This window comes from Erinaceus europaeus, chromosome 2, assembly GCF_950295315.1.
Source record: "Erinaceus europaeus chromosome 2, mEriEur2.1, whole genome shotgun sequence".
Classification (NCBI taxonomy): domain Eukaryota; kingdom Metazoa; phylum Chordata; class Mammalia; order Eulipotyphla; family Erinaceidae; genus Erinaceus; species Erinaceus europaeus.
In genome coordinates this window covers 6,121,340-6,189,868 of record NC_080163.1, presented here as the reverse complement: position 1 = coordinate 6,189,868, position 68,529 = coordinate 6,121,340, and the positions used below count along the sequence as shown (strand labels likewise).

Sequence of the window (68,529 nt, the reverse complement as noted above, 5' to 3'; positions counted from 1 at the left end):
GAAAGAGGGGAGTCAGGCGGTAGCACAGCGGGTTAAGTGCACATGGTCAAAGCACAAGGACTGGCATAAGGATCCTGGTTCAAGACCTCAGCTCCCCACCTGCAGGGGAGTCGCTTCACAGGCAGTGAAGCAGTCTTCAGGTGTCTGTCTATCTCTCTCCCTCTCTGTCTTCCCCTTCTCTCTCTCTGTCCTATCCAACAATGACAACAACAGTAATAACTACAACAATAAAACAACAAGGGCAACAAAAGAGAATAAATAAATAAATAGTAAAAAAAATAAAAACGAGAAAGAAAGAGACAAAGAAAGGATGAGATAAAGAAAGAAAGGATGGAGGAAAGAAAGAGCAAAAGAAAGAAAGGAAGAAAGAAAGCAAGCAAGAAAGAAAGAGAGAGAGAGAGACAGAGAGAAAGAGGAAACCCAACCCATTTCTAAGACCTGTGAGAAACCTGGTCGTTATCTGTTATCTTCAGGAGGTGGGAGGTGGGGTCTCTGAGCTGTCTGAGTGCATGGTAGAGCAATATCCTGTGATCTTACAGTCTAGTGACCACCATCAGTCCAAAGTAAACCATTTAAAACTTACTGTGCTGTGGGTTTGCAGTCACTACCCTGTGTAAAGGATCAATGTCTCTTTGTTCATCGCCACCAGTTAAAACGTGACAGTCGCTCTGAGTCATGGGGCTACACAGAAACAGGTGGGAGCTTTGAGGAATCATTAGTGCACATTCATCATCTTCCCCCCAAAAATGTGAGTCCGTGAAGATGAGAGAGAAAACCATGTATTGCGTCTTGAACAGGCCCCCTGAGATGGGGATGCTGTGATCGAGGGTTCTCTTGACGCTGTACTCAGAGAGTAGGCAGAAAGATAGATGTTTGGACAGACACACAGAAAGACAGGGCAAAGGTGGGTTGTATTTTGTCACTCAGACTGAGGAAGCAAAGCCCACGCCTGTCCTGTCATCCTCATCCCCTTTGAGGAAGCTCAGCGGCTGTCTCGGCTCAGTGCCCTGGGCCTCTCTGCTCCCTCACAGAGGGCTCAGATCACACCTTCTGCTCCGTGTCTGGCAGGGACCCGAGTCACTGAGGTGGCTCTGCTGTCTGCATCTCCCTGTGGGTCCCTCGGGTGCCAGTGTGAGGAGGGAGGAGGGACACAGCCTGGGGGCCTGGTGGGAGCAGGGAGGGTATGGAGCAGGTGACTTTATTATGTAATACAGACTCTAAATATGTCTGATTTTACATTTATATGTATTTACCTATCCACAAAAGTGTTGGAAGAAATACCCCCACTTTCTATGATGGAGTCCGTCATGCACTCGTCACCTCACAGGATGAAGCCTGACAGGAGAGCTCTGACCCTGGAAGGTTGGACACTCAGAGAAGGATGGAGAGATGGACAAAAAGGAGGGGAGGGTGAATATCAGTGGCCTGTCCACAGAAGAAGGGAGGACCCGCCCTCAGGGAGGCTCCTCCAGTGACACAGCACCCTGAGGTGACAAGCCCCAAGAGCTCCCTTGGGCTTGACACATTTGGAAGCTTGTGTTTTCCTACTGATGAGAAAGAGGGAGAGTGAAGTCTCAGTGGCATAGGCAGTGCTGGGACTCGGCCTCAGGGCCAAAACTGACTGTCCTGTGCTCTGCCCACTGTGCCACCTCATCAGCCTCAGTCATCACCATGTGACTGTGGGCAGAGGCGCTGGTCATCGGTGGGAGGCTCAGGGAGAGGACAGGCCAACCACTGTGACTCCGAGAGTCTGAGGGATTGGAAGGAGGGGCTGACCCCTGTGCCTTTCAGGGTCTGAGTGGACATGAGGAGGGGCTGAACACGGACGGCACCGCTCAGGGTCTGAGGGGACATGAGCAAGTGCTGACCACGGCACTTCCCAGGGCCTGAGGGGACGTGAGTAGGGACTGACAACTGCTCCTCCCAGGGTCTGAGGGGACATGAGCTGATCCTCATACAGCTCTCCACAAACTCACTGTCACCACCCTGCTTTCTGCAGAAAGAGGACATTGGGGAGCACTCACAGCAGAGCTCTGCCACACCCACACATGGCCCATTCCCACTGCCTGCCCTACAGGTCAACAGAGAAGACACGTGGACCTTCAGTATGCTGGGCAGTGCCCTGTTCTAGTGCTCCCAAAGTCAAACAGAAGAAAAAGCAAGGTGAGCTGGGTGGTCTAGGGAGACGTGCAGCTCTGAGGGCCTGAGTGCACCCCCCTCGACCACATCTACCAGAGTGCTGATTTGATTCTCTCTCTTGCATTTGTAATGACAGCAGGATGCATAGAGAAGCTGTGGGATTCCTCTGGGACCTCTAGAGAGATGAGCAAATACAAAAAGGGAGGGATGCTCAGATGTACTATGTGTGACTTAGAAAGGAAGAGAAGGCAGGACCAGAGAAAAAGTGGGTGAATATATAAATGTAGACTGCTGGTACTCGCGTGGGTGCTCTTGGCAGAGGTAAGCCATACTGGTCTCTCGTGTTAACTCCAGTGGCTAACAACAGGAAAAGACCAGAAGACCATTAGGTTGCAAACCATCTGTTTATTGTAGAGAAGGCAGGGTTTAAACAGCAGAAGGGAACAAAGAACATTGTTCACTTGTGGCAATAAGGGTGTGTTTGGAAGGTCAGAACCCCATGGTGAAGGTTCCAAGGAATGAGAAGAATTGATAGTGGTAGGGGAGAGTTCTGGAATGATTAGTGGCAATTGGGTAAGAAAGTCAATTAGCTGAAGGTGTTCAGAAAGACATGCTAAATATCCCAGCAAGGGTGAAGCAGACAGAGAGGAGACTTGAAGGAAGAGATAAGATAGAGGAGATAGATTAAAGTGGAGGAGGTTTTTTAAGGAAATAGGAAGGAGAGCCTTTCGGTCGAGGCAGAATGGTGATATATGGAGTATGTGTGATCATAGCAGGGAAACCATTTGGTTTATAACAAGGAAATGTTAAGTGTTAGGGGGTGTAGCTTCCTGTGATGCTTGGGAGACTGAAAAGGGGAAACTGAGTCAGGAAAGCTTTTCCCCTCATGCTCTGTCATTAGTGTTCAGGGCTCCAGCAGGCCGGGCTAGCTTCGCGGCGGTAGACAGAGACTCAGGGACACACGGCAGGGCAGAGAACACTTGGCTGAGCATAGCAACAATGCTTGACCCCTGAGAGGGAGAGATTGACAAGTGGGGTATCTTTTCAGACCTCCATCTTTATGATGGCAGTTCTCCTATGCTCTTATCAGGCTATCACAATTAACCCCACAGTAGACAGTTCTAGAAATAAGAGTGAGCCCATATCTGTGATATTGAGAGAACCACTGCAGTTCCAATGGAGGGAATGGAGACACATAACTCTGGTGGTGGTAGCAGTGCAGAATTATATCCCTGTTATCTTACTATTTTGTAAATCAAAATTAAATCATAATAAAACTTAAAAAGAGGATGTGGGGATGTGATTGATCAAAAAATAAGAATGAAGATGAGCTGTATTAGTGGGTGAACTGGACTGAGGTGAGTGGAGCTGGAGGAAGCCGTGTCGGCTGCAGTGAGCACAGGTGGAGCCACGCCTGCAGGCTGTTTTGTTCTGCCTGGAGTCACGTGACTACAGCTAGTGAGCGTGTAAAAGATGAAATGAAATAAAATGGGTTTGTTAGAGCTCTGCTAGGCCTGGGATGGGGCAGACGTTGGTGTCCGGGCAGTGACTCTACCCCCTACATGTGGTTGTGTAATTATACTTCTGAAATATCACAGTTTAGTGAAACACTCTTAAATCACCAATAAAAATTGTTTCTCTAAGATGTAAGAAAGGGTGGTCAGGCAGTGGTGCAATTGTTTAAGCTCACACATTATAGTGTACCTCAAGGACACAGGTTCAAGCCCTTGGTCCCCACCTGCAGGGGGAAAGCTTCATGAGTGGTGAAGCAGGGCTGCAGGTGTCTCTCTGTCTCTTTCCTTCTCTGTCCCTCCACTTACCTACATTTTTCTCTATCCCCTTTTAATAATAAAAAATAAATAAATAATAAGATGGAAGAAAGGTAGCAAGAATGAGGAATGTTGAAGGAAGAGAGAGTGAAAGCTGAGCACTGAGTAACAGGGGCCCTGAACTCTCGGGGCGTCAGGGTTGACCCAGGACCGAGGTTCAGTTCTGCTAATTTCTACATCATTTTCCACGGTTCATTTTCTAGAGAAAGTTGCAAATGCTCCTCTGGTTGGGGACAGGAAGCAGAGGCCCGGAGGTCAGGCTGATGAGAACTGGGGGAGTCCAGGCCCTGCTTGCCCCTCCCAGAGGAAGTTGGTCACAGGGCATGAGGCCTTCAGTCCAGTGAGAGACCAGCTCCCCCTTCCTGGGGAGTTAGCTGCACACTGCTGGGGCCCGAGGACTCGGGACAGGCACCATGGCCGGGGTGCTGCCCACCCTGCTCTGTCTGGGTGAGTGTGAGGGTTGGGTGAAGAGGTGATGGCAGCGGGATGGTGGGGTGGTGGTGGCTGGGTTCCCTGTAAGGAAGTGTCCTCACAGTGTTTCCTTGCAGGGTGGTGTCTCGGCTGGAGTGTGTGGGCACAGATGGGTAAGTGTCCTTCCCCCTCGCTCTGGGGTGGGGGGCAGGTTGGAGGCTTCCCACTTTGTCCACCTGACTTGCATTTATTATGGACATTTGATGAAATGTTTTAATCATTTATTTATTATTGCATAGAGAAACTGAGAGGGGAGGGGGGAGATAGAGAGACAGGGTGACACCTGTAGCCCTTCTTCACCAGGTAAAAAAAAAAAAGCTTCACTTGTAAAGCTTTCCCCCTGCAGTTGGGGACCTGGGGTTCGAACCTGGGTCCTTGTATTCTGCAGTGAGTGCACTTAACCAGGTGCAACACCACCCGACTCCTGTTAAAATCTTTTTTTAACTCATGGAGAGGGGATTCTCTTAGCCCCACTGAGCTTATACAGTAGGGAAGCCATAGTTGGAACCCAGGACCTCCTGGGCCAGTCCTGTCTCTCCTGGGGGGGACTGACAGTGACACCCAGAGCTGAGACAGGAAGGGGAGGATGGCCAGAGACTAGATGTGCTTGAAGCCATCACCTACTCCCTGCTTCCAGGAAATCTCCCCCAGCCTACTCTCATGGCTTTGCCAGGACGCTTTGTTTTGAATATGACTCCGGTGACCATCCAGTGCCGAGCCCCCCTGGGAGCTGAGGCAACAGCTTTCAGAATATACAGAGATGGAAGCTCTGAGCCCCGGGACACTGAGCAAGGGCCACAGCCTGAGGACACGGGCTCTTTGCAGATCACAGTGATGACCGCAGACAGGGCAGGGCAGTACCACTGCCAGTATGGACAGCATGGCCACTGGTCCCTGCCCAGTGTGCCCCTGAACCTGGTGATGACCGGTGAGTGGACACGGGCCTTTCAGCCAACAGGAGCCCCAGGACATAGGCTGTCCTCAGGAGGCCGTGTGTTGGGGTGGTGGCAGTGGCTGCCCCAGAACCACTGAGAGGGAACAGGCCACTTCTGTTCCAGGAGCAGAGGGTCTCTGATTAGGCGGCCCCCTCACCCACACTCCCTCTGTCTCAGGAGCCTATGGCCAGCCGACACTCTCTCGCACCGCTGGCTCTGAGGAGGCTGCAGTGACTGCAGGGGCAGCTGTGAGGCTGCAGTGTGTCTCCACCATCAGGTTTGACGTGTTGGTTCTCAGTAAAGAAGAAGATTCCACCATCACGTTCCAGAATGCTGGCCCCCAGGGCAAAGTTTGCCAGTCCGTCTTCTCCCTGGACAACATCACCTCCACCCAGGCTGGAACCTACAGGTGCTATGGTCACTTCCACACTGATCCCCTCTTGTGGTCTTCGCCCAGTGACCCCCTGCAGCTGGAGGTCAGAGGTGAGAACCTAGAGGGGCAGGGAGGGCTCTGGGTGCTGCTGGGAGAGCTTGTGAGAGATGAATAAATGGATGCTGTCTGTCAGCCCTGGCCACAGATGGTCCTGAGCATTCTGAGTCTAGACCCCCAACTGGTGAGTGAGGACTTCAGGCAAAGACTCAAAAAGAAAGAACGGGGGCCAGGTGGGGGTGCACCTAGTTGAGCGCACGTGTTACAGTGCGCAAGGACACAGGTTCAAGCCCATGGTCCCCACCTGCGGGGGGTGGGGTGGGCGGGGGAGGCTTCAAAATTGTTTAATCAGGACTGCAGGTGTCTATCTGTCTCTGTCCCTCTCTATCTCCCCTTCGCCCACTCAATTTAAAAAAATTAAAAAAAATATTTATTTTACCTTTTGTTGCCATTGTTGTTATTGTTGTCTAAGTTATTGTTGTTGTTATTATGTCATTGTTGTTAGGTAGGACAGAGAGAAATAGACAGAGGAGGGGAAGACAGAGAGAAGGAGAGAAATATAGACACCTGCAGACCTGCTTCACTGCCTATGAAATGACTCCCCTGCAGGTGGGGAGTCTGGGGCTAGAACCAGGATCTTTATGCCGGTCCTTGCGCTTTGTGCCATGTGAGATTAACCTGCTGAGCCACTGCCCAACTCCCTCCCATTCAATTTCTACCTGTCTCTATCTAAGTAAATAAAATATTAAAACTAAGTTTTAAAATATCTGTATTTCTCCCAGCCCTGGAACCTCTGGGACTTTGCTTTTATAAATATAATAGAAAAAGAAGAAGTGGGGTGAGAATCTACCAGGAGGAAGTTCTCTCCTCTCTTACTCTCTGTTTCAGAAGCTCCTGGTAAAGCTGTGCCCAGAGATCCCAGACCTCCCCTAGGTGAGTGACTGACTTAGCCTGCCATGAGTCTGGGCAGGGGGGAGGGAGCCTTTCCCTTTCCCTCCACTCACAGCAGGGCCTGGGGATCTGCTCTCAGCACTTCCAGTTACAGGGTGAGCCAGTGGCTCAGTGTAGACGGAAAGGCAGGAGGACAGTGCTCAGCCCTCATGGCCTGGAGCAGGGCTTCTCCTCCTCAGAAGTGACTTTGATGTTTCCCTGTGGCAGCGGGAGTGAAGTCTCATGCTGGTGTGTCAGAGCAGAGCAGCAGCCCTGGTCCAGGGTCTCATTCACAGACAGGCACTGCCCTCAACAGGTTGATGGTGGGTGCTCGGACCCAGACCCTCAGGTCTGCTGGGACATGCACTCTGCCTGATGGGCTCGGTGAGATGGGCACTGAAGCAAGAACTCCACTCCCATTCCATCCCTGCCCACAGAAGGGCCTGGGCACCCTGACCCCATGAAGCCCAGACCCACCTGGTGAGTCCTAGCTGTTGACCCTGAAGAGAGATGAGTGTTGAAGGCAGCTGTGAGATGTTAAGACGCACACCCCTCTCCTTCCCATGTGCACAGTCCCAGGCACCCAGAGCCCTAAGTCCACATACCCAATAGGGAGTCACTGAGTGTAGACGGAGCTGCTAAGTCTGCAGGCAGGAGCCGCAGCAGAGACAGAGATCTCCCCCTTTACTGTCCTTTGCAGAAACTCCCAAGGGACCCAAGCCTACAACCCCCGAACTTACAAGTGGTGAGTAACTACCTGGGTTTATGTGAAAATTTTAAAAGCAAAACAAAACACGGATTCGGGCGGTAGCGCAGTGGGTTAAGTGCAGGTGGCACAAAGCACAAGGACCGGTGTAAGGATCCTGGTTTGAGCCTCCGGCTCCCCAACTGCAGGGGAGTCGCTTCACAGGTGGTGAAGCAGGTCTGCGGGTGTCTGTCTTTCTCTCCCCCTCTCTGTCTTCCCCTCCTCTCTCCATTTCTCTCTGTCTTATCTGACAACGACAAAATCAATAACAACAACAATAACTACAACTATGAAAAACAACAAGGGCAACAAAGGGGAAAATAAATGAATAAATATAAATAAAATAGAAGAAAATGAAATAAAATAAAAAAACACCAAGCAGAAGGTGCCTGGACAGAGATAAGGACTGTCCTTTCTCATCCTGGCTTACAGATGATTCCTGCAATTCTTTCCGCAAGCAGCTGGGGAGTAGCTGATCCAGTGTAGCTGGAAAACTGCAAGGATACAAAACGCTTTCTCTCCTCCGAGGCCTGGGGCAGAGCAGGGGATTTATCGGAAAGAAGTGGCTTTCATGTTGATTTGGCAGTAGGATACATGCTCCATGCTCCCGAGTGTCTAGTCAGCATCCATTATGTTTCTGGGAAAGAGAGAGGGAGCAAGAGATGCAGAGAGGAGAGACACCAAGCACAGCACTGCTCCACGATCCATCCATCTGGGGAGCTCCCCCTGTGCTGTCCGTGGTGCTCCCATGCGGTGCTGGGGCTGGAAGCCAGGACTCCACGTACACCAGACTGTGAGATATGGTGGGTGGGCCGTGGTCTCTGTACCCCTGAAGTGGCTTTTTAAGTGGGCTTCTGAAGCCTGGAGACAGACACTGACAGAGGAGTGGGAGTTTCCCAGAAGGAAGCAGTTAAATCGGTAGGCTCTGCAGGCACCATCTCCCATCCTAGGGCCCTGCCCTGGCTCTGCCCCCAGCATCAGAGGCTCAGGATGCCAGGCCCCCTTAATCGGGACCCTGCACTCAGCCTGGTGCCGGGCATGGCACCCGTGTACACGGCAACGTGGGGGCTACTCCCGTGGCTCACGCACTGCCTCCCTGCCTGAGCCCCGACCCTCACACACTGAGCAGCAAAGTCTGAACTGAGTCAAGACCCTCTTACGACATGAACCTGCGTGGAGGTGGGTTCAGTGCTCCCTTCTTCCTGGTGGAGGGATGGGTATGGCCTGGTTGCCTCCCTGAGCCTCCTCTCCATCAGTGCTGGGATGGAGGGGCAGGGGGACCAGCCATGGAGAAACAGACATTGAAGGAGTTCCCAAGGGGCTGGAAGTCAAGGCGAGAGGCAGCCGACTCCTTGAGCTGGAAGAGCCATGTGTGGGGGCAGGAGCGGAAAGGTGACTGGGCCCCAGGTGAGAGTCCATGCTCCGCGGCAGAGAGAGGGCAGGGAGGTGGCTCTGAGCAGGCCTGAGGCCCCAGAGACTCAGGTTCAAACCCCAGCACTGCATGTGCCCAAGATGAGCTAGTCTCTCTCTCTCTCCTCATCCAAATAAAAATAGAAGAGCAAGTCAGTGGACAGGCTGAGAAGTACCTTCTAAGGGAAATCACCAGATTTTCCGGCACCTGGCACCTATCCGTCTGGGTCAGGACTCCACGGCAGTGGACACGGGAGTCCTTAGAAGCGGAGGGTCCCAGGACTGCATCTGGTGAACTAAACAATTAAATGCGTTGGGGCTGGAGATACAGCTCAGCTGGGAGGGGGCCAGCTTTGCCATGCCTGTCCCCCCTGCACCGGGGGAGGTACGGGGCTTAGCTGTTTCTTCCTCTCTGTGTGTGTCTCCCTCTCTGTCTGAAAAAGTTGGCCCAGGGCAGTGTTGCCTGAGCACTGACAGGTAAATAAGTAAAAGATGTCTTGGAATCTAGCTGTCTTTCCACGAGGCAACTGCAGGACTTGTTCTTGTTGTTGTTGTTGCAGATTTTAATACAGAAGCAGCAGAATTATTTTAAGGATGTATATCTGTTAGTGGGAAGAAGAGAGAGTCAGAGCATCACTGTGGCATGTGAGGCCAGGAATCATGCTTGGAAGGTCAGCGTCCTAGTCACTGTGCCAACTCCTAAACTGCTCTGTTAAATTTAAAGGATTTCCCATTTATTTATTGTAAGAGAGAATGAGGAAAGAAGCAGAGAGAGAGAGAGAGAGAGAGAGAGAGAGACCAGAGCCCGGCTCAGCTCAGGCATAAGGTGGTGCTGGGGATTGAACCTGCGGCCTCTGGGCCTGAGGCCTGCATGCTGCTGCTCTAAGAGGCTGCTTGTCTCCCAGCTGGAAGCAGTTCAGTGCCGGCTCCCCCCCCCCCCCCCCCCGGCCAATCGGAGCTGCTCCCATGCTCTGGCTGGTGTCTCAGCCCCCTCCGTCCTCCGCCTGGGGGTCAGCAGATAGTTTCTGTAAAGAACCCAGCAGCAAACGCTTTGGGTTTTGTATCTAGATTTTGGTTTCTATCTAGTCTTTCAGCAAATTGCTCAACTCTAAGGCCCTGGCGCAGAAGCCTCTTCAGCCGGTACAGGGAAGTGGCATCACCAGGTCATGCCAGCTGCATGCAGGGAAGTGGCATCACCAGGTCATGCCAGCTGCATGCTAGACACTCAGTCTTGGGGCACAGCAACCGCTGCATCCAGGCCAGTGGTCCTGAGACTTCAGCCGCGGGGTCTCTGGGTCCACACAGCTGGGACCATCCCGAGCCCTTCCTCATCTCTGAGCTCCAGGAGCTAGCAGAGTTGGGGTTCAGAGGCTTCAGGAGAGGCCTGTCCTGTGAGGGGGAGACGGCTGAGTGGCAGGAGGCCCCTGGGAAGTGCAGCTGCTCTGACCATTTTGTTGTTTGTTTGTTTATTTTAAAATTTATTTATTGATTCATGAGAAATGATAGGAGAGAGAGAAAGAACCAGACATCACTCTGGTACATGTGCTGCAGGGGATCGAACTCAGGACCTCATGCTTGAGAGTCTAATGCCTTATCCACTGTGCCACCTCCTGGACCACAAATTCTTTTTCTTTCTTTTCTTTTTTTCATCAGAGCACCACTCAGCTCTGGCTTATGCTGGTCCCGAGAACTGAACCTGGGACTTTGGAGCCTCAGGCATGAAAGTCTCTTTACATAACCATTATGCTGTCTACCCTTACCCCCTCTGACTGTTTTTGTTTGTTTGTTTGTTTGTTTTTTTCCTCTTCGTAGCTGTGCCAGAAGGCTCAGGCTTCCTGAAGAAATACCGGGAGGTGCTAATCGGGGTCCCTGTGGCCACTGTCGTCCTCCTGCTGCTCCTCTTCCTCCTCCTCTACTGCTGCAAAGCCAGGAGCAGTACGTCCTGGGGAGGGGGGGCTGTGTGGAGACACCCCGGGGGTGAGGAGGCCTCAGAAGGACTAGCCTGGGGGAGGGGCGACTACAGGACAGAGGTGCAGTGCCCACTGGTGGGGAGGGGGTGGGAAGCTGTCCTCCTCCCGCACAGCTCTGGGGGTCCGAGAGGAGGAGCGGGCGACTCCGTTCCTGGTCAGGGGTCACCTGCAGACCACCGTGTGGGCCCCATGTCCCCACCTCGCCAGAGCCTGGCCACCTCCTCCAGACACCTGGAGATGAATGAAGGCCTTCTGGAAGGGCAAAGACAGGAAGCAGTGGCTACTTCAGCCCACTCCTCATCTCAGAGTGTCCCAGCCCTTTATCCAGGCGGAATGGGAGGCAGGAAGGCCAGGAACTGGAATTTGGGGTGACCTTCCCCAGATCTCCAAGCCTCACCCAGCCACAGAGGCCAGCCTGTCTCCACTCTCCTCAGTGTCTCTAGAGCAGGGCCCAGAAGACTCCCACGGGGGTGTCTGAGTCTCCCCCAGTCTTTTCCAGATTTGACTTCAGCACACTGGCTGCTGGGTCACCTTGCTCAGGTCACCTCCTCCTGCAAGGGCTTAGCAGACAGCCCAGTCCTCGGGGGCCTCAGTTTCCCCATAACAGCGGGGCTGAGGTCTCAGCCTATAAACTGAGGTGGGGGACACAGATATCCTGCCCATAACAGCTGCTGCTTCTTCCCTCCAGAAGCTTCCCCAGAAGGGAGACAGCCAGCTGGGGCCAGAGCAACAGGCGGACAGGTAAGACCCTCCTCCCCGCCCGGCCCCACCCCCACCCCCACCCCCATATGTGTCACTGTCTCCCTTCCCCCCCCCAGGTCTCTCAGGCTAAGGACCCAGAGGAGGTGACCTACTCCCAGGTGACCTGCAGAGCCCCCGCTCAGGGCACAGGGGCGTCACGCCCCACACCCACTCAGACCAGCGAGTACGTGACTCTGGCCCTGAAGTGAGCCAGCGGCCGGCCGGCATCTGCGAACAACACAGTGGACCCTGGGAAGGAGCCCCCTGGGACTGCAGCCTCTCCCCCTATGGGCTGGCGGGGAGAACTGAAACTGGGAAAGTCAAGCTTGGCCACAGCCAGCACTGGCAGGAGGGGAATCTGGCTGAACATTCGGAAGTGCAAGGAGAGAGAATGGCTGTTCGCATCAACCCCTGGCCCACCCAGGAGCCTCCCTTACACAGGTGGTAGTGACATTGCTCTGTGTGTGTGTGTCCATCTGCTGAAGCCACAGGGAAACAGCAGAAGCCTGCATGTCTGTCCTGCGTGTGAAGGGAAAGACTTCATTTTGTGTAATACAGAGGCAGGGAGCCTTCCCACAAAACCTTCTTCCTGCCTCCTGGCTGCTTCTTAAACTCCCTGCTAGGAGCCCCGCAGGTAACCCACCCGGGAGACTGTACCGTTTATCATGCACAAGGGCCATGGGTTTGAGCCCCCGGAGCTGCGCGGGGCTGTTCTGCTTGGCACCGATGGGAAGCTCCTTGCACAGTGGAGCAGTGCTGTGCTGTCTCTGCTCTCTGGGTCTTTCTCCCTTCCTGTCTCTTTCTGTCTGGCATTCATAGAAGAAGAGGAAGCCCATCAGGAGCAGTGGCGTTGCTTAGGCTCAAGGACTCGCAGCAAATCCAAATCATAAGTCAAAGCAAACAAACCCCCAGCTGGGTGAGGCTGGGCATTTGGGAACTCGGCTTCTCGCCTCTAGGGATATTCTCTCCAACTCTCTCTCTCTCTCCATGCATCCCAGGATGGCGGGAACCTCGAGCCACTCCTAGCTTCCACTGCAATCCAAGAAAGCCCACAGCTCTTCTTCCTAGACCATCAGGAGGGCAGGGCCAGTGAGAACAGGGGTGGGGACACCTCCCCGTTGCTCTGGAAACAGCTCAAAGGAAGACATATTTGGTGGTATTTGGCCAGCAGTGTACAGAGGACCCGAGACTAAGTCAGCAGGCAGCAAACACAGTTGCCAGAAAGCTTGAAGCTGACTATTCAACAAGTATAGACAGGTATCAACAAGTACAGAGAAGTCAGGAAGTTGCCACCAAGGGAAGTGATGGCAGGTAGTCAGAGCCAACTGCCAAAAGTGAGGCAGAAGGGGGCAATTCCTGGTCCCCAGCACACTGGAGGAAACTTTGGTGACCAGGGTTACCTCATGTGGTCACCCCTTGTCACCCTGTGGTCCCGTCCTCTGTCTCCCACCATGGCTCCCTGTGGTCACGTCTCTTCTGGCTGCTCTGTTCTCACACCTGTCATTCCTTCCCTGCTGTCCCACCATGGTCCCCCTGTGGTGGTCTCTCGTGTTCCCCCATGGCCACTCTCTCCATGGTCACTCTCAGGTCTCACCCCTTGTGGTCACCGTAGGGTCCTTTCCCCACGGTCCCCCGTCAGGTTGCCCCTGTGTCAGCCTCACTGGAGATCACACGGCGTTAGTAGATCCCCCAACACCAACTTGTTGCAGGGTCACAAGGAAGAAAAATTCTTCAAGCTCCCCACTAGGTAAATGCCCAGCTCCTGTAAAGAAACCAAGCCTCCCCTCATGCCCCTCATGCCCCATGCATGACCAGGTGAATCCTGTGCCCATATGACCCGTGAGGTGGGAAATTCCAGCTCCTGTGCACAAGCAATTTGCTCCTTCCCCCACCTACCTGCCTCAGGTGTGAGCCCCCAGCAGGTACATCATTAGGTCAGCCCTGTCTCACTGCACTCACCGCCAGCTGAGCCCTGCCCCACTGCCCCCGGGTGCACACCCCCAGCACCTGCCACCTGTGAGCCCCGCCCCCGTGCCTCAGGTGAGCGCTCTCCCTAAACTCGGGACCCGGTGTCTGGACTTCAATTATATCCACCTACGCCACGCCCATGAGCCACAGACGGCCAGGATTGGCCATCACCAAAGTCTATCCACCAATGAAAACCATGTAGGCTGAAATCATTTGCATACCAAGCCGTGGCCCCGCCCCTCAGCAGATTAACGGACTTTGGCGCAGAGTTATGACGCCATTGAGCGGATCCTTGTGGCGGAGGAGGAGAGACCCTGACATGGTGAAGGCCAGCCCACGGGACATCCGGCTAACATGGCGTTGAAGCTGCTCAGTCAGAGCTGGGTGCCGCTGAACCAGAGCTGGGTGCTGCTGAACCAGAGCTGGGTGCCCCTGAACCAAAGCTGGGTGCCCCTGAACCAGTGCTGGGTGCTGCTGAACCAGAACTGGGTGCCACTGGGCCAGAGCTGGGTGCCGCTGAACCAGAACTGGGTGCCGCTGGGCCAGAGCTGGGTGCCCCTAAACCAGAGCTGGGTGCCCCTAAACCAGAGCTGGGTGCTGCTGAACCAGAGCTGGGTGCCACTGGGCCAGAGCTGGGTGCCGCTGAACCAGAGCTGGGTGCTGCTGAACCAGAACTGGGTGCCGCTGGGCCAGAGCTGGGTGCTGCTGGGCCAGAGCTGGGTGCCCCTAAACCAGAGCTGGGTGCCGCTGAACCAGTGCTGGGTGCCGCTGAACCAGTGCTGGGTGCTGCTGGGCCAGAACTGGGTGCAGCTGGGCCAGAGCTGGGTGCCTCTGAACCAGAGCTGGGTGCCCCTGAACCAGAACTGGGTGCCGCTGGGCCAGAGCTGGGTGCCGCTGGCCCAGAACTGGGTGCCGCTGGGCCAGAACTGGGTGCCCCTGAACCAGTGCTGGGTGCCCCTGAGCCAGAGCTGGGTGCCGCTGGGCCAGAGCTGGGTGCCGCTGGGCCAGAGCTGGGTGCCGCTGGGCCAGAACTGGGTGCCGCTGGGCCAGAGCTGGGTGCCCCTGAACCAGAGCTGGGTGCCCCTGGGCCAGAGCTGGGTGCCGCTGGGCCAGAACTGGGTGCCCCTAGGCCAGAGCTGGGTGCCGCTGGGCCAGAGCTGGGTGCCGCTGGGCCAGAGCTGGGTGCCCTTGGGCCAGAGCTGGGTGCCGCTGGGCCAGAGCTGGGTGCCCCTGGGCCAGAGCTGGGTGCCGCTGGGCCAGAGCTGGGTGCCGCTGGGCCAGAGCTGGGTGCCGCTGGGCCAGAACTGGGTGCCGCTGGGCCAGAACTGGGTGCCTCTGAACCAGAGCTGGGTGCCCCTGAACCAGAGCTGGGTGCCCCTGGGCCAGAGCTGGGTGCCACTGGGCCAGAGCTGGGTGCCACTGGGCCAGAGCTGGGTGCTGCCTGCCTGGGCCTGATGCCTTATCAACTTCAGCTGAGCCCTGGTTAGTGTGGCCAGACCCGTGCAGGGGCTGGGGTTGGGGGGACCTGCATAGGACTCTGCAGCATCACCATAAGCTAGAGCTGAGCAGTGCCTGGTCTAAATAAATGAATAAATAAATAACAAGATAAAAAAGACATCTAATGATTCCTTCAAAACCCATGCAGATTGTAGCGAAAAGCCCTGAATATTTCCTATTGCTGAGTAATACTCCATACAGGGAATTTCTTGCCTTCACCCACGTCCACCCGGCTGCTGACTGTTTTACTAGGGATGGAAGCCCAATGAGGTATCTTATCAGTCTGTCTAAAACAAACAGGAAAAACTCAGCTCAAGAGCGGTGGGGTTCTGTGCTAAGACACCAGTGCTCCCCAAGTAAATGTATATCTGAATAAATCAGTCACATATATACACTACATATGAAATACACAAGTGTGTTCCCTGGGGAAATAGCAGGCTTTGAATCCAAATCTCAAAAAATTGGGTATAGGGGGAGTCGGGCGGTAGCACAGCAGGTTAAGCGCATGTGGCGCGAAGCTCAAGGACCCGCGTAGGGATCTCGATTCGACCCCCCCCCCCAACTCCCCACCTGCAGGGGAGTCACTTCACAGGTGGTGAAGCAGGTCTGCAGGTGTCTGTTTTCCCCTCCAACTACTGCTAGTTACAGCCTGCAGCTTCCTGGTTCCTACGATCCTTGTCTTTAATTGCCTTTTACTTTTTTTTTCCTATCAGTGTTGTTACTGATTTACAACATTAGATCTTAGGAGCACGATTTGTAAGGGGGTGAAGTTTGTTTGGTCATCACCTGGGCTTCACCATTTCTGGCTGCTTTTTTTCAGACAGAAAGAGAATCAGAGATAAACAGAAGGGGAGAGACAGCACAGCACTGAAGCTTCCACAGCCCGGTGAGGGTGGGCTCAAACCTGAACCACCTGGGTGCGGTGAGGCAGGCGCCCCCTCGGGTGAACTAGCCTGCCGCCCAGGGGACGCAGTCTTCACGCACGTGTTAGTGGGCGTACACCCCACACCCGCCACGAATGGGCCGGGGCCTTTCCTCCCGTGCTCCCCACTCACTCTGGCTGCTGCTGCGTCTGCGAGCGCGTGGGCCTCAGTCATCGGAGTCCCCAGGAGTGAAATCACCTGGCAGGCAGGCGCCTCCTTTCACCTCTTTCTGCTGTTGGTGTCGTCACCTCCAGTCCCATCCACTGTGTCCTGAATGACACAACGTCATCCTGAATTTCTTCTGAAGAGAAAATGGAAGTGAGTGGAGCACCCCTCAGCAGGAGACGCAGAAGTGCCGGGAATGGTCCGGCAGGTCCCGCGAGCTCTGCCCACTCCTCTGTCTCCACTCTGCCTTTCACGAAGAGAATACACATTGGCTGGCTGGCTGATGACACCGACAAGCAGCAAGCTCAATAAAGAAATGAGTGACGCACCACCAATCTCCTTTTTTTTTTCATCAAAATATATTTGATTGTGATATCAGAATTCTTGTAGTTTTTAATACTTTGTTTTTTTAATTAAAGAGAGAAACAGAGTCCAGCGCGTTGCTCAGCTGTGGCTGATAATGGTGTTGGGGATTGAATCTGGGACCTTAGAGTCTCAGGCCAGGCCGGAGAGTCTTTTGCAGAACCATTATTCTGTCTCTCCCCTTCTTTTTTAAAACAAACTTGATGATGAGGCCGGAGATGTGGGAGGGCTCCCCCTAAGCTTTGGTGTCCTGGGCGCCTCCTGCCCTTTGGGGACTGGGTGGGGGCCACCACCCCCTTCAGAGATCTCAGCCTTGGGTGCTCCTAAGCAGGGGCACATGAGGGATCCTGGGCAGGGAGGCAGCTTGCCCAGTAAACCCACCACTTTCTGGGCTTTGAGCCTGGCACTGTGTGGAGCACCAAGCACAGGGGAGCTTCTCTCAGGGTGGAGCAGCACCGTGGCGTCTCCTGTCTGTCTGTCTGAAGTTGAAAGGCATCTGCACGGATACAGAACCCACGAGAGGAAAAGGGGGTCATGGGTGTAGGTGGCTGGGCTCTGACCCCATTTCGAGGGCCCCACCCTCAGCCTTAGGCCCAACACCCTGCTCTGCCATCTGTGCCGATCTGCCTCCCAATGCAATGTTTGCACCCTACCAAGCCCTCCCTCCACCCCCCCCCCCCCAGGCCCAGGGCAGGAAAAGTGGGAAGACAGCACAGGAATCCACAAAGGCAGACACAAAGGTCACTCTATCTGCCCTCAGATTTGATTCTTTCCTCTTTTCCTGGACTTCAGATCTGTCAGGTGTTTGCATCACAAAGAGGAAGAGGAGAAGCCAAGTATTGAGTTTAGGCAGTTCTCCACTGAGCGGGCCTACCAGCTCTGCAAGCTGGGGGTGGACATGGTTCTAAGACTTGGAAATCGGGAAGTTTGAAACCCTGACCTACAGAGCTACTGAGTCCTTTGGCCCCGTGCACCTGGTGACCCCGGTTCTGTCTCCCGTGGGTCTCTTGTTCTCACTGTCCCCACACACTTCTCGTGAGCCGTGCCCAGCTCTTCTGCCTCTGGCGAATCAGCTGCGGGCGCTGCCCTGGGTTCCCCGTTTGTGGGTGAGTGGGGATCTGGAGGGGACCCCAGGGTGGGCTGGGGAAGAGCAGGGTATCTGCAGCCTGAGCCCCCAGAGTGCCAGGCCCGAGGCTGCCACCACCATCTGCCAGAGCCGGGCAGTGCCCTGGCCTGTCTCGTGTAAATACAGACATGAACGGGCAAGCAGCAGTGGTGGGAGTGGGGTGGTACAGTGGGCAGGGTTCCGGACATGTCCACACTAGGCCCCGAGTTTGGTCCCCAGCATCAGCATCGCGTAGACCCCGGCGGTGCTCTGCTCTCAGCAGAAACCTTTCTATTTCCCCCAGATGAATTTATGAAAGAGTGGGAGAGGGAGTCGGGCTGTAGCTCAGCGGGTTAAGCGCAGGTGGCGCTAAGCTCAAGGACTGGCGTCAGGATCCCGGTTCGAGCCCCCGGCTCCCCACCTGCAGGCAGGTCCCTTCACAGGCGGTGAAGCAGGTCTGCAGGTGTCTGTCTTTCTCTCCCCCTCTCTGTCTTCCCCTCCTATCTCCATTTCTCTCTGTCCTATCCAACAACAACGACATCAATAATAACTACAACAATAAAACAACAAGGGCAACAAAAGGGAATAAATAAATAAAAAATAAAAATAAATTAAAAAATAAATTAAAAAAAAAAAAAAGAGTGGGAGAGAGAATCAGAGTCCCACTGTGTCACCTGAGATGACAGGGAGCTCACGCTTGACAGTCCACTGACTCCCCAACCAATGAGAGAGGCAGGGGCAGGGGCAGGGGCAGGGGCAGGGGCAGGGGCAGGGGCAGGGGCAGGGGCAGGGGCAGAGGCAGCCCAAGCCCAGCTGCTCCCAAGCACAGCCTGGGCCCTGAGTCGCACCTGAAGCGGATGGGCGGCCCTGGGGTGGGGGTGGGGTGGGGGGGGCGGATGGAGGGGCTGGGGGGACCAATCACAGCGCGGGAGCCGGGCCGCTTTAGGGGCTGGGCGGTGGGGGCCTTGCTCTTCCTGGCCCAGCAGCTTCGCAGCCTGGAGGGAGCAGCCTGGTGAGTCGCCACCCGCACCCTCCCCGCCTCCCTCTCCCCTCACCCCGCGGCTCAGGCCCCACCTTGGACCCCTGCTTCCCTTTTCGTGTTAGAAGATTAGCAAGGGCTCAGGCCAACCTCTCTCTGCTTTAATCGTTTGTTTAGAGACCAGAGCTGCTGGTCTCTGGAATAAGGTAGTATTGGGAATTGAACCTTTTTTCGATTATTTATAAGAGGAAGAGGAGCCCAGAACATCACTCTGGCCTGCAGGATGCGGGGATTGCCCCGGGGACCTCATGCTTGGGGCTTCAATGTTTAATGCACTGCCCCACCTTCCAGGCCTGCTTGCTTCCCTCCCCTCCCTCCTCTCCCCTACTCTTCCATCCCCTGCCCTCTCCTCCCCTACTCTTCCCTCTCCTCCCCTCTCCTCCCCTCTCCTCCCCTCTCCTCCCCTCCCTTCCCCTCCCCTTCCCTCTTTTTCAAGATTGATTTTCAAGAGGCAGACCTGAGCACCATCAGCTCTGACAGGAGACTGTACCTGGCGGCTCAAGCATGGGGGCCCTGGGCTCTGGGGCTCCACTGTCTTGCCAGCCCTCTGTTGTGTGTATGTGTGCGTGCGTGTGTGTGTGTGTGTGTGTGTGTGTGTGTGTGTGTGTGTGTGTTGGGGGGGTGGTCTGGCCACACGGTCCCTTTCCAGGGTCTCAGGAGCTGAATTACCGGCATTCCCTGGACTAACTGCAAAGCGCAACCATAGTTGTGTGAGCGCCTCAGTGCCACCTGGTGGGTGTCTGGGTGGGGCCCTGGAGCCTGTGCTAATGTGTTGCCAGGTGAAGCTGGTGTGTGGTGTTAAACCCACAATGAAGACATTTCTCTGCCTGTGACTTCTAGGTTATGTCCCAGGGGTCTGGGGATGCTCACAGTTTTTCTGGATTGATGGTAACATGCTCTGGGTCCTTAAGAACTCATGTCACCAGATAGGAACTCTGCTTAGCTGTCTGCAGACTCTCATTTCTCCCTGTCTCATTTTCTCCTACTTTCAGAACTAACATTTTGGCTTTTTTTCACTTTAAAGATAGATTTTTTTCCCTTTTTTTCTTTTCCCTAGAGCACTATTCAGCTCTGGCTTCCAGTGTTGCCTGGGGATTGAATCTGGAGCTCAGAGTTTCAGGGATAATGATTTACATGAGTATCATGCTGTCTCTTCAGCTTTATCATCTTTTTTAAAGGATTTATTGGGCCAGGGAGGTTGCAGGGTCCTTGTACCAAGAGACTCTACTGCCTGAGGCTCCAAGGCCCCAGGTTCAGTCCTCAGCACCAGTATCAGCCAGAGCCGGGCAGGGTTCTGCTTAAGAAAAGGAAAAAAAAAAAAGTTTGAGATGGTGGAGTGGATAAGATTTTCAGTCTTTTCTGTGTTTGTTGCTTCCAAGGCAACATCTGCTTGTGCTCACTTGTGTGATACAGCCCCGGGAGTCCTCTTCCAGCCTTGTCTACTAAACAAAAGGGTTTGGGCCTGGGGAGGTAGCATAGTGCTGATGCAGAAAGACTTTCACTCTTGAGGCTTTAAGGTGCCAGGTTCAGTCCCCAGCCCCACCATTAGTCACAGCTGAGCTGTGATCTGGTCTTGTCTTCTCTCGTTAAAGTAAATAAAACATAACTGAAGCCTTAACTTTCTTTTTCTAAAGAGCATCTTTAACAATTTATAGCTTATAGTACTGCAGGGGATTGAACTGGGATTTTGGAGCCTCAGGTATGAAAGTGTTTGCATAACCATTATGCTATCGACCCCTACCCACCTTAACATTTTTAAAGCTATTTTTATTACTAGAGACAAATTGAGAGGGGAGGGGAAAGATAGGGAGTGAGACACAGACCCCTGCAGCCCAGCTTCACCACTCATGAAGCTTCCCCCTTGCAGGTGGGGAGCAGGGGCATGAACCCAGGTCCTTGTGCACTGTCATGCGTGCACTCAACCAGGTGCGCCACCACCCGGGTCCTTGTGCACTGTCATGCGTGCACTCAACCAGGTGCACCACCACCCGGCCCCTAAACGACTAGTTTTCTTAGAGTACAGAATAGGCATTCACCATACAAAAACATTAAAACCAGCAATGGTTCGGGGAAGTTCCTTGGACTGGCCTCATGGAATGACTGGTTTTCTGATACCACCTGCCAGGCCACTCTGTCTCTGAGCTAAAAGCAAGATTGTGTTTAGTCAGATGGCTTTTATCTGAATTGCCTGCTTTTCCTTCAGGCTACTGGGACTGTTAAGAGGCATCTGGATGGATTCCCAGAGGAGGGGGGTGGACACCCAGCTTCTGAGAATGGGCTTCTGTACCTACAGCTAATGAAGAGAGGCTCAGCTAACCAGGCTTCTCTGACACTTGAAAGCGCCCATTTACAACACCCTACCTGAAAGGGCCAGTTAGTGCTCCTCTGAACACCTGGCCAGGAGGACGGGCCCAGCTTCAGGTGCTAGTTACCTGACGACCGACCACTTTATACCTATCAGGTGAGCGCCAGGTAGTGGGGGCTCTGGAGCTGTGCTGCTTTGCTTTCTAAGGGAGGACAAGAGACTCACAGTTGCCCCAATATGAGAAGAAACACTGCTTGCTGGTGGTGGTGCACCCAGTAGAGCGCACATGTTACAGCGCTCAAGGACCCAGGTTCAAGTCCCCAGATCCCACCTGTAGGGGGAACTTCCCAAGTGGTGAAACAGAGCTGCAGGTCTCTTCTCTTGCTCTCTTGTCCTCTCCCCTCAATTTCTGTCTCTTTCATAAATAAGTAAATAAAGTACCAACATATTTAAAAAAAACACGAGAAGGTTTACATTAACCTGTGTCAGACATTTAAGTGTTGAAAACCATCCTCTGGTAGCTTTTATATTTTGAAGATTTTTTTTAGCTTGTTAATGAGACAGGCAGAGAGGAAGTGAACTAAAGCATCACTCTGGTGCACGTGCTGTTTGCATACCATACCAAATGCATGCTAGTTTTTTACAAGCTTTGCAACCATACATTGTTGCCATTTAAAATTTTTTTTATTTTATATATTTAAAATCTTTCTCTATTAGAGACAGCCACGAATGAGGAGCTAGGAAGAGACACCTGCAGCCCTGCTTCACCTCTCGCAAAGCTTTCCCCTGCAGGTGGGGACCCGAGGCTTGAACCCGGGTCCTTGCATGTCGTAACATGTGCGCTCAAGCAGGTGTGCCACCACCCATCCCCCGCATTAGTTATTTAAAAAAATTTTTAAAATATTTCTTCCCTTTTTTGCTGCCCTTGTTTTATTATTGCTGTAGTTATTATTGTTGTTGTTGTTGTTGGATAGGACAGAGAGAAATGGAGAGAGGAGGGGAAGACAGAGAGGGGGAGAGAAAGACAGACACCTGCAGACCTGCTTCACCGCCTGGGAAGCGACTGCCCTGCAGGTGGGGAGCCGGGGCTCAAACCGGGATCCTTATGCCGGTCCTTGTGCTTTGCGCCACGTGCGCTTAACCTGCTGCGCTACCACCGCCCGACTCCCGCATCAGTTATTTTTAAGAGCTGAGTTCATGATGGGAAAAGAAAACCAGGCCTTCACTTTGGTACACAACACAGGTTGACTGACTGCCCCAACTCGGGTTAGCATTTTGTTTTGCTTTTGTTTGTTTTTCTGACTAGTTCTGACTTGGTGTTGCTGTGGAGGGAACCTGGGACTCTCCGTGCAAGTCCTGTGCCCTACTGCTGCACACCACCCAGGCCTCTTTAGGGGCTGGTGAAAATCCCTAGAGGGTGTAGACAGGGCGGACAGCACTGAGGGTGGTGCATGCCCCCCGGGCATGGCTCACGGCTTTTCTGCGGGTTTTCCTTCGGTAGAGAGCTTGGGGCCAGGGAGCTGGCTTAGTTGTAGAGACCACCTAGCACACCTGGGGCCCACCTTACACCACCTGACACCAGAGCTGAGCAGGGCTCTGGGCCCCTCTCCTCTCATTCTTTCCCTCTCATAATCTGAAAGATGGCACTGTGCTTCTAGTGGACTTTGGGTTGAGGATTCTGGTTGAGCTGTAGGCTGGAGGTTCAGAGTTCAATGACTGCTCCCAGCCCTGTATGTAGTAGTCCTCAGGTGTTTACATGTAGCCTGGGGCAGCCTCTTCCCCTCCCCTCTCCTCCCCTCTCCTCTCTTTCCCTCCCCTCCCAGAGCTCCCTGTCTCCTGCTCCCTGAGCCAGAGGGCCCCAAGGAAGAGGAACACTTCACCACTCAACTGCTGATCTGTTGCTGCTGCTGTCCTGTCTTCTGTACCTCCTCTTCCTCTTTCTCCAGAGCCCTGCTCAGCTCTAGCTTACGGTCTTGCTGGGGACTGGACTTGGGACCTCAGAGCCTAAAGGACAAGTCTTTCTCAGAACCACTATGCTGCTCCCCCAGCTCTTCCTGCCCTGTTTCACCCAGAGAGCCTCAGCAGCTCCCGAGCCCAGAAAGGCACCGGCCAGCTGTGCCTCAGACCTTGCGTCTGACTCAGTGCCTGGGGGAGTTCTGTGGGTTCCAGCTGGTGCTTCCGTGAGGGGAGAGGCCAGTCCCTGTCACAGCCTTGCACCGGACCTCTCATACATGCCCAGGGTCCCCCGGGAACCCCCCCTCCCCCCAGCAGAGGAGGCAGGAGGGGTGAGGGCATAGCTTGCTGATATCTCCTGGGCCTGCTACCCAACAGATTCTGAAATTTTCAGAAACGCAGTCAGGGGAGGAGTGTGGGGGAGTCTATAAGCCTGGGTGACAAAACCCAGCTGTGGGCTGCATGGTCTCTCCACCCCCCACACTCTTAAAAAAAGTGTGACCATGAACACATCACTAAAAAAATAAAGAAGTCTGCCAGAAGAGTGGTAAAGTCCTAGCTATGGCGACAACAGAGGAAAGAGTGGTCCGGGAGGTGGCGCAGTGGATAAAGCACTGGACTCTTGAGCACGAGGTCCTGAGTGTGATTCCCAGCAACACATGTATCAGAGTGATGTCTGGTTCTTTCTCTTTCTCATAAATAAGATATTCAAGAAAAGAAAGAAGAGGAAAAAGTATACGATGCATTTGCGGATCTATTCCAAGAGGTGGAAGTCAAATCCAGTCCCCAGGCTCCCAAGCCCCAGTCCCCAGGGTCAAGCCACGGCATGGCATTGAAATGGGGAACTAAGGTGTGGGCTCCAGGGTGCCCCAAACTCCTGGCTCAGTCCTGGGGGTGTAATTTAATATCCAGGGTTCCCGATAGGGTCTGAAATGGGGACACAGAGAGTGCTCTGGACACTGGGACACAAGGTCCCAAATTCCCTGACTTATTCTGCCCTGTGAGTGAGTACATGGGTGTGGAGAAATAGGTAGAATGTGGTCCTGGGGAGGCTGACGGAGCCCGGTGTCCAGGTGGGAGCCTCCGAGTGCTAGCTGTCCTTCCCCAGGTGAGGTCAGTCCCTCCCAGCCTTGCCTCCCCAGGCCCCAGTGTCCAAGAATCCAGCTGAGTCCTGATCCAGAGGATCCCAAGTCCCCACCCACCCAGCCTGCCTCCTGATAAAGGGGTCAGGTTCCCCTGCCCCACCCTCTGCTCTGATCACCCTAAGACATCCCACTGCTGTCCCTCCCCTGCTGAAGCCACCTGGGCTTAGGGGCTGGGACCCAGCTCAGTCTCCCCAGCAGAACCTCCTCCATCTTCCTGAGTGGCAGAAGGGCCTGCTTCTGCATGTGGGTGCTGGCCCTGCTGTGCAGAGTCCACCTCCAAGCCCTAAGGGAGGCCCTCCCGCCTTCACTGAGCCCTCTGGCTCCTTGCAGCCTCAAAGGTGGTTTTGCCCTGGGGCCTCTTGCTCTGAGCCAAGCTGTCTCTGCTCAGCTTCTTCTTCTTCTAGCGTTTGCCCTTCTTCCGTAGCCAGTCAACAGCGTCAGGTTGAGCCTGATGTCAAGTTTCGAGACCTCCTTTGAATCTGGAGAGGTGGCAGTCGTTGACTATGTGGGTCATAGTCTGTCTGGAGCCGCAGGGGCAGTTCGGGTCGTCTCTGGCTCCCCAGCGGTGGAACATAGCGGCGCACCGGCCATGGCCTGTTCGATAGCGATGGAGGAGGGCCCGATCATAACGTGCCAGGTCAAAGCCGGGTGGACGCTCGCAGGGGTCTGTGATGAGGTGTTTGTTCTTTACCTCAGCTGACTGCCAACTCTGTTTCCAAGAGTCTGGAACAGAGAAGTTCAGTGTAGGCGTAGGGGACCAGATTGGGTGACGAGACGTCAAGGGACAGGGTGGGCGAAGATATCCGCGTATATTGGCAGGTCCAGTCGGGCGTAGACGTGGGAAATGAAACTTAGATGATGCCGCATCCCGACGAATATCTGGCGGGGCGATGTGGCTGAGAACTGGCAGCCATGGAACCGGGGTGGAACGGATGGTTCCAGAAATGATCCTCATGGAGTAATATAATTTGGAATCAGCTGCTGCAAGGCTAGTCTGGCTCCTTCTCTGTTTTGTCTCTTGTGGGAAGCAGGGGAGGCGGCACAATGCAGATTTTGTTTTGTTTGTCCTGTCTCTGTCCTATCAACCCATTCTGGGAACTAGATACACATTACATGTACAGTGTGTGTGTGTGTGTGTGTGTGTGTGTGTGTGTGTGTGTGTGTCTAGAGAAACGGCACAGCTGTTCTGTAAAACACCTTCCTGCTGGAGTCTCTGAGGTCCCTGGATCCCCCCAGCACTACCATAAGCCAGAGCTGAGCAGTGTTCTGGGTAAAACAATAATTTGTCATTATTGTTAATGAGTCTGGGGAGATAGTTCTGCAATTGACTCTCCTGCCTGAGGCTCTGAGGTGCCTTGTTCAATCCCCAGCACTCCATCAGCCAGAGCTCATCAGGATGTGTGCATCTTCTCTCTGGATCCCTTTCATTAATTGATGTTTTAAACAGGCCTGGAAAGCACCACCAGCAGCTGATGCTGAGGGCCCAGTTCAGTCCTGGGCACCACCTTATGCCAGAGCCGAGAAGTACTCTGGCTCCTTTAATTTAAATTGCTTAAAATTCAAAGAGAAAGACGTGAACAGAGACCAGCCTGGAGTGCACGGACCCCCGAGTCTGGTCCCTGGCATCTCCCTGAACCCCTGAGGCGCCACCCCCAGCCCTCAGCCCCCCCCCACTGACTTCCGTCCTTGTGCCCCAGGCTCGACTCGCCATGCAGGGTGGGAGGGAGACCCCACCAAGGCCGCTATTCGACCTGGAGCCCATTCTGCAGCAGCTCAGCTTAGACGAGCTGGAGATGTTCAAGGAGCTGCTGTGGGACATGACGCCCTTCGAGGAGCTGTTGGAGGAGCTGCCTCAGTCCGAGGTGAACAGGGCCAACGGGCTGCAGCTGGCGCGCCTCCTGGCCAGACACAGCAACAGCACATGGGTGGAGCTCCTGACCCTCCACCTGCTGTGCAGGGTCGGCCGCAGGGACCTGTACAACATGGCCTGGGAGAAGGCCACCGGTAAGCCGCCCTGCCCACGCCCTGCCCTGCTCAGGCCCAGACGCCCGTTTGCCGGCCAGGACCCAGGGCCATGCCCCTGGCGTCCTCCCCCAGGGCCTGTGTTCAGTCTGTGCCCACCCCTCTCCTCCGGACCACAGGCTCCAAACCTCAGCTCTCAGGTGGTCAGCACTAAGGACAAGGTCTGTGTTTGGGGGAGGGGGCACGTCCTGGGTCCGAGTCTTTCCGAGCATCCCCAGCACCCTGGTACCAGTGTCCCTGAGTGGACCTGCACCCCAGTGTGAGCACCCCACTCCACCCCATCTCACGACAGCCGAGGGTGTCCCTAGACTCAACCACAGAGATGTCTGAGTGCCAGACGTGTCCGAGAGGCTGGGTTCTCTGGCTCTCTTAGTTTTATCGCTGAGGTGGTGTTTTGTCTTTTACAAAAAGGTTGAGGGTCAGGGCTGGTGAACTAGCTCACTGGACAGGGCGCCGCTTTGCCATGTGTGTGACGCGGGCTTGAGTTCAGCCCCCACCGCGCTGGCGTGAGCTTTGGTGCTGTGGTCTCTTTCTTTATTAAAATAAGAAGGATTTATATAAAAGTATTTAAAATGAGATTACTAAAAAGCAACAAAGAGTTGTACACTTTTTAACTAAAAAAATGAAGAGGGGCTGGGGAGATAGTATAACATCTGCAACAGTTCTTCCATGCCTGAGGCACCGAAGGTCCCAGGTTCAAACCCCAGCACTGTCATAAAACTGACTTCCAGGCTCTGATTAAAATTATACTAAGTAAAGTAGTGGCCCAGGGGGCAGCACAGTGGACAAAGTGTTGGACCCTCAAGTTTGGAGTCTCAGGCTAGATCCCCAGCACCACATGGGCCAGTGATTCTGATTCTCTCTCACCGATAAATAGAGTTTTTAAAAATAAGTGAGAGGAGAAAGCAGTGCCAGTCTTGGGAGGGGTCCAGGCATAGCTCAGCTGGTAGGGTCTGCATCTCACCGGGTATTTGCTCCATGCTTGAGCCCCACAGCACTGGGGGAAGCACCTTCTCTCTCTCCCTCTCTCTCCCTCTCTCTCCCTCTCTCTCCCCACATTAACATGATTAAAAAGGGTGACCTGAAAGCAGCAAGACCATGCATGTAGCCCTCTCCCGACTGCTGTAAAATAATCAAATCATGGGAGTTGGGCAGTAGCGCAACGGGTTAAGCAAGGTGGCACATAGTGCAAGGACTGGCATAGGGATCCTGGTTGGAGCCCCCGGCTCCCCACCTGCAGGGGAGTCGCTTCACAGGCGGTGAAGCAGGTCTGCGGGTGTCTGTCTTTCTCTCCCCTTCTCTGTCTTCCCCTCCTCTCTCCATTTCTCTCTGTCCTATCCAACAACGGCACCAATAACAACAATAACTACAATAAAACAAGGGCAACAGGGGTCAGGCGGTGGTGCACCTGGTTAAGCATGCAAGAACCTGGGTTCAAGCCCCCGGTCCCCACCTGCAGGCGGGGAAGCTTTACAAGTGGTGAAGCAGGGTTGAAGGCGTCTCTCTCTCTCTCTTTATCTCTCTCCCTCTCTATCTCCTCTTCCCCTTTCAATTTCTGGCTGTCTCTATCCAATAATAAATCAATAAAATCTATATTTAAAAAAACCAAAAAAAAAACAAGGACAACAAAAGGGAATAAATAATTATTTTAAAAAAATAATGAAATCATGCCGGGCTTACTCCTCTGTCCCCTCCCACGAGCACAGGTGAGAGCTTCCTCCTCATTGGGCTCTGACATCAGACAGGAGAGAGCGTGGCTTGGAACCCAGCCGCACTGCAGTTCAGACCCTTGTGGGGCTCAGCTACAAGACAAGAATCGCTTCTTTTTTTTTTTTTCAGAAGACATGGATAACACATGTGTAATGACCCAGCCTACCCTTTCAGGTAAGTCGTCTCCTTACTGACCACTCCCTGAGAGGTGGTGGCATTTGGCTGGCTGCCCTGCTCTGCATCGACCTGTCAGGTAGATGGGGCCGGGACTGGAAGGACACTGTGGCCCAGAGCTTCCCAGAACCTCGGTTCTCCAACCTGGCCCGGGTGGTTGTGGAAGGGGCAGGTGCCTCCCAGGTGAGCCTGCAAGCTGGCGGATGTAACTAGATAAACACGGGTGGGCATGAGGGGTGATAGGAAGACAGCCTGGGAGGTGGCTCAGTGGGTGAAGGGCTGGACTCTGAATCACGGGGCCCTGGGTTCAGTCCCCAGCATCGCAGATGTCAGGGTTCTCTTTCATGAGTCCTTGGACTGATGGCTAGCCACACACAGTCCCTTCCACACAGAGAACTGAGGTGGTATTTCTACCAGGAGGCAGGAACACTCAAGGTAGAGAAACTGGGCTTTTCTTTGGGATACAGATGAACTGGACTTGCTGACTTTCTTCTTTTTTTTTTTTTTTGAGGTCACTAGGGCTTTACACAGCACAGTTCCACCACTCCAACAGGCATTTTCATTTTTTAAAAAATTTATCGGATACATAGCCAGAAATTAATAGGGGGGGGGGAATAGAGGAAGAGAGACACCTGCAGCCCTGCTTCATCACTCAAAAAAGCTTTCTCATGCAAATAATGACTGGGCACTTGAACCAGGGTCCTTGTGCACTGTAATATGTGCACTTAACCAGGCGTGCCACCCCCCCCCCAGGCTTTTTCTACTAATCCAGGTAAAAACAGGGAGAGAGGAGGTACCAGTACACACTCCGCCATTCGTGAAGCTCCCTCTGTGTGTGGTGTTGGGGCTCAGGGCTGCTCTGCCATGTTGGTGAAGGAGCTGTGCTGTCTCTGTGAAGGGGCTGGGGAAACAGCACAGTGGTTCTGCAGAAGCTTTTCATGGCCGGGGCTCTGAGGTCCCAGGTTCAGTCGCCAGCACTACCATCCATCAGCCAGAGCTCAGCAGGGCTGGGGTGGGGGGAGGACTAGGGAGACGAGTCTTTGTCTTTGTCTCCATATCCCTTTCTTTAGAATAAAATTGAAATTGCTTTCTAAAATGAAAAACATACTGTGACAGGCATACATTCAAGGTCTGGTGATGAGTACGTTGACAGAGAAGTGACTCTTTGATAGTTTCTACTGTAATTAAATGAAGGGCTCCAGGGTGGACTGCACACTCATTCGTTCTGGAGCCCTACCACACTCTGGCTGGTGGCGGTGCTGGGGACTGAACCTGTGAGCTCACAGCCTCAGGTAGGAGAGCAGTTTGTAGAACCCCTGTGCTGTCTTCTCAGCCCTGAAATTTTCAGCCTTGAGGTGGGTGATTTTCTGTTGGCCACTAAGCGCTCCTGGGTTCCCCTACAGCCAGTCCACTGGACTCCTTTGCTGTACCCCATTGACTCTGGGGCTGCAGACCTTGTCACAAGACCCACAGACACCGAGTTGGAAGTGTCTCCTCCTCAGAGGGCCCCACTGAGCCTCCCCGGGAGAGTTTGGCCTAGGTCCTCAGAAACCTGGCCAAGTCTACAGGGGCCCCTTGGACCTCCGCCATGAGTGCCTGTGCTTTGTATGCCCGGCACCTTGCTAGCTGACCTCTTCCTGGGTCCCAGTGGCTGAACCTGGACCTTCTTGATGTCTCTCCCAAACAACAGTCCCCACAGGGACATGGTAACACATCCCCCTTGCTTCAGTGAGTAGGAGTCGGGAGCAAAGAGTGAGGGAGGAACCTGACCATGTGGATGAATTCCTGCGGCGTCTGGAGAGTGGGGAGGAGCTCGAAGTGCAAGAGGAGGAGGAAGATGAGAAGAATCTGGTTCAAGAAGAGATACAGACTGAATCAGGTCGGTCTTCCGACATCTACTTTCTGGGGTGGGGTGGGAGGGGGGGCGTGGCATCTTTGTCCCAGCAGGTGTCTCCTGGAGCAAGATTCCACCCCCATCGGAGAACTACGGCCACGAGAGGAGAGGGGGAGATGGCGGAGGGCTCTGGCTGGAGTAGGGGTACAGGACCTTGGGTGGGACACACATATCAAGCGGTGTCCACCTCCACTCCTTAATTAAACAATGGGGGAGGCAGACAATTCCAAAAGAAAAGAGAGAATCACAGTAGGGTGTTGTGCAACTGCTCTTTGCCTTTTGTGGCTTCTGGCGCTCAGAAGCTTATGACAACCTCACACGTGAGAACTTGCCATCAAGGTTGGTTGTTACCTCAGTTGATACTGTCTGTTTAATAATCTCTAGACTTTTTGCCTGAATAAGTTTACAACTGGGCTGGAGAGAGAGAGCTCGTGGTGTAGAATACCTGCCTGCCTTACAGTGCACAGAGACACAGACACAGACACAGACCCCAGACCCCTGACCCCCGACCCCTGACCCCCGACCCCTGACCCCAGACCCCAGCACTGTGAATTATGGGTTTTTTTGCCTGATAAAATGCTGCCACTGGTAGGCATGCTCAAAACTTTCTTCTTCCTCTTCCCCTTCCCCTTCCCCTTCCCTCTCCCCCTCCCCTCCCCCTCCCTTCCTCCTCCTCCTTCTTCCTCTTCCTCTTCCTCTTCCTCTTCCTCTTCTTCTTCTTCTTCCTCTCCTTCTCCCCCTCCTTCTCCTTCTCCCCCTCCTTCTCCCCTTCTCCTCCTCCTCCTTCTCCCCCTCCTCCTCCTCCTCCTCCTCCTCCTGCTCCTCCTGCTCCTCCTTCTCCTCCTGCTCCTCCTTCTCCTTCTCCCCCTCCTTCTCCTTCTCCTCCCCCTCCTTCTCCTTCTCCTCCCCCTCCTTCTCCCCCTCCTTCTCCTCCCCCTCCTTCTCCTTCTCCCCCTCCTTCTCCTTCTCCCCCTCCTTCTCCCCTTCCTCCTCCTCCTCCTCCTCCACCTCCTCCACCTCCTCCACCTCCTCCACCTCCTCCACCTCCTCCACCTCCTCCACCTCCTCCACCTCCTCCACCTCCTCCACCTCCTCCACCTCCTCCACCTCCTCCACCTCCTCCACCTCCTCCACCTCCTCCACCTCCTCCACCTCCTCCACCTCCTCCACCTCCTCCACCTCCTCCACCTCCTCCACCTCCTCCTCCTCCTCCTCCTCCTCCACCTCCTCCTCCTCCTCCTCCTCCTCCTCCTCCCTTTGTGAAATGTATTTTTTGTATGAACGGCCAGCCAGGTCACTTCTCAGCTCTGGCTTATGGTCTGAGGCCAGCTCGGAAATGGAGTGCTGAGAGCTGAGCTGCCCCCCCCCCCCGCCCCCGGCCTTCAGGGAGACACCCGGGAGCTGTGGCAGCTCTGTTCAAGCTCTCTGCAGAGAGGCCAGAGCAGAGACGGTGAGTGGTGCGGTAAGTTCTGGTAGAGCTGCCTTCTGGCTCTGGTTCTGAAGAGACCTGTGGGTCAGCGTCCACAGGACAGGGTACCTGCTTTGCCTCATCACAGCTCAGGTTCAAACCCCAGCACCACTTGAGATGGTGAGGTGACTGGCATGGGACCTCATGGACTCGGCACTAAGGGTGCTCACCAGATGTGTATTTTGCAGGGATGCAAACCATCCTCCGGCTCGGGGACTTGACTGTGATCATGGGCAGGTCAGTGCCAGGTGTGTATCTCCACTTCCTGCAGCCTGGGGTCTTAGCAGCCCCATGGTCTCCTTTCTTCCCCAAGGGCCTTGTGTCCTGGGCCAGAGAGAGAGCTCACAAGGGTAGGGTGTCTGCCACCCAGATGACAACCCTGTCAGCCGGTGGGTGGAAGTTCTGGAGCTGTGGTAGCCCTGTTCCATCTGTCTCTATCTCTTGTTTAGTCTCTGCATCTCTCCTCATCTCTTTGCTTATCTCTCTCTCACCCTTCGCTCCATCCTTGAATGCAAAAGGACACTGGAGCGGTGAAGTTGCTTATGCCAAAAATACCATTAATAGACGAGGCCTCTTCTCTTGAATAACCAGCTGTGAAGCCGGGTGGGTGGTGTACCCAGTTGAAAGCAGATGTTACCATGCTCAAGGCTCTGGGTTCAAGGTCCCGGTCCCTTCCCGCAGAGCGGAAGCTTCCCAAGGGGGTATAGCCATGCTGCAGGTGTCTCCTTGTACCTCTGCCTCCCCTCCTGATTTCTGTCCACCCCATGGATAAGCAGGAATTCCCACCTATCCTCCCAGGCACGTGGCTTGAGTACAGAGACACCCTGAGCAAGCAGCTGGAGGCGAGCTGGAAGAGCAACTTCTGGCCTGCAGATCTGCAGGTGGGGGAGCAGATGCAGGAGGCCATCCGCCAGCACATGGCCCTGCTGCCCTTCTACAGGGACGGCCAGCCGTGGCAGTCCTTCTCCTGCCACTCCACGCTGGTGCTGAGTGGCCCGGCCGGCGTGGGGAAGACCACGGCGGCCAAGCAGCTGGTCCTGGACTGGCTGTCGGGCCGGCTGCCTGGCTCCTGGTCCACAGTCTTCTACCTCAGCTGCCCGGAACTCAACCACTGTGGCCCCAGCTCGCTGGCCGACCTGCTGAGCCGGGGCCGTGCCGACCTGCGGGCCGCCATGCCTGAGCTGCTGGCGCGGCCGGAGCGGGTGCTGCTGGTGGTGGACGGGCTGGACCAGCTGCAGGCAGTCGAGGGCGCCTTCATGAGCGGCCTGTGCCGGGACTGGGCGGAGGTGCAGCCGCTGCCCGTGGTGCTGGGCAGCCTGCTGAGCAAGGTCCTGCTGTCCCAGGCCACCGTGCTGGTGACCATGCGGACGCCCAGCCGCCAGGACGTGAGGCTGCTGCTGCGGGAGGCCGAGGTGCTGCAGCTGCGGGGCCTCCGGGAGCAGGACCAGCGCTGGCTCTTCCTCCAGCACCTGGGGCTCGAGGAGGAGAAGCCGGGGGCGCTGTGGGCGCTGAAGTCGCTGCAGGACCACCTGGCGGTGCAGGAGCTGGTGCGGGCCCCGGCCATGTGCTGGGCGGCCGCCGCCTGCCTGCGCCCGCAGGTGGAGCAAGATCAGAACGTGGACCCCATGTGCACCACCGCCACCCGCCTGGTGCTCGGCTTCTTCAGATGCCGCTTCCGCCCACACCCCAGGCTGCGCGTCCCGCTGGCCTCCGTCTGCCTGCTGGCCGCCCACTGCGTGTGGATGCGCAGGTCGGTGTTCTCGGGCCCGGACCTGCAGCAGCTGGGCGTGATGGAGCAGCACTTGTACCCCTTCCTGGAGGCCAAGGTGCTGCGGCAGCACGACGACTGGGGCCGCTGCTACAGCTTCCTGCACCTGGCCGTGCAGCAGCTCCTGGCCGCTGCCTTCTACGTGCTGGAGTACAAGCAGCAGGGCGCCATCCAGGACATGGCCAGTGTCTTCTCGCCCCAGGAGAGGATGCTCAACCCCTACCTGGCCCGGGTGGGCGACTTCCTCTTCGGCTTCACCCACTCGGAGAACACGTGGCAGCTGGAGGCGGCGTTCCAAGTCCACAGGGCGCAGAGCTTCAGGTACCAGCTGCTGAGACATGTCATGCAGCTGGAATACGAGCAGCTCCCGGCCCGGTTCACCCGCGAGCAGCACCCGACCCGGTTCACCCGCGAGCTGCTGCGGGGCCTGTACGAGACGCAGGATGCACAGCTGCTGAGGGAGCTGGGGCCCCGCTTCAGCAAGCTGGCCCTGGAGCTCGGCAGCAAGCAGGAGGTCATGCACGCCGGCTTCTGCCTCAGGTGCCTCAGGGACCTACAGAGCCTCCGGCTGCAGGTGCACAGCAACGTCTTCCACCAGGTGCCCGAGGACGACGCGGACGACGAGGACAAGCTGCAGCTATACCTTGAGCAGACAGGCCCCGCGGAGGACACGTAAGCACACGCTGGGGCCACTCGCTTCAGACACACAGGCAGAGAACACAGCATGCGGGTGAGCAAGGCTCTGGTTCTCCTTCATGAGCTTATAAATAAGCCTTTTTATTAAGAGAAAACGGAGAGACAGAACCAGCACCTTGCTCTGGCATGTGGGCACCGGGAGCTCAACCACACGTGGCTGTTTGTCTCAGAATCTTCAGCGGCTGGCACCAAATAAAGGATGTAGGGGGAGGGGTGGCATTCAGGTCCTGGTGCCTGGGGATGGAGGAAGACCTAGGCTGGGGGTGAGTGTTCGGCAGAAAACTGAGAAATTTCACACATGACCCAACCACTTGTATTTAATATAAACCACTAATTCCCCCAATTAAAAAAGAAAACCCTGCTTGTCAGCTGGGGAGATAGTTAAAACAGAGCATAAGTCTTGGAAGCCATTTCCTAGCTGTGCCAAAAGGGGAAAAAAAATGCCAGAAAGAGAAATTGAGACAGAAATTCTTTGGGAACTCTTTGAATATATAATGGTTAATTTTGGGTGGAGAAATTGAGTGGGAAGGGGAGATAAAGACACCTGTAGACCTGTTTCAGTGCCTCTCCCCCCCGCAGGTAGGGAGCAGGGGCTTGAACCCAGGTCCTTGCACATGGTAATGTGTGAGCTTTAGCAGATGAGCCACCGCCCAGCCACTTATCTTTTTTCTGGCCGTGGTATCCAGCCCTGGTGTGGTCCCCATTGTTGTTGGCCTCTCACTGATAAGTGTTGCTGCCAGTCTCAGATGAGCCTGGCTGACTGTCCCCAACAGCAGTCGTGCCAGTCGTCTGTGGGCACGAAGTGAGTCTTTTCTGCAGCGATGTGCAGGTGTCTCCGCCTTTAGCTGGGTGTCTGGCACTGATGCCGAAAGGTGACTCATCCGACTCCAGGGTCACAGTTCTTCGGGTCACAGCAGAGCTGCCTCCTTTACCCGTCCTCCCGCAGGTTACAGGACAACGGCTTGGTGATCCCCTCCTGGACCGACCTCTGTTCCGTGTTGGAGACCAACTGGAAACTCACGGATCTGAAGATCAGCTTCAGCCACCTCAGCGCCGCCTCCGTGAGAGTCCTTTGTGACAAAATGGCCTTGCCCTCCTGCCAGCTGCAGAAACTGGTGTAAGTGGGTGCTTTGGGGCTCGACCCAGGGCCATGCTGGACATCACTGCTTCCGTCTCCTGAAGCTGCACCTGGTGTTTGTCCCTGGCACTGCGTATGCCTGAACAAGGCTCTGGCTCTCCCCCTCACTCTTACAAATAAGCCTTTTTATTAGTGAGGGAGAGGTGGAGAGAGAGAAAACAGAAATATGGAACCAGCACATTGCTTTGGCACCTGGGAACCAGAAATTAAACTCAAGACATGCTTGAGAGCCCACTGCTCTAGTCACTGGGCCACATGATATATATATATATATATATATATATGTGTATATGTATATATATATTTTTTTTTTAAAAGAAAGAGACCTAAGGAGATAACCAGGGTGGTTATGCAAAAGGCTTTCAGCACTTTTTTTTTAAAAGGTTTGTTAGCAAGAAAGAAGCAGAGCCTCACTCTTATATTTGGGATGGCAGAAATCCAACTTGGGACCTCATACTTGAGTCCAGTACTTTATCCCTCGCACCAATTCCCAAGTTTTGCAAGAGACTCTAGTGTCTGAGCCTCCAGTGTCCAGGGCTTCAATCCCTGGCACCACTATGAGCCAGAGCTGAGCAGCAAGTTCACAAGTGAAGCGGGACTGCAGGTGTGTTTCTCTTTCCCTCTCTTCCCGTGTTGTCTCTAAATTTCTCCATCCTACCAGATTGAACAAAGTTAAAAAATGGTAATCATTAACATCTAAAAGAGCTAAAAGTGAAGCTGTTCCTAAAGCCTGGTACCCGGCACGCCCTGTGTGAGCTGCATGCAAACTCCTGCCGCTTCCCCTTCCAGCATCAGCAGCGTCTCTCCCGAGGCTGCTTACCGAGAGTTCTGCGCCGCCCTGTGCGGGCACAAGACGCTCATGCACCTGACCCTCAAGGAGCACAAGCAGGAGGACCTGCTGCCACTGCTGTGTGAGCTGCTGCAACACTCTGGCTGTAAGCTGCAGTCCCTCAGGTGAGAGCCCACCCCCGCTGTCGGCAGCCGTGCTCGGCCTGGGTGCTCTTCAGGCCTGTGTCCGGGCCTGTGTCCGGGAGGGTGCTTTCCACTTGGCTCTGTGAGGACTCTGGGGAAGACGGGACGGCTCCCTAGTATCCCTGAATCCAAAGAGAATCTGCCCCTCACTGCTGTCTGAGCTGTTTCTCAGTGGAAAAATAGACGAGCCCCCTAAGGGGCTGGGGGGGGGGCACAGAAAAGGGGCTTCCTTGCTTGGAAATAGTTGACATCTCCCTGGCTGACTTAGGGTCCTTTGTTACAGTTGATTCTATAGAGAAAAAATTTTCTTTTTTTTTTTTAAAGTTATTTCTTTTCCCTTTTGTTGCCCTTGCTTGTTATTCTTGTAGTTATTATTGTTGTTGTTATTGATGTTGTTGTTGTTGCATAGGACAGAGAAATGGAGAGAGGAGGGGAAGACGGGGAGAGAAAGATAGACACCTGCAGACCTGCTTCACCGCTTGTGAAGGAAAATAGTTTTCTTTTAAACTTTATTTTTAAAAATATTCAGAGAAACTGAGAGATAAAATATTCAGAGAAATTGGGAGATAGAGAGGGAAAGAGAGAGAGGCATCTGTAGACCTGCTTCACTCATGAAGCTTCCCCCCTGCAGGTGGGGACAAGGGGCTGTAATGCGCTGTAATGTGTGTGCTCAACCAGTTGTGTCATCACTGGGCCCCCTTAAGCGTATTTCTAAATGGCAACAGCTTCACCTAGAGGCGTATAGTAATGTGACCCCTGGGTCTCCCTCAGGTCCTTGGGCTTGGTCTCTGGGGGGAAGACCCTGGGCTAACCCCCAGTTCCCCAGAGAGCTGCACCTCCAGGTGTGGTCATTCCAAGCTGGCGCTGAGTAGAGTGAGGGGGCACAGTGTGCGATCTGGGAGTTGAGTGAGGCATTTTATTTTTGTACAAATGGTGTGTTCAGACCCACCAGGAATCTAGCGGGCTAGCACACAGTTTACCGTGAATGCATCAGAGACAAGGGAAAGAGAGGGGGGCCTCTTTCTTTCAAGGCTGGGGTCCTGGCTTGGGCCATGTGCTTCTACGCAGATGTACAGACAGACACATGTGCACACAGGGCAGTCCGGGATTCCTTAGCAGCCAAGGGTCTGGGATAAGCAGCTGTGGGGATGTTTATACAAAACTACTGGCACTCGCTGGCTAGCAGTACAGACTTTCTTTTAAAAAAAATATTTACTATTTATTGGAGAGAGACATAAATTGAGAGAGGGAGGGTAAGGAGAGGGAGAGTGAGAGAGGCCTTCGCAGCCCTGCTTCACCGCTTGTGAAGCTTCCTGCCATCAGGTGGTGACCTGGGTCTTGAACCCGGCTCCTGGCTCATTGCAGCTCACAAGCTTCAAGTACGCCCCCTACCCGGCTCAGGCAGAGACGGGGCTGTGGGGCGTTTCTACAGAATGGCAGCTTGAGTCTCCGGCAGGTTGAAGTCATGTGCGGGCACCAGCCAGCAGTGGGTCAGCCTCGCCGCCTCTGTGGATCACAGCTCCCTCGTGTGTCTCAACATCGTCAACGGCAAAGTCCTGGATAAGGGCGCCCTGCGCCTGTGCAGGACCCTGGCTCAGCCCACCTGCATGCTGCAGAGGGTGGCGTGAGTGTCTCCTCCGCATGGGCACTCGGAACCAGGGCTCATGGAGACGAGCGGTGCAGTGCTCACTTTTGGGTCTCATCCCTGTCCCCCTTTCTGTGTGGTGGGCAGTGGGCAGGAGGGGCCTCCTCAGAGGGAGTGGGGCTGTGGGGGATGCCCTCACCCACGCTCAGTGCTCCGTGTGCCCGCAGGCTGGAGAAGTGCCACCTCACGGAAGCCTGCTGCAAAGGGCTGTCCTACATTCTGAGGGACAGCAAGAGGCTGACGCATCTGAGCCTGGCCCAGAATGCGCTGGGGGACCAGGGGCTGAAACTCCTGTGTGAAGGTCTCAACTCCCTCACTTGTGCGCTGCAGACCCTGGTGTAAGTCCCACCAGCAGCCTGCCTGCCCGATCTGCAACACCCTCATGAGGGGTGGGGATCCCCAGACACCTTTGGGTGGGCGTGGGACTCTTCTGCCCACCAGATCCCCTGATGTCAGGGGCTCAGAGTCTGGGGACCCCACAGGGAGGGCTGACATTTCTTGTTCCCTCGCGTGACGGCCACCAGGCTCTGGGGTTGTAGCATCAGCAGCACCGGCTGCAGGGAGCTAGCAATGGCTGTCACCCAGTATTCCAAGCTCCAGCATTTGGACCTGGGCATGAACCCCATCGGCTCATCTGGACTGAAGTTCCTGTGCGACTCTCTGACGAAGCCCCTGTGCGTCCTGAAAACCCTGTGGTGAGTCGCCTCTGCCTGAGAGGACTTGTGCCGAGTCTCCACACCCTGGCCCCACACACAGGGTTGGTATGATTTTAAATGAGGGTTGGTTTTTTTCTAATTATTATTATTTATTTATTTTTATTCCCTTTTTGTTGTCCTTGTTTTATTGTGGTAGTTATTATTGTTGTCATCGTTGTTGGATAGGACAGAAAGAAATAGGGAGAGGAGGGGAAGACAGAGAGGTGGAGAGAAAGACAACTGCAGACCTGCTTCACCTGTGAAGCGACTCCCCTGCAGGTGGGGAGCTGGGGGCTCAAACCAGGATCCTTACATTGGTCCTTGCACTTTGTGCCACCTGCACTTAACCTGCTGTGCTACAGCCCGACTCCCTTTTCTAATTATTAATTTAAATTTAAATTGGAGGCTATGCAGACAGCATATAATGGTTCTGCAAAAGACTCGTCTCCTGCTTGAGGTTCTGAGATCCCAGGTTCAATCCCCAGCACCACCATTAGCCAGAGTTGAGCAGAGCTCTGAGGTATGTGTATGTGTATGTAGTTGAAGTATTTTTAATGGCAGGGGTAGATAATGGTTCTGCAAAGAGATTCTCATGCCTGAGCATCCAAAATCCCAGGTTTAATCCCCAGCATCACCATAAGCCAGAGCTGATCAGTGCTCTAGTAAAAAAAAAAAAAAAAACTTTTTAAAAAAGAAACTTAAACAAAAATACATGTAAATTTGTTGTTTTCGACAGGTTATGTTGTTTTCGACAGGTTATGTTGTTTTCGACAGGTTATGTTGTTTTCGACAGGTTATGTTGTTTTCAATGGGCTGGCTTCACAGGCGGGTAACAGACGACCAGGGACTCATGGTTGAGCTGTAGGCAGTATCTCTTTATTCATGCAGGACGCAGCACAATCTAAGACGAGATAAGTTAAACTCAAAGTACAGTACTGTAAAACTCACAATGCTGTCTTTATATATACTTGCCAAGTAAGGTGGAAACAGGATGTGACATAGAGAGGGTGGAGAGAAAAGTGACTGGTGAAAATCAGAGTGTGACAAAGAGGGGGCAGAGCAGGCGAGAATCCTATCACTGAACCACCAATGCCCTGGAGGGAGGGTGGTGCTTGTTAACAGTGGTTATGTAAATAGAATAGTGTTAAGCAGGGGGGATTTAAACCAAATGAAACAGAAGGGGTCTCATGCATACCAACATAAATTCAGTGACTCAGGATGTTTGCTGGTGTCTGCCAGGTCCCTGGTGCCTGCCAGCATAGAAAGCAACATTGACTTGGCATTGGCATTGAAGGGACCCTTGGGTTTTGTCCGACCTGCAGGCTGAAGGAATGCTCCATCACCATTTCCGATTATGAAGAAGTGGCAACTGCTCTCAGCATCAACAAGCAGCTGACCACCTTGGACCTGACCCAGAACCCCATGGACATGGACACGGCCAGCTTTCTGTGTAATACCCTGATGGACACCAACACTACCCTGACGCTTCTCAGGTAGGGCCTGCTGCGTCTGTCCCCGGAGCCACCCCATGTCCCAACCACACGTCGGTTCTCTGCGCCTGTGATGCCAGCCTGCTTGCGTCTTTCTGTCACTGGGTAGCAGCTGCTCTTAGCAGTGTGCAGTGATCAAGAAGATGGTCTGAGTCTGCGCGGTGGCACACCTGACCGAGCACACGTTACCGTGCTCGAGGACCCAGGTTCAAGCCTCGGTCCCCTCCTGCAAGTGGGGGGAAGCTTCACAAGTGGTGAAGCAGGGTTACGGGTGTCTTATCTCTCCTTCCCTCTCGATTTCTTTATATATATATTTTTAATTTATTTATTGGGGAATTAATGTTTTACATTCAACAGGAAATACAATAGTCTGTACATGCATGACACTCCCCAGTTTCCCGTATAACAATACAACCCCCACTAGGTCCTCCTTCTTGGACCTGTATTCTCTCCACCCACCCAACCACCCCAGAGTCTTTTACTTTGCTGCGATACGCCAATTCCATTTCAGGTTCTACTTGTGTTTTCGTTTCTGATCTTGTTTTTCAACTTCTGCCTGAGAGTGAGGTCATCCCATATTCATCCTTCTGTTTTTGACTTATTTCACTTAGCTTGAATTTTTCAAGGTCCATCCAAGATGGGCTGAAAACGGTGAAGTCACCATTTTTACAGCTGAGTAGTATTCCATTGTGTATATAGACCACAACTTGCTCAGCCACTCATCTGTTGTTGGACACCTGGGTTGCTTCCAGGTTTTGGCTATTACAGATTGTTCTGCCAAGAACATATGTGTACATAGATCTTTTTGGATGGATATGTTGGGTTCCTTAGGATATATTCCCAGAAGAGGAATTGCAGGACCATAGGGTAGGTCCATTTGTAGCCTTCTGAGAGTTCTCCAGACTGTTCTCCACAGAGGTTGGACCAACTGACATTCCTACCAGCAGTGCAGGAGGGTTCCTTTGACCCCGCACCCTCTCCAGCATTTGCTGCTGTTACCTTTTCTGATGTGTGACATTTTCACAGGAGTGAAGTGATATCTCATTGTTGTCTTTATTTGCATTTCTGACAGTCAGAGACTTGGAGCATTTTTTCATGTATTTCTCAGCCTTTTGGATCTCTTCTGTGGTGAATATTCTGTCCATTTCCTCCCCCCATTTTTGGATGGGGTTATTGTCTTGTTGTTGAGTCTGGCAAGCTCTTTATATATGTTGGTTATTAAACTCTTATCTGATGTATGGCATGTAAAGATCTTCTCCCATTCTGTGAGGGGTCTCTTGGTTTGGGTAGTGGTTTCTTTTGCTGTGCAGAAGCTTTTTAATTTGATGTAGTCCCATAGGTTTATACTTGCCTTAGTCTTCTTTGTAATTGGATTCATTTCTTTGAAAATGTCTTTAAAAATTATACAGAAAAGAGTTCTGCCAATATTTTCCTCTAAGTATCTGATAGTTTGTGGTCTAACATCCAAGTCCTTGATCCACTTGGAATTTACTTTTGTATTTGGTGAAATACAGTGATTCAGTTTCATTCTTCTGCATGTTTCAACCCATTGTTTCCAACACCATTTGTTGAAGAGACTCTGCTTTCCCCATTTAATAGTCTGGGCCCCTTTGTCAAAGATAAGGTGTCCATAGTTTCCCTCTCAATTACTGTCTCTTAAAAAATATAAAGAAAAACAAAAGACAAAGTGACTAGCAGGAGCACTGACTGGATTTGTTGCACAGGCACCGAGCCCCAGGGTGATCCTGGTGAACGGAATAGTAGACGAGGTTATATCTAAACGCACGGTCACTGGTGTGGGTGCAGTGGGTTGCATGGCTGGGAGGATGCCTGCTTTGCCCTGACCCAGGTCTGACCTCCCAGCACACCTTGCACAAGGACAGTGGGATGGGAGGAAGCTTCTGTGCTGTGGTCTGTGTGTCTGTCTGTCTGTCTGATAGGTAACATCAGCCAGGAGTACTGAAGCCCTGGCTACAAAACTATGTAAAAGATAGCCCTGCGCTCTCAGCCCCTTGCGCAGGAGACCTGGGAGCTGGAGCGACCCCCCCCCTTGAAGATTAAGGTCCTCCTTGCTCCCCCTCCTCACACCCCCAGGCTGAACATCAACAAATGTGACCCTGAAGTCAAGGAGCTGCTGGACCATGCCAGCACTTACGGCACCCAGATAATGATCGAGTGTGACCCCTCTCATAGCTGTAAAACCAGACCATCCTTCCAGGAATTCATCCTGTGACCCCACTCCCTCACGGCTCTCCAAGGTGGCGGCGTTGGCGTGCTTCTCTGAACCCCTCACAGCTACTGGTAGGGCAGGCGGTGCCGTCTCGATGGCACCACCGGTTCCTCAAACACTGGCACAAACCCCAGCCCTGGGAGTAGGGACAAATGAAGAAATAAAGGTGAAAGCATTTGAGAAAGGAGTGTCACTGTCTTGATTGCTGTTTGCACTGTTCCTTGACCACTTCTTCAGAGATGCCACTGTGCCTGAGCTCCCTCCCCTCGCCTGAGCTCTAGCCCCTGCCCATAGTGCTTTCCAGGGGGCACTAGGGCCCTGGTTATCACCAGGCAGGCACGCTTTCCAGGTCATCTTTTCTCTCCCATCTCTGTGGCTGTATTTATTGTAGATGCAGGGAGAGAGCACAGCACCAAAGCTTCCTTCAGTGTCATGCGGGCTGGGCTTGAACCTGGTTGCACACGTCACAGCTATTCCACCACCTCCACCCCCCACTTTTTTTTCTTTTACTTGCTGCTCAGCTCTGTCTTGTGATGGTGCCATGGGTTAAACCTGGGACCTTGAAACTTAAGCATGATTTTTTTGTTTTGCATAACCATTCTATTTTTCTCCCTGACTGTGGCTAGCTAACTTTCATTTAATATTTTTAAGGGGCTGGCTCAAGGCCTCGGCTCCCATCTGCAGGACAGAAGCTTCGTGAGCAGTGATGTGGGGATGCAGGTGTTTCTTTTCCTTTGTTCCTCCTAATTTCTGCCCTATAGAGAAAGTATTTTACTTATTTAATGGGAGCTACAAAGAGACTGACCAGAGCTTCTCAGCTCAACTCCGGCATATGGTGATGCTGGAGACTGAACCTAAGACCTCACAGCCTCCAGAATGCGTCTTTTGCAGAACCATTATGCTGTCCCCCAGCCCTTCACTTTCTTACACCCAAAGGGCTCACCCCTCTCCGTCTCCTCTTCCCCTCTGGTACTACTACTGGTGGTCCGTGGTTAACTGATAAGCTTGGCTTACAGCATTCCCTGGTACTACTGCTCTTATCTTTAGGTTTCCCAGAATTTCACTGTCATTTTGTACTCAGTGTGAGCTGCTTTCTATCAGCTATGGGCTGGCTGCCTGAGCCTCCTGGCTGATCCTGGCACCACACCTACTGGAGGGCCCACTCTGGCTGCTCAAATGAGACAGTGAAATCTCTTAAAATATTTATCTATTAAGTGCTAATCATCTCTTTTTTCCATCTTTCTATTTTTGTCTATTGACAAGGTCTCAGTGCAGCTTTGGGGACATGTCTGAAACTCGGCGTGTCTTGCCCAGCCTTGAACATGCCCCTGTGTCACCTTAGCCTTCAGACACCGAGATGTCCTAAGTCACTGACTGGGCTCTTGAGTGCAGCCTGGACTCATCACATGGCTGCCAAGAACCTGCCCCAAAGAGTCAGTGTAGTGGTTCTGGCTCAGCGTGTCTGGCTCAGCTCAGGCACAGTTTTCAGGGCCATTAGTGACCCTGGTAGCAAACAAACACAAAAACTCAAAATCAAGGGCCATCTGCACCACCATGTTTATAGCTCCATGATTCACAGTAGCCAGCATGTCCATGCAGAGATGACTGGATGGAATGAATAGGACACACACTCGAGATAGTACTACTCGGTTATTTAAAAATCTATGTGACCTTTGGGACCAAATGAGTGGGACTTAAGTTGATGCTTAGTGAAGTAATAGAGTGAAAGGCAACTGCTAGATAGTTTCATTCACACATGGAATGTAAATAATTGAAGCAAAAACTTGGGGGGAGGGAAGCAACCTGCCTCTAAGATGCTGGAAGGACTCTGGTGGTTCTCCTTTGCTGGGCTAGTGTGGGGATGCCTCTTCTTGGGTGCTTGTACTCTCTGGGTTGGAGAGAACACGACCAGAGCCAGCCTGGGCTGCTACTCACTCAGCAACGTGAGGGAGATGACTCAGGAACTGAACTCATGGCTGCGAGGCAATGCAATTTCTTTATTGATCAGAGAGCCAAGGCTTTTAAAGGGCAGACCCAGAAGTGGCAAGTGGAAATGGAAATGGCTAGGAAAGGGGTGGAGAAAGGCAAAAGGGACTGGAAAGGTAGGAACTTCCTTAGCAACTGTTGAGGGTTTTAACTGGTAGGATTAATAATAGCCTGCAGGCAGGGAGGGTCTTGAGGGTAGAAAGAAGATAGATCAAAGGAATGGAATAGGTAGGGATCTTTCAGGCAAAACAATGATTATGTAGATAGGCCATCATATCAGGAATGCAGGGTGGAGCAGGGGGAGCTGGCTTAATGTTTTAAGGAATGCCAGGCTCCTGGAAGCAGAAAAATGCTGGATGCTTTTTGAGGTTCCTCACAATTTCCTGACATCTCCCCTTTTTCTTTTATCTAATGTCCATAGTATCAGGAATGCAGGGTGATTTGTGAGGCAGGGAATCTGATAAGATGGGACAAACCTTTGGGGTTTCTCCTGTCCCTTTTTGCTCAACCTCTCGGTAGAGAGAGAGTGACAGGATAGACACACTCCTCAGGTCAAGCCCTGCTAGGCTCTACCACATCCTCAATTTCCCGACACTCCTTGGAGATTAGGGAGACAAGTCTGGTGTGAACAGTGGGGAGCAATATTCCTATTACCCTATAACAATGTAAATCACTAATATGTTTTTACTTGGCCAGAGCACTGCTCAGCTCTGGCTTATGATGGTGCTGGGGGTTGAACCTAGGAACTCAGAGCCTCAGCATGAAAGTCTTTTTGCATAACCATTATGCTATCTCCCCAGCCCATTTTTTAAAAAGTCAAACATTTTAGCTTTCAGTGGAAGTGCTCCACATACTTGAAGTTCAGAATTCTTGAACATTTTTCTTTAAAATCTTTTTACTGGGGGAGTTAATAGCTTGCAGTACAGTTGTTGACAAAGGGATAGTCTCTCATGGTGTTTGCAAAACACCCCTAATTTAAGTCCTTTGCACCATCAGGCACCAAGACCCCCAAAGCCAGCTGCTCAGCCCTCTCCCTGCCCTCCTCCTCAGGGCCCTTTCCTTTGGTGCAATACACCACACCCTGTCCATGTCTTACTTTGTTCTTGTTTCTTGAGTTCCACCTATGACGAGATCATCCTGAATTTTCTTAGGTCATCTTTTCTATTTTTGGCTCATCTTAAGATTCCTTCAAGCTCCATCCAAGACAGAGCAAAGGAGATAAGCTCATTCTTATCAGCTGAGTAGTACTCCACTCTGTATATGCACCAACAATTCCCTAGCTGCTCATCTGAAGTTGGACACCTGGGTTGCTTATGAATTTTAAGGTGAGGAGCAGCCCTGCTCCAGGAGAGATCCTGGAAAGGAAGACAAGCATCTGAATCAAGATCAGGAAACAGTGACTGCCAGGAGCAGGACTCGGGGCTTCCAGCACCATCCCGCTGCAGGCCCCGCCCCGACCCAAGCCACGCCCACCTCCCTACAGGCACCGCCCACCCCCTGGAGGCCCCGCCTCTCACAAGAAATCTAGGCCCTTGGCCTCACTGTCTCCCCCACCAACATCCAGAACCCACACACGCTCCCTCAGACCGGAAGCGGAAGTGCATCTTCAGGTCATCCACATCGGCACCCAGGGGTTTCCAGTCCTGTAGCACTTCCGCTGTCCTGCCCGGCCTGGCCGCTCTGCCTCCTGGCTAGTCCCATCTGGAGCGGCCTCCCCTTGGCCTCGGGCTGCGGCAGAGGGAGCAGGACGCTGAGAAGCCGGGGCTGGCAGCTAGTGGGGGCGGCAGGGGCTGCAGACGGGTGGCCGGTGTCGTCACCGGAACCTTTGGGAGCTTCCGGTGACATCTGTGCACGGCAATTTGATGGCTTCCGGTTGCATGACTCCACATGGATGGCAGATTGGTGACTTCCGGTCTGTGACTCCAGCGGCCCAGTGTCAGCCCAGTGTAGCTCTGCACCTGTCAGTTCGGTGGCTGAGCACCACGTGTCTCCACTGACGTTCTGGTGTCTGTGGGTCTGAGACTGCGGGTGGGAAGAGGAGGAGGAGGATGGATATGTGCTGGCACTTGGGGTGCCATGTGCAGAGCGCAGGGCTTCCTGCTCGAGGGCCCCACACAGCAGTGTGCACCCCTGGGCTGCTAAATTATGGGGTTTGAATAGTATGTAGCCCAGAACTCTGACGGTAGCTTTCACGCATTCAGATCGATAGCAGAAGTAAACACTTGTTTGTGGGACAGCACTGCAGTGTGGCGGAATTCTGTTTATGTGCCATAGAGAGTGCTGTGTTCTCACATGGTTATTGTGAAGTCTGGAAACCCTTCATTTCGGTCTGTAGGAGTGTTTTTACCACGTCTTTCCCGCATGGTCTAGTGCTGATGAATTCCTTACGAGTGAAAGGAAAGGGAATCTCATTGCTCCTTTTGCTCTTGACTAGGACGTTGCTCAGTTCTCACTGTTGCAGACCGTAGTCTCTACAATTTGGGTCCTGTCTGCTTATACCTGTATAGTTATTTTCTCCACCTCATTCTTAGCATTTCAGGAATCGAGTCTTCCTTGATAATTCTCATCTTAGCACTTTCATGACATAAATCTGTGCTGCCCTTTCACCAGTTGTCAAAGATTTAAACACGTCTTTTCACTAAGATCACACTAAATATTTCCTGTTGGGGGGGCTGGGCAGTGACACACGTGATAAGTGCACACATTACCATGTGAATGGACTTAGGTTTGAGCCCCCACTCCCCACATGCAGGGTGAAGCAGGGCTGCAGGTGCCTCTCTTTCTCTGTCTCCCCTTTGATTTCTCTCTTTCTACCCAACACACACACACACACACACACACACACACACACACACACACACCACACAGCCTGTCAGATGACTTTCACAAAGAGAAGCCATCTTGGATTGTCTGGATATCTGGATGGTTCCAGTAGAATCACGGGGTTCTTAAAAGATGAAGAAAATGGGAGAAACAAACAGTGAGAGGGAATGAAAGAAAGAGGGTCATAGGGGTTGGTGTGAAGTAGACTTGGCCAATGAAGGCTGGCTCTGAAAACGGGGGCAGGGGGCATGTACTAAGGAATGTGGGAAACTTTAGGAAGCTGGAAAGACAAATTGACCTGTTCTCCACTAGAAACTCCAGAGGAGAGCAGCCCTGCTGCCATCTTGACTTTAGCTTAGAGAGACCTATGGCAGACATCTTACTACAGTACTGTAACATGCTTGAAAATTACAGTTTTTAATCCACTAAGCTTGGGGAAAGCAAAAAGGAAACAAACGCAAATTGTGTGTCCAACACAGAGACCAGTAGTGGAGTGAATGAATGAATGCATGCATGAATGAATGAGGCACAGATCTGATGGATTCAACTCTCTTCAAGCCTCTCCCTCTACTGAGTTCATCAGGGCTGCACAAGTTTCTCTCCCTCAGACTTCCCCAGACAGAGACTAGAGGGACCCTGATTTACCCATTGGGGGTTAGTTCTATGGTTGAGCCAAATCATTGGTAGACTTCCTGGAAAGTGGGGCAAGAAAGAGAGGGAGGGGAGGGGAGGGGAGAAGAGAGAAGAGAAGAGAAGAGAAGAGGGGGTCGGGTGGTAGCGCAGTGGGTTAAGCGCACAAGGACTGGTGTAAGGATCCCGGTTCGAGCCCCCAGCTCCCCACCTGCAGGGGAGTCACTTCACAGGCGGTGAAGCAGGTCTGCAGGTGTCTTTCTTTCCTCCTGTTTTCCTCTCTTCTCTCCATTTCTCTCTGTCCTATCCAACAATGACTGTTGGTCTGCTTCTAATTCTGCTTCTAAAACCCCTTCTGTTTCATTAGTTTAATCCCCCCTGCTTAACACTGTATTCCATTTACATAACCACTGTTAACTAAGCACCATCCTGCCTGCAGGGCATTGGTTTAATCCCCACTGGTTCATGATGTCTTTTTACTCTGCCCCCTCTCCTAGTACACCCTGTTTCCACCAGTCTTTTTTTTCCGCTCCACCCTCTCTATGTCACATCCTGTTTCCACCCTACTTGGCGAGTATATCTAAGGACAGGATTGTGATTATACATTGCTTAGATTGTGCTGCATTCCACATGAATAAAGAGATACTGTGTACCACTCAGCCATGAGTCTCTGGTCATCTCTCTCCCACACGTGAAGCAGCCCAGCAAATGACATCAATAGCAACAATAATAATAACTACAATAATAAAACAATTAGAGCAACAAAAGGGAATAAATAAATAATAAAATAAATTACAAAAGTGAGAGAGAAGAGAAGAGAAGAGAGAGGACCTGGAGCTGCCCATGTGCTCACTGAAGCATCTTTTCCATCTGAGGCTGAGCTCCTGGGAATTCTGGGGTCCCCTCCCCCCAGCCCTGAGGCTGTGATCCCTCCCTGAGACTTAGTGATGCAGAGAAAGCAGGAGAGGCTGATGGTGAGAGAGGCCTGAGCTCAGGGAGGGTCTCTCACTGCACAAGAGGGGCTTCTGTGGGGTGAGTCATTCTGAGGGGCGAGGACACCTGTGGCCTCCCAGTCTGAACCCCGTCTCTCCTCCTGCCTCTATCCTCACCATCTCCCGTCTGCCTGGGTGGACAGGCTCTGGGGCAGGATCCCCAACAATTTGAAACCGTAACTTGAGGGCATCCTCGGCCTGTTCCCTCCCCCTTCATATCTGTTCTATTCAGGAAGCCCGCACACCTCCTGTCCTGGTGAGCAGGAGCCTCCTCACACAGGACCTTCATCTTGCTGTGACTCACAAGGCACAGGGTCTCCTCCCCTGTGACAGACAGGAGCAGCGGGTCACTGGGCGCTGACCCTGTGTAAGGAGAGTGAGAAGGAGCCATGGTGCCCATAGGCCCCTCCATGGGCTGGGCTCACAGGGCCCAGAGGAAGAGGGCCTGGAATGTTCCATTGAGCCTGTGTCCTGCAGGGAGCCTGGCTGCAGGGGCCTCCCCCTCCCTGGGGAGATGGAAGTCATCAAAGGGGCTGTCAGAGCTGCAGGCCAGAGTCACATTGTCTCCTGATGCCACCCGAGGCCCTGCAGGGCTGAGAGGGACGGCTTCCTGTGCAGCCCTGAAGAAGGAAGAGTTGAGTCAAGAGAATTTTCTTCTTCATCACCCCCATATCTGAACTTCCTTTAGTTATCGTGACATAACCTCATGTTGAGAGACAGCTCCTGGGGCTCCTGGGAGGAAGTGGCTGGTCTGACATGGCTGCCCCCGCAGTCTCCCTCTTCTATGCTGACTGGGCCTTTTCCAGCTCACGAGGGTCCTCGTTCTTCTCCTTCCCTCCTGGCCTCCTCTCACCTTCTGCTTACATCTTCCCTCCTTCTGTCTCTGTGTGTCTGTGTCTCTGTCTCAGTCTCACAATATCTCTCTGCCTCTGCATCTCTCAGTCCTTGTCTGTCTCTCTCTCTCTGTCTTTCTGTCTCTAGCCAGGCATCTTGGTGAGTCCAGGGGGTGCAGGGAGGGGACACATGGTTGAACTGTGGCCTAGAGGCTGAGTGTGTCCCTGTAGATGTCTGTGCCCATGGGGAGGGGGTCCCCCTGATAAACTGGGAGGTGTCCAGCTGGTGAGGGTCCAGGAGAAGCAGGAGCAAGTCACAGGCCGCCCCCAGCCTGGAATGGGGCACAGGGGTGGGCGGGAGACAGGTTCCAGGAAGCAGCCGGACTGTCCACGTGAGTCCTCACAGGAGTCTTCTGGGTCCAGAGCACCAGGCCCTACATGGGCGAGTCTCTCCTCCTGCCCTGGCTTCCACCCCCAGCTGTGAGGCTCCCCAAATCTGGGCAGTGGGGGTGGGCTCGTGGCTTTAGACAGTCCTGTGGTGAATCTCACATGGAGGAGGAAGGGGGATTCTGGGAAATCCATCCTTAGATCAGAGCCAGAAACTCACCCAGACTCTTCCCCTGGGCCCAGGTAGGCTCTGTGGGCACCCAAGGAGGCACTGATCTCAGAGTCAGGGTGTCTGGGGGACTTGGTGTCACCTGGGGAGTCGGGAGAGGAGGCAGAGCCAGGGAGAGCAGACCCTTGAGGACAGCAGACATCCCAGGTTCCCAGGACATCCCACAGAGGGGCCTATGGATGCCATGGCTCCTTCTCTCCCTACAGAGTCAGCCACCCACTGCTCCTGTCTGTTCCTGGTGAGGAGACCCCGTGCCTTGTGAGTCACACCAAGACGAAGGTCATGTTAGGAGTCTCCTGCTCTCTGGGCCAGGTGGTGTGTGTGGGCTTCCCGGATAGGAGAACGGATATGAAGTGGGGAGGGAACAGGCTGAGGATGCCCCTTCAAGTTACTGTTTCAAGTAACTTGTCCTGACACTGGAGGAATGGCTCCAAGTAGAGAGGGGTTCTCGAGAGAGGGGATGAGAACAGGCCTAGAACATGGTGTGCAGACGCGCTCACTCTGTTACCTCAAGGCCGAGCCCTGTGCAGTGAGGAGGGTTCAGTGCTCAGGCTGAGAGTCTGGCCCCACGGCTGCCTCCGAGGGACTGAGAAGACTGTGATCCCCGGGCACGTCAAGCTCCTGGTGGAGCCGCAGTGCTGCTGGAGTGATCTGAGTGCTTCTAGTCTCCGCCTCAGCTGCCCCTGAGGCAACAGCAGGAGGGGGCGGCCAGGGTGAGCCATGAGCAGGTGTGTGCAGAAGAGAGGCTCCTACACTTCACTGCTGCAGAGACAGGAGGTGTAGGGGCTTGAACCCAGGTCCTTGTGCATTGTAATGTGTGCTTTTAACCAGATGCGCCACCGCCTGGCCCCTGCCCTGAACACTTAAGGCAGGAAAGTAAAGACAGAGCTGAGAAGAGCTGGTCTGTGACTGCCCTGGACCCCAGCCTCACCCTCTCTGTTCCTAGGTCAGGAACTCCTAGAGGGGACCCCAAGATGGGTAGGAGAGCAAGGCTGTGGGGAGGGCACCTTGGTGGGGAAGCCACAGCAGGAAGGGAGGGTGAGTCCCACCTCCCAGCAGTAGCTGGCTCTTTCCACCTTCCCTCCCGAAGGCTTCCCCACCACGGATGGGGAGGGGGTCAGGGGCTCCCCCAGGAAGGCCCCAGGAGCAGAGGAGAGGTCCTAGCAGGACACGGGAAAGGACAGGCCCCTCCACCAGACACCCACCTTGGGCCTGTGAGGACGGCAGGGTGCTGCGAGGGTGCACAGAGGCCTCTGGGACGGGGAGGGGCATGGCTGTGCCCAGGCTCTGGGGGGCGACCTGACTCACTGGGGGTGCTGTCTGCTCCCCCAGTGCCCGCGCCCCAGGACCACACTGGAGAACACCTTCAGGATGGGCATCAGGAGGCTGGAACTCCTGGCTCCTGGCTGTGCTGGTCCAGGGCTGGAGGGTGGGGGTGGGGGGGGGGGGCTGCAACAGGAGATTGAGGGGCCTGAGGTGAACCCAGCTGCGGAGAATGGAGGCCCAGCACAAGATTGGCCTCCCGAGGGTGAATACAGCTGCCTGCCAATGCCAGGGGAGAGGCCGTGAGGGGAGGGTCCCAATGTGGACAACTCTTCCATTTCTCTGGGATTAGCTAGTCAGGCTCTCCCTCCTCCTCATTCCGTGTAACATTCCCCTACACAGCTTATTCCTCTCCTCCTCCTCGTCTCCTCTTTTCCCCACAATTCTTTCTCTTCCTCCTGCTCATCCTCCTCATTCTCCTTTTTCCACTTTCAAATGTCCTCTCTCTCTCCTCACATTTTCTTTAACTTCCCTTTTTTTTTTTTGGTTTTCTCTTTTTTATATAAGATTTTATTTAGTCTTTTTCCAAGTGGAATTTACTATTCATACAGAGACATAAAAATGATTCCCATTTTTAAGAAGCATACTAAAAATATACATTAATCACAACTTACTCTGACTGGAAGGATGAGCACAGCTATTTTCAAAATAGCAGTTAGCACAAGAAGCCAACATATATAAATTATGATAATGTACACCTCATGTTTTTGAAAAAATTAGTTCTATTTTCACATTAATGCTTTATTATCAGCTTATATATGTAACTCTCCAACCTTATTTACATTTACTATGAAATTTCTTTTTAAAAATATTTATTTATTCCCTTTTGTTGCCCTTGTTGTTTTATTGTTGTAGTTATTGTTGTTATTGTTATTGATGTCATTATTGTTGGATAGGACAGAGAGAAATGGAGAGACGAGGGGGAGACAGAGAGGGGGAGAGAAAGATAGACACCTGCAGACCTGCTTCACCACTTGTGAAGCGACTCCCCTGCACGTGGGGAGCTGGGGGCTCGAACCGGGATTCTTATGCCAGTCCTTGCGCTTTGCACCACATGTGCTTAACCTGCTGCGCTACCGCCCAACTCCCTACTATGAAATTTCTGTTATCATGTGTAACTCAAAGGCATTCAATGCAGAGGCTTATAAAGTCCCAAGTTTAAGTAAGGAATAGGATTCCCAAATGAAATTTGGACACAAATAATTCTAAAGAGCAAAAAGTATGAAAATGTTTAAAGTATAATATTAGTTAAATAAACAATAATGAGCTTAATAGTAAAGTTTTCTAGAATGTCCAAGTACAGGCCATGTAAAGCAAAGGAATACCCTCAAAATCAAATCGATTTTCTCTCCCACTTTCATCTGAAAGACTGAAACAGATATATTTTGTTGCTAAAATCCTAAGAAACTTAAAAGCAAAGTAAAACAGCGTGAAAATGCATTAAGGTAAGTAAGTTTCTCATCACAGTCTCTAAAAATACAAACAGTAGTTAATAATTAAAGACAAGTCAATATTGGAAGTAGATAGGATTAGAATCAAACAAGCTGAAAAAAGTTAATGGATGACTTTTAAATGCACCATTTGAAAGAACATTTATAACTGGTCAAACTATTCCTTTAGTATTCTTCTAACCAACTAAAAATAAATTTCCAGATGGACAACTAAGGCTTACCAATGTGAAGATGAAAATGAAGCTAAAAGTTAAATCTGTATTTGGTTAAAGAAAAAGACAAATTTTACCTGTAGGAATTTTCTACTGATGCTAAAAACATGAATTAACATCTTTATAACAGAAATGGTTGACAGATATTTCATGGCTTTAAATGTTTTTCTTTTTTTTTTTTTCTTTTCTTCCCCCAGTCTCTAGTATCACTTTATTGAGGAAATGTTCATTTACAAGATTGTTCTGTTGCCAAAGGTACATTCCCACATTCCCTCCAAGACAGATCTCTTCCCCAACCAAACTATCATCTTTTTCTATCATAGGAACACGGTGGAAATACTGGTTCCCAAGAACTTAAGTCCCTAACCAACTCTTGGTGTTCTTCCCTTCCCCTTTCTTTTCTTCTTCTTTTTAAAATTTATTTAAGAAATGAGACATTAACAAAACCATAGGATAGAAATGTGATGAGGAACTGGAATTGGCGTATCGCACCAAAGTAAAAGACTCTGGGGTGCGTGGGTGGGGAGAATACAGGTCCAAGAAGGATGACAGAGGACCTAGTGGGGCTTGTATTGTTATATGGAAACCTGGGAAATGTTATGCATGTACAAACTATTGTATTTACTGTTGAATGTAAAACATTAATTCCCCAATAAAGAAATTAAAAAAAAAAACCACAAGTAGAACCTGAACTGGAATTGGCATATTGCACCAAAGTAAAAGACTCTGGGGTGCGTGGGTGGGGAGAATACAGGTCCAAAAAGGATGACAGAGGACCTGGTGGGGCTTGTATTGTTATATGGAAACCTGGGGAATGTTATGCATGTACAAACTATTGTATTTACTGTTGAATGTAAAACATTAATTCTCCAATAAAGAAATTTAAAAAAATGTAAAAAAGAAGAAATGAGATGAGGAAAAGAATAATCTTCTGTGTTATCTGCATAGTTCACAAGACCTTTGTCATCGTTAGTCACCTTAGATGTGAATATCAATAGGGCCATTAAATGAAAGTTGGCCGAAAAGTTTTCAAAGTGTTGCTGTTTCCAGCTGATGGAGTCCTCAGTTTTTTTGGACTTTGTGGATGACAAAGTTATTTTGATTATTTTCAGTTCTTTTTTCTGGGGATATGTACAGGAAGTTACAGCAGATATATAAAGGGAAGATCAGAAGTCTGCTGTCCAACTTCATCACCACTTGTTCCTGATCCTTTCCAAGTGTATTTGATAGCCAGTTCTACTGCATACTAGTTTTCCACTACTATCAAAAACGGCCAGACACAACTTCACCATCTTTGGCACGTTTTCTACCACACCCCATGCTGTTTTCCTTCAGGTTCTTCTTTATTGATTTCCTGAGGGCCCGCCTCACTATCTTGTTCTGCACAGAGCATAGCAGCCACTGTTGTTTGTACACAGAAGATAGCCAATCTGAAGGGACTAGAGAATCTTGTTCAACAATTCTTGCAGAAGCCAAGTCACTGATGATATACTGTAACCTTAAATGCCTGAATACTGACGCAAATGGTTTCCCTTGCTCAGTTTCGAGGAAGGTCATATCTTCAAAATCTTTTCTCCTCTTAGAAAACCAGACATCTGTTTCAGTCAAAAGTTGTTTTAAAGATCCATTCCAAGAAGGCACAAGTTGAAGGAACATCCACTTTTTAAGAGCTGTGCATACATTCCTCTCCACTTGCATCACAAATAAATTAGATGAACCAAGGAGATGCTTCATAACATTTATACTGAGTTCCTTAAAAAGCTCAACATTCTGGGAGTTGGGCTGTAGCACAGCAGGTTAAGCACAGGTGGTGCAAAGCACAAGGACCAGCATAAGGATCCCAGTTTGAGCCCCCAGCTCCCCACCTGCAGGGGAGTCGCTTCACAGGTGGTGAAGCAGGTCTGCAGGTGTCTATCTTTCTCTCCTCCTCTCTGTCTTCCCCTCCTCTCTCCATTTCTCTCTGTCCTATCCAACAACGAATGACATCAACAATAACAATAATAACCACAATAAGGCTACAACAACAAGGGCAACCAAAGGGGGAAAAATGGCCTGCAGGAGCAGTGGATTCATGGTGCAGGCACTGAGCCCCAGAAATAACCCTGGAGGCAAAAAAAAAAGGGAAAAAATAGTGTTTGATAAATATATTTGGAGGTACTCTTCCAAATATAGGCACTACTCCTCATCCTTGTCTCCGGGTCCCGGTGACAGCAGCAGAAGGCCCCACTGCTCCCTTGCTTGTGGCTGCCCAGGCAGTAACAGCCGCTGTGGCCAGCTGCATCGCCCGGCCTCCGCCCTCTGGGTCGGCTCCTGCCAGGTCTGGGTGGCGGAGCGCTCGGCTGCTCAGTGAGCTCATGGACCCCGACTCCCTCACACCCCGACTCCCAGCCCAGTCTCCGGCCACGGTCCACGGTCTAGTCGGCCGCCAACCTCTAGGGAACCTTGGTCCTGACACTGCCACCTCCTCACGCGCAGGCCCCACAACGAGCCCCTGGAAGGGGTGGGAAAAGATTATGTTTCCTTAACTTCTTTTTGGGCATGGTTCCTATATGTGGATCCCAGTGACTGTAATACACTGATTCTAGTCTGTAGCCATGGCTGTTACAATGTGAACTGTCCACAGACTTCATTCATTAAAACCATATAAAACTCAATATTCCCCAGAGGAGATAGAGTAGTAATGTGGGTAACCGTTAAGTGGAAACATGATGGCCACCAAGTGGTCAGGGATAGAGGCACAGAGACACTTGAGGAACCAACGTGACATGGGATGGCACTGGGGCTCTTGTTTTTCTTTATCTGACAGGACAGAAACTGAGAGGGGTGGGGAGATAGAGAGGGAGAGAGACAGAGAGACACCTGCAGCTCTGCTTCACCACTCAGGAAACTTCTTGCAGTGAGGAGTGGGTCTTGAACCTGAGTCCTTGTGCACTGTAACTTAAGCAGGAGCACTTCTGCCTGGCTGGCCCTGACACCACAACTCTGGAGAGACTTACGCACACATTGGAGAGTGAAGTTGCACTCACGACGTTTCTAGTATTGTAAATCAGTGCTACATCAACAGAATCGTGTTTAAAAACAATTCAAAGTTCTTATAGAGTGTAGGTGATTAATTGGGCCAGAGCTGGAGGGGCAAGGGACGTAACCAAATTGTCTTTAAGAACTTTCTGAGTGGTCCAAGAAGTGGTGCAGTGGATAAAGCATCGGACTCTCAAGCATGAGGTCCTGAGTTCAATCCCCAGCAGCACATGTACGAGAGTGATATCTTGTTCTTTCTCTCTCTCCTCCTATCTTTATCATAAATAAATAAATAAAATATTTTTTAAATAACTTTCTGAGAACTACAGTGATTGTCTCCAGAAGGTGGGGCCAGGGTGGTGCATAGGTTATTAGTGTGGGTGCAGTGCGGGCTATGCCTATAATCTTAATATCTTGTAGACCATTTATAAACCACTTCTTCTAGCATTTGCCCTTCTTCCGTAGCCAGTCAACAGCATCAGGTTGAGCCTGATATAAAGTTTCAAGACCTCCTTTGAATCTGGAGAGGTGGCAGTCGTTGACTATGTGGGTCATAGTCTGTCTGTAGCTGCAGGGGCAGTTCGGGTCATCTCTGGCTCCCCAGCGATGGAACATAGCGGCGCACTGGCCATGGCCTGCTCGATAGCGATTGAGGAGGGCCCAATCACAACGTGCTAGGTCAAAGCCGGGCTGATGCTTGCAGGGGTCTGTGATGAGGTGTTTGTTCTTTACCTCAGCTGACTGCCAGCTCTGTTTCCAAGAGACTGGAACAGAGAAGTTCAGTGTAGGCGTAGGGGACCAGATTGGGTGACGAGACGTCAAGCGTTGAACAGGGTGGGCGAAGATATCCGCGTATATTGGCAGGTCCGGTTGAGCGTAGACGTGAGAAATGAACTTAGATGATGCCGCATCCCGACGAATATCTGGCGGGGCGATGTTGCTAAGAACTGGCAGCCATGGAACCGGGGTGGAACGGATGGTTCCAGAAATTATCCTCATGGAGGAGTATAATTTGGAATCGACCAAGTGGACATGGGGGCTACGGAACCATACTGGGGCACAGTATTCTGCACTGGAATAGCATAATGCCAGAGATGATGATTGTAGTGTGGAAGTGCTCGCGCCCCATGAGGAGCTGGCCAGTCTTGCAATGATGTTATTTCTCGCGCCCACCTTTGCTGCAGTTTTTATGAGATGTTTGTGAAATGACAGAGTGCGATCGAGAGTAACACCAAGATAGACTGGCTGGGCTTCATGCCGGATTCTTGTATCGCCAAGCTGCACATTAAGCTCACGCGAGGCCGAGGCATGGTGTAGATGGAAAACAGATGATACCGTTTTTGCAGTGCTAGGAATTAGTCGCCATTTTTTACAGTAATCAGATATCAGAGACATGTCCTTCATGAGTGTTTCCTCGAGGATGTCGAACTTGGATGCCTGAGTTGCACAGCAGATGTCATCGGCATAGATGAACTTCCTTGAAGAAGTTTCTGGGAGGTCATTGATGTAAATAGTAAATAGCGTAGGAGCCAGAACAGAGCCCTGGGGGAGGCCACTTGAGGCAAGTCTCCATCTGCTAGACTTGTCACCCAGATGTACCCGGAATCTTCTGTTTTGGAGAAGAGACGATATAGTGTTGGCCACCCATGGAGGCAGGCATCTTGAGATCTTGACTAGGAGACCACGGTGCCAGATCGTGTCATAGGCTGCTGTGAGATCAACAAAGACAGCACCCGTCTTTAAATTCTTCTGGAATCTATTTTCAATGTAAGTTGAGATGGCCAGGGCTTGTTCGCAGGTAGATCTTCCTGGGCGGAAACCAGCTTGGGCGGGTGATAGGAATTTCTCTGTAAGATGAGAAATACGTGACAGAAGCAGCCTCTCAAGGAGTTTGTAACACACGGAGAGGAGAGAAATTGGTCTATAGCTGGCGGCCAGTGTTGGGTCTTTCTTTGGTTTCAAAACCGCTATAATCTTTGCACGACGCCGAACTTTGGGCATAGACTCAGATTCCAAGATGTGGGACAGGAATGAAGCGAGCCACTTCTTTGCCACGGGGCCCAGGTTAAGAATGAGTTCTGGGGTGATGTTATCATAGCCAGCAGCTGTTCCCAGTTTAACCCTCTTCAAAGCGTCTTCTAGTTCAGACAGTGTAATGGGAGAGATTTTTGGAGATGGACAAGATAACCGGAAGTGGGATGACCACTCATGGGAAATGATGCATTGGATCGACCTTCCTGTGGTGCATCTCGTGAGTTCCTATTCATTGGGGAAACTGACGATCCTTCCTAGCTGACTGAATCCACATGGATCCCAGTCACTTTCAAAGCCAGCAACAAGCAGCAGCTATAAACCACTAGTAAAAAGGAGTAAAAGCAGGTGTTCTGTTACCATTTCTAAAAGCTGTTGGAAATTCGACTTTCTACATCATGTCATCAAAGGACATTGATTTTCTCCTTTTTAATCTTGGTGTGGGGTTATATTCTACAAGGCCATTGTTGCTCTGTTTGTACGGCTTCCGATTCCCATGGCTGGTGTCTGCCCACCATACCACACAGTCACTTACCCCTGAGAGTCAGAAGAGCAGAGACACAGAACAGTATCAGATGTGTTTTGGAGCCTTGGGCCCTACATGGATTTCAGATAATCTACAACCATCAGATTTTCATGTTGTTGATCTATTTGTTTGTTTGTTTTGCAAACAAGAGCAGTTCTCACTGCCTATTTTGTGCACAAGTGGAGTTGAGTCTCACCTGAAAACAACAGAAATACATTCAAGTCTTGCGTGTGGTTCCGACTTGAACTTTTGGCCATGATGATGGGAGTCCAAGATGCATTTCAGGCCCGACCCAGGAGATGGTCTGAAGCCACAGCTGTCGTCTGAACACTTTCCAGGAAGTCAGGTCCTGCCCTCAGCGCGTGTGAGGAGGTGAGGACACTGCATGTCCCCTTCCGTGCTGTGGTCACCTGGTAGTCAGTCTCCTGTGCTGGGCCTCTTGGCTGATGGCCTGTGTGTTTGACCACTGTGCTGGGCACAGCCTCCTGCTCACAGCAGCACCAAGTCCCCTATGTCCATGTCCCCAGGGTCATCAGTCTGACCTGTCTTGGTGAGTCCAGGGCTGGGGAGGAGAGGAGTGAGCACGTGGGTAGAGCATGGGCCTGGAGTCTGGGTCACTCCACCGACAGAACCCTGTGCACGGGCTGGGGGCTGCACTCATCTTCAGTCCAGGAGGGGTCTGGCCTGGGTGGGGGCCAGTGGGGAGTCATGGAGGGAGAGGGAAGGTCTATCCCATTCTGTCTTCTCAGGGCTCTTCTTGGTCCAAAGGATCTGGGCACACGTGGGGGAGTCCTTTCATCTAACTTGGCTTGACCCCCCCCCCCCCAGAAGGATTCTGAACCAGCAGGCAAAAGGGAATGAGTATCCAATGAGTGACTTCTACTAGAATTCCAGAGGGAGACTCTCCTGTGAGCCAGGAGGCAGAGGCCCTGGGAATTCAGCCCCAGCTGTGATGTAGGGCCACTTCATAGCCCCCTGCCCATGGCTGAAGAGGCTCCGTGGGCATCTGGGGGAGGTCCTGGCCTCCGTGGTGTCTGGAGGGGGTGCTGTGACCCGTGTAGTTGGGGAAGGGCAGAGACAGCAACACCAAAGCTCTGAGAACAATATGATGCCTCCTCGTCTCCAGCTTTCCCTGAGCAGGGAGCTGCTGACAGCTGGTGTCTTTCTACCAGAATTGGTGGCAGACAATATTCTCAGCTCCCTACACTCTGGACAGTTCTGAGACGCCCTCATTGTGTAACATGTTCCACATTGAGTTCAAGATCTGCTTCCCATTTGTCTGTTCATTGTGGCATTGTATTATTATTATTATTATTATTATTATTATTTTACCAGAGCCCTGCTCAGCTCTGGCTGATGGTGGTGCAGCGGGACTGAACCTGGGTCTTTGGAGCCTCAGGCATGAGAGTCTCTTTGCAGAACCATTACTCTGTCTCCCTTACCCTGCATTGCTTTCTATACACAGTCTCGTCATGCACACCAAGAGTTCACTGTTTCATGTCTGTTCAAGACTTTGCTGAAAGCAGGTGGCGTGCCTGTGAGCTGCTGGGGGTCTTCACACACCCCGTGCACCCCGCATGGGGAGGCAGTCTAGAACCTCGGGGTGGAGAAGTCACCTCTACAGGGGCCATAGGCTGGCTCCCGGTTCCTCTCTGAGTCTGTGCCTCCTCCCCCAGGAGGCCAGGCCAAGATCCGTGCCAGCTCTGGGGACAGCATGTGTCCCAGAGTGTCACTCCCCACTCGGCTTTAACTGGATCCGGCTCTACAAGGACAATGACAACCACATCCCTGAGCTCCAGGAAGAATATTCCATCAAGAAAAGCTCTCTTCTGGGTCCTGTGACCCTAGCACACGCGGGGACCTACAGATGCCAGGTGTCCTCCAGTGGCTACGAGTGGTCGGCACACAGCGACCCCCAGGCGATTGTGGTCACAGGTCTGAGAGCTGCTGCTCACAGCTTCAGTGCTCACTGTCCTGGCTTTCTTTTTTTTTTTGAATGAAAGTTTTTTTTTATTATTTTTATGTACAGAAGACACAGCAGCGTACACTTAGCCCAGTTTGGTGGCAAGTTCTTTAGCCTTTGCCTTTTCCAGCTTGGCAATTCGAGCAACTGATTTCGGACCCAGCACGTTTCCTCCCCAGTGACGGCGGATCTCATCATATCTATCATTGTAATTGGTCCTAATAGCTTCCACCAATTTAGCAAGAGCTCCTTTGTCTTCCGAGTTAACTTGTGTGAAGGCAACAGTAGTGCAAGTCTTCCTGTGGACAAGACGCCCCAGCCTGGCCTTCCCCTTGATGATACAGTAGGGAACCCCCATCTTCCGACACAGGGCAGGCAGAAAGACAACCAGCTCGATGGGATCCACGTCATGTGCAATCACCACCAGCTGAGCCTTCTTGTTCTCCACCAAGGTGGTGACGGTATTAACCCCTGCTCGGAGGACAGGAGGCCTCTTAGTGGGGACATCCCCTTTGCCGGCAGCTTTCTTTTCAGCCCGGGCCAGCAACCTCTGCTTCTTCTCCTGCTTTGTCTCTGGTCTGTATTTGTGGGCCAGCTTTAGCAGTTGAGTAGCAGTCTGGCGGTCCAATGCCTGGGTGAACTGGTTAATGGCAGGAGGCACTTTCAGCCTCTTGTAGAGGATTGCCCTTTGCCGCTGCAGCCGAATATAGCGGGGCCATTTGACAAAGCGGGTGAGATCCCTCTTGGGTTGGATGTCCTGTCCAATTCCAAAATTCTTGGGCCTCTTCTCAAACAGAGGATTTACCACCTTCTTGGCCTCCTGCTTCTTGACGACGGCAGGGGCCGGGGCCACCTTCTTCCCCTTGGCCTTATTTCCTTTCGGCATCTTGGCCGGCTACAGAAGAGTTGTCCTGACTTTCTAAGCCCAGGGTCTGCTGGGGCTGGGGAGTGGGGGGCTCCTGTCAGGGCATAAGAGAAAACTAGAATTCACTGAAGTGTTCTATGAAGAGGTGATTTAATACAGGAAGTGGGACATTGTGGTGGGCAGACCATAGCCCCCAAGGACGTCCTCTTTTCATGCCTGCTCTTTGATTTTCTCAGACTTCAATTATGACTAAGGTAGAAATGGAAAAGGAGATATTTCTGGGCTGGCTGGTGGTGACTCAGTTGAGTACATATGTTCCCAGCTCAAGGATGTTCATTCAAGGTCCTGGTCCCACCCTCAGGGAGGTCAGCTTAACAAGAGGTGAAACAGTGCTGTGGGTGTCTCTCTTTCTCTCTCTCTACTTCCCCTTAGAGCAAGGAGGAGATGAGTGCAAGGGTCTTGTAGAGAGAGACCAGGTAGAGCTGTGCTGAGAGACAGTGTGAGAGGAGGACCCATGCAGAATGTCAGTTAAAACGTAAATCCTCCGTCCCAGAAGTAAACACAGGGTGAGAGACGCAGACAGACGTCCAGCTTGGAGTGAGCCCATCCTCCCGGCTGGGTGCAGAGGCTCGGGATGGTGTGAGCTGGCTTCCCTCTCATCTCCACACTCGTGCTAAGCAGGTGGACACAGAGATTTGCCACTCATCTGCCCCCATCTCCCACAAGCTGCCTCCTCATCTGACTCTGTGTGTCCTGTGGCCTTAGCTCATGTGGCAGCCATGGGATGGGTGGAAGGGGAAAGGATCTGGGGAGCATCCTGGGAACTAGAATCAAACGTCATCTCAGGCAGTCAGGACAGTGCGGGCAGAAGCTGTCTAGCTGAGTGGCCCCTTTCTTCTCCAGGGATGCACAGGAAGCCATCCCTTTCAGCCCTGCAGGGCCTCGTGGTGGCATCAGGAGATAATGTGACCCTGGCTTGCAGCTCTGACAGCCCCTTTGATGACTTCCATCTCTCCAGGGAGGGGGAGGCCTCTGCAGCCAGGCTCCCTGCAGGACACAGGCTCAATGGAACATTCCAGGCCCTCTTCCCTCTGGGCCCTGTGAGCCCAGCCCATGGAAGGGCCTACAGGTGCCATGGTTCACTCAGGAAAACTCCCTACACATGGTCAGAGCCCAGTGACCCGCTGCTCTTGTCTGTCACAGGTGAGGAGACCCTGTGACTGGAGACTTAGGCCAAATTTGAAGGTCATTTCTGAGGAAAGTCCAGTTGATTAGAGATAACTAGGAATTCTGCAGAGAGCAATGTAAAATAGGAGAGAGAAAGAGAGGGAGAGACAAAGAGAGACTGAGGGAGTGCATCCAAGTTTAGATGGATGAACACAGACAGAATGATGGACACAGGGATGACAGATAAATACCCAATTCCTACGCCAGAGACTTAAACTAAGAGAACCCAGGTGAACACATGCAGCAAACCAAGCAATCAAAACCTAGAGAGTGACAATGCTGAAGAGAAGGTTTTGTGGTAGGAACTGGAGAGAAGCTGAGGGAGCAGGATGCTGGAGAGAGGACTCTCTTCCCATGACTCTTCCTTCTCCAGGGCTGCACAGGAAGCTATCCCTCTCAGCTCTGCAGGGCCCTGTAGTAGTGACATCAGGACAGTGTGATTCTGGCTCTCAGCTCTGACAGCCCCTTTGATGACTTCCATCTCCCAGGGAGGGGGAGGCCCCTGCAGCCAGGCTCCCTGCAGGATACAGGCTCAATGGAATATTCCAGGCCTTCTCCCTACACATGGTCAGAGCCCAGTGACCCACTGCTCCTGTCTGTCACAGGGGAGACCCCATGTCTGCAACTTAAGCTGATGAGGTGAAGGCCATATCCAAGGAGTCTCATAAGATGGGGAGGTGCTTCCACATTCTGCTGGGGAGGGTGTAGAATATGCTTCTGTCTGTCAGGACATAGCTGCCCTGAGTGTCGCACAGGGAGTCAGAGCACAGAGGTCTGTCAGCTGTAGGGTCTCTGCGAAGGATTCCCTTTGGGGACAGTCACCCTGTGGTTTCTGAGGAAAAGCCGCAGAGAATCACAGAGCAGAGGTGGCTGAGTTCGTCACCAGGGGTGTCCGGGTGTAAGGCAGGGCACCCTACCTCCCCCTGTGTTTTCATACTCACTGGGGACCAAGGGCCCACTCATGGGGGTAGGAGATGAGGCACTAGGAGGAAAGCAGGGACTCTGTAGAGATTGAGAGGCTCCAGTCCCTGGGCTGGTTCATCTCCTCAGGGCCCCCTGAACATGGCGACACCCCCCCATCACAGGCAGGCCCCCAAGTCCAGCCTGGTCCTCCTGCTCTGACAGCAGAGCTGTGGAGGGGCCCTCATGCAGGCCCTCAGGTGGTTCCACGGGTCCTGAGGATGATCGTGAGGAAGGAGGCCAACCTTCCAGGGGTTGAGCAGCCTCCCCTGCTCCCTGTATCTCCCCCTTGCCTAGAGCTCCTGTATGTCTTCTGTCAGCACCCTGTCTTAGCCCTCGACCTGGGGAGGACAGGGCTCCCCCTGGGTGTGGCCTCTGCACCCCCAGCTCTGGTTCTGTGGTGGTCACCTCCCCTCTGATGTCCTCTTGCTGCATCAGCTCCTGTGCCTGGGCAGCATCCACTCGGCAGGTGCCTCCAGCCTCCCAGATCTGTGACGGAGACCTTTTCCAGGGGAGGGAGGCTCACATGCCCAGAGAGACACCAGGCTTCCCCACATCAGGGTCTGTGGGTGTGTGGGGGTGTGTGGGGGTGTGTGTGGGGATTTCTGGGAAGCCCTTAAAAGTGTGTGAACGTTCTGTGATGTGAAGGAGCTACCACTAGAAGGAAAAGGATCAGTCTTGGGTGCTGCGCTGATATTCCCTATGGAGGGAGAAGAGAAATACAGCTCTAAATGGGTCAGCTCCCCACAGCCATAAAGCCTGGGCAGGGTTATGTGGGGACTTGAGGGCACAGTGGGAGTGGGCTCCAGACAGAACAGCTCAGAGCCATGCTTCTGGCACGGTGACATGACAGGAGGCCCGTCCTGAAAAGTGTAGAGCAGGGACGATCCCCACAGGTGGGGCCCCGAGTGCCGAGTTCAATGGGCAGTGAGCCTGGGGGGTGATGAGTGAGGCGAGGGAGGGAATGAGGTCCACAGGTGCTGGCCCAGGTAGAGACTGCTCCCTGACAGGCTCCATCCCACCCACTTGCAGAAGCACGTCTCCCCCCAGGACTCACCAGCAAGCCACCCACCCTCACTGTCCTCTCTGTGGCTCTCGTCTCCACGAGCATCTCCCTTGCTGCTCTGATCTGCTCCAGGTATTGCACCCAGAATCGTAAGTCTGAGAGAGCAGAGGCCACCTCCTGGAAGTGGGGTTGTGGGCGATGGGATGGGGGCAGAGAGGCATGTCCACTTTCCATCCACTGAGGGGTGGTTTCAGTACTGAAGTGTCTGAGGGAGAAAGAGCCTATAGTCCCTGCCCCTCCTGAGTCATCAGCTCACCAGCCACTGCAGGAAGCCAGTGACCTGCCAACAGTCTAGGCCAGTAGAGAAGGTGAGGGTGGGGCCATGGGCCTGGGTCAGAGCAGAACCTCATGGCTGCATGTGGGGTGTGGTGGTCTAACTGAGCGAGGACAGAGACCTGAGCAACCTGGGGTTCAGCATAGCCCTGCTCGGTTCTTGGCGTCTCCATCTGTGGTGCGGGGGCAAGAGAAGCCCCTCTTCCCCTCACAGGATCCACCATCTTGAACACAGAGTCCAGGGGAGACTAAGACTTGCATGGAGGGGTGAGTCCACTACAGCCGCAGCCACTCCACATGGCCAGAGGCCCCACCTTTGACTGCCATGACTCAGCCCAAGTTTCCTTTGCTCTCCCAGGACCCTGGAGACACAGAGCATGTGCTGTTGAGCCCACAGAGGGGATCTCGTCCCTCTTCCCTGCATCCTGAGAGCCCCTCAGTGGAGCCCACTACATACATGGAGCTCAAGGTCAGCCAAGGCGGCAGCAAGGCCTGAGCTCTGAGCACACAGTGCAACCAGCAAGGACCTGGGTGCCGCCAAGACCTGGGCCCTTCTCCCTAGACCCTGCGCTAGATACTCAGGTGAAAGCAGTCTCAGGACGTCCATGCTCCTGCCCAGCCACCCAGACTCCTTAGCAGAGGCTCCGTGGTTGAAGGATTTGGTGATGACTTTCCCACAATTCCCAGAGATTCTGCTGAACTCATTGCGCGTGCTGGATACCTAGAGGTTATCTTTGGGTTTTCCTGTGTTTCTCCTGTGCTGTCCAGCAGCCTGTGTGTGTGTGCTGCCTGCTGAGTGTCAAATGAGCAGTGAAATGTCTGGTAACACAGCGGTGTGACTGTGGGAGCCACCAGACACACATGTGTAGTTACTGTTCCTGTGGCATGATTTGCTTACACTTTTCATTGATTTTGTGTAGTTTGTGTGTGTGTGTGTGTGTGTAAGAGAGAGAGAGAGAGAGAGAGAGAGAGAGACTGTGCGGTGTCATATATATGTGTGTGTGTGGGGTTATTCATTAAACAAAACTTGTGTGTATGTGGTGTGTGTAACACTCTCCAGATTCACCGCCTGGGTCCCAGCACCATTACACTAAATGGTCATCTCCCCATCACTCACCTTGTCTCCACAGACTCTCCAATAACAACCCCAATCTCAGAGTCAGAGAGCGAGTTAGGCTGTTCTTAGTTTTGCCGACTGAGTTACTGCTGGTAGTTCTATTCCCTGGGTGACTGAACCACCCCTACAGTGTCTCCTCCTCCCCAACTCACCTCCTTTAGCATCATCACCTGGACTTACCTGCCTCCATTTGGTTCTAAGAGCACAGTGCTGTTTGTTTGTTTGTTTGTGGCCACTGGGCTTCATGGCTCCAGGCCAACTTTTCAGATAAAAGCAGCACAGAGATAGAGAGACAGAGAGAAATACTCCACAGACCTGAAACCTCCTTCAGTGTGGTGAGGGCCAGGTTTGAACCTGGGTCCTGCCCATGACCAAGCTAGCACCCTACTTGTGATCTGTCACTGAATCACTCAGGCTGTGTCTGTTTTTAAAGATAAAACTTGGGACTGGGTGGTGGCATACCTGGTTGGAAGTATATATTATAAGACACAAGGACCTAGGTTTGAGTCCCAGTCCCCACTTTCAGGAGAGAAGCTTTGTGAGTGGTGGAGCAGGTCTGCAGGTGTCCCTGTCTCTCTCTCACCCTCAGTCTCCCCCCCTCTCAATTTCTCTCTGTGTCTATACAATAAATAAATAAATAAATAAATAAATAAATAAATAAATAAATAACCCCATGCCCCCGTCATGTCCTTCCCACCATCTCCATCCCTCCCATCACTCCTGGGTGCATGGCTCCATCCCAGCCCTTCCCTGTACACAGACCCCCATGTCCCTCCTACACACACAGCTCTGCCCACATCCTCCCCTTCTGCAAAGCCTTCACTCCTAAGAGGCAGCCTCGTCCTGCATCTCCCCAGCTGGGCCACCCTCTGGGCTCTCCCTGTCAACCCGCCTCTCTCTGACATTTGAGTCCTTCTCTCTCGTCACTCTGGTGCTTTGCTGTCCCCACCAGGTGGGCCGTTCTGCTGACTGCCCGTCTCCTTGACTGTGGACCTGCTTGTCTCTCTCAGCTCTTGTCCAGTCATCTGTCGATGGCCGTGAGGTTGGCCTTCACATGGGGCTGTGAATACAGGGTGCAGATGTGCGTCAAGATGAGCATTTTAACACCCCCGATAAGTGTCTATGGATGATACTATAGACACTTTTATCTGCTACGCTCTCTCCAGTCTCAGTGGGCCTATCTCTCTACCACCTCTCTCACACCTGCTGCTCCAAATGTCCTTGTAGTAGAAGAGAAAACAGTTCAAGTTCAGATGTAAGGTCCTTGCCTGAACCAGATAAATATCTGTCTCTCACTCTCTAAAAAAGATCAGTCTGAAGTGACAAAACCCTAGCAACCACAAAAACCGGAAGTTGTTGGCCAGAGAGATAGCTGGGGGTGGGGGTGGGTTCTAACGCTTCCTGTCTCTCTCCATGCCTCTGTCTCCTTCATTGCCATAGCACCTCCACCATCTCTCTCTCTTCCTTTCTCTCTCCAGCTCTCTCTGAGAAACATGGCACAGTGGTAAGATCCCATGTGCCTGTGGTACCCTTTCAGCAATTCATTCATTAAACAAAACCCGAAAGCAGCCTCCATCATCTCCTTCTCTCAGTGCGTCTGTGATGCCAGCGTGAGTGAGGTCACTCGAGTCCTCTCTGAGACACTGTGACTCCACTCTGGAGACAGTCACCGTCCTGCTCTCCTTCACTGCGACGCGGGAGTCCACGCCGCACGTGTTCCACAGACACCTGGAGCTTCCGAGGGTCTCTGAGCACAGTGCCGTGACCCAGAGCCGCCCTGGGGACAGCACCCCATGTGCAGACTCCCCCTGCCAGCCTGCGTCTCCCGGTTCTCAGATCGCCTCCACTTCCTGAGTGTTCTGCTCCTTCTTGTGTCCCCTCTCCTTTGGTGTCACTCCCCGCCATGGACTGTCCCTCACTCTCCTCTGCCTGCAAATGCTGACACCCCGGGCCTGGCTGCCTGCATGGTGGTGCTGGTCTGAGGTCCTGAACACAACACAGACCTTCTACTGAATGATTACAAGAGTTTGTTCCCTGGTCCTATCTAGCTTCTAGAAGGGCAAATGCTAGAAGAAGAATCTAGCTTCTCCCTGAACTAGCTAGCCTTTACTCAACACAGCATCACCCAGGGGGGCCTGGAGTATGGAGAGTAGGGGGTTCAGGCTGGCTATGCTCACCTGTGACCACAAGGTCCAGGGGGGCACTGGGGCTGACCACCCGTAGGAGGTGTGACGGGGAGAGCTGTAGCACCTGTAGGTCCCTGACTGTCTGGGTGACACAGGGCCCAGGGAGAAGCTGACTTGACTGGCTCTGGGAGAAGTGCTCTCTGCAGGCTGCTTGAGAGGCCCCCTTCCCCATCCTTCTGCAGCAGTAAAGTGTCAAACGCCATGTCTGCATGGTAGTGCAGGGCTATTGCCACTGCTGTCCGCAAGAGGGAGGCTGGGTGAGCTGACAGGGACGGCTTCACAAACACTCCTGGGGTACAGGTAAGAGCGTTCCGGTCACCTTTTTCACAGGGGCCAGTGGACACATGTGGACAAGGGATGGGCTTCTCCTACCTGTGACCTTGACCTCCAGGGCTCACTGGATGCCGACCACCCAGGGCTGTGACTGACACCCAGAGGTGCAGTAGCACCCAGAGGGCCTCAAGGT

The 68,529-nt window shown here is 52.6% G+C and overlaps 4 protein-coding genes across 9 annotated transcripts; 3 read left to right on the top strand and 1 right to left on the bottom strand.

Moving 5' to 3' along the window:
• Positions 1-4,275: 4,275 nt before the first annotated feature.
• LOC103124472 (leukocyte immunoglobulin-like receptor subfamily B member 2) lies at positions 4,276-12,186 on the top strand. Of its 6 annotated transcripts, none has more exons than XM_060175632.1 (10): positions 4,276-4,415; positions 4,517-4,552; positions 5,113-5,367; positions 5,552-5,857; positions 5,941-5,988; positions 6,693-6,737; positions 7,435-7,479; positions 10,702-10,824; positions 11,548-11,600; positions 11,678-12,186. In XM_060175632.1, exons 1-10 carry the CDS (start codon positions 4,382-4,384, stop codon positions 11,807-11,809), a joined length of 1,077 nt encoding a protein of 358 aa, XP_060031615.1. In that variant the 5' UTR covers positions 4,276-4,381; the 3' UTR covers positions 11,810-12,186. The 6 variants fall into 6 exon arrangements, with proteins under 6 accessions (XP_060031615.1, XP_060031650.1, XP_060031635.1 ...); XM_060175667.1 differs by having other exon boundaries at positions 5,077-5,367; positions 5,678-5,857; XM_060175622.1 differs by having other exon boundaries at positions 4,278-4,415; positions 5,077-5,367.
• Positions 12,187-25,772: 13,586 nt separating this feature from the next.
• On the top strand, positions 25,773-39,572 carry LOC103124470 (NACHT, LRR and PYD domains-containing protein 2-like). The gene is made up of 10 exons (XM_060186526.1): positions 25,773-26,067; positions 28,004-28,174; positions 29,699-29,848; positions 32,130-33,771; positions 34,742-34,912; positions 35,723-35,887; positions 37,362-37,529; positions 37,718-37,888; positions 38,075-38,245; positions 39,485-39,572. The coding sequence occupies exons 1-10, from the start codon at positions 25,773-25,775 to the stop codon at positions 39,570-39,572; spliced, it is 3,192 nt and encodes a 1,063-aa protein (XP_060042509.1).
• Positions 39,573-58,680: 19,108 nt separating this feature from the next.
• On the top strand, positions 58,681-62,920 carry LOC103124468 (killer cell immunoglobulin-like receptor 2DL5A). The gene is made up of 4 exons (XM_007535182.2): positions 58,681-58,770; positions 60,083-60,341; positions 62,138-62,437; positions 62,835-62,920. The coding sequence occupies exons 1-4, from the start codon at positions 58,681-58,683 to the stop codon at positions 62,918-62,920; spliced, it is 735 nt and encodes a 244-aa protein (XP_007535244.2).
• LOC103124449 (large ribosomal subunit protein eL8-like) lies at positions 60,386-61,276 on the bottom strand. The gene has a single exon (XM_060175739.1). The coding sequence runs from the start codon at positions 61,253-61,255 to the stop codon at positions 60,455-60,457; it is 801 nt and encodes a 266-aa protein (XP_060031722.1). The 5' UTR covers positions 61,256-61,276; the 3' UTR covers positions 60,386-60,454.
• Positions 62,921-68,529: the final 5,609 nt, after the last annotated feature.

What these genes read in the sequence shown, in the direction of transcription:
- LOC103124468 (XM_007535182.2), top strand. Translation starts at nt 58,681, where the DNA reads ATGCATTTCAGGCCCGACCCAGGAGATGGTCTGAAGCCACAGCTGTCG. An exon ending in CCAGGCGATTGTGGTCACAG is followed by an intron (nt 60,342 to 62,137) that starts GTCTGAGAGCTG and finishes TTTCTTCTCCAG; the next exon opens with GGATGCACAGGAAGCCATCC. An exon ending in GCTGCTCTTGTCTGTCACAG is followed by an intron (nt 62,438 to 62,834) that starts GTGAGGAGACCC and finishes TTCCTTCTCCAG; the next exon opens with GGCTGCACAGGAAGCTATCC.
- LOC103124470 (XM_060186526.1), top strand. Translation starts at nt 25,773, where the DNA reads ATGCAGGGTGGGAGGGAGACCCCACCAAGGCCGCTATTCGACCTGGAG. An exon ending in GGCCTGGGAGAAGGCCACCG is followed by an intron (nt 26,068 to 28,003) that starts GTAAGCCGCCCT and finishes ACTCCCTGAGAG; the next exon opens with GTGGTGGCATTTGGCTGGCT. An exon ending in AGAGATACAGACTGAATCAG is followed by an intron (nt 29,849 to 32,129) that starts GTCGGTCTTCCG and finishes CTATCCTCCCAG; the next exon opens with GCACGTGGCTTGAGTACAGA.
- LOC103124449 (XM_060175739.1), bottom strand. Translation starts at nt 61,255, where the DNA reads ATGCCGAAAGGAAATAAGGCCAAGGGGAAGAAGGTGGCCCCGGCCCCT.
- LOC103124472 (XM_060175622.1), top strand. Translation starts at nt 4,382, where the DNA reads ATGGCCGGGGTGCTGCCCACCCTGCTCTGTCTGG. An exon ending in GCCCACCCTGCTCTGTCTGG is followed by an intron (nt 4,416 to 4,516) that starts GTGAGTGTGAGG and finishes GTTTCCTTGCAG; the next exon opens with GGTGGTGTCTCGGCTGGAGT. An exon ending in CCTGAACCTGGTGATGACCG is followed by an intron (nt 5,368 to 5,551) that starts GTGAGTGGACAC and finishes CCTCTGTCTCAG; the next exon opens with GAGCCTATGGCCAGCCGACA.